Source organism: Varanus komodoensis, unplaced genomic scaffold, assembly GCF_004798865.1.
Source record: "Varanus komodoensis strain SLA01 unplaced genomic scaffold, ASM479886v1 scaffold12, whole genome shotgun sequence".
NCBI lineage: Eukaryota > Metazoa > Chordata > Lepidosauria > Squamata > Varanidae > Varanus > Varanus komodoensis.
The window spans coordinates 16,718,798-16,790,886 of NW_025335349.1; the positions used below are offsets into that span (position 1 = coordinate 16,718,798).

A 72,089-nucleotide genomic window follows, 5' to 3' on the forward strand; every position below is an offset into this window, starting at 1 on the left:
GTCTGTTAGAGAATGGCTGGCTATTACCCCAGTCCTAACTGCCCTTCTGCCCAAAATAACCTCTTTCCTAACTTCACCCTCAAAACTAACTTCCTTCCTTCCTTCCTTCCTTCCTTCCTTCCTTCCTTCCTTCCTTCCTTCAAGATACATGAATAATGGAGTAACTAAACCAGTCATCCTGCTCCTTCCCCCTTCCCCTTTGTACTGAGGCTAGTCTTATATTGAAAGACTGCTAGAGATTGATGTTGTTACAAGTTATTGTCTCTGAATTAAGGTGACCTTGTGAGTGCATTCCCTCCAAAGGTCCTGTCCTTCACAGCCCTGCTCAGCTCTTACAAAGTGAAGGCTTTGGATTCCTTTATGGAACAGAGCTATACATTGTCTTCTCCAGTGAGTCCACCTTCCCAAGATGTGCTTGAACTACAATGGCTTCAGCTTTGTCTTTTTCCTTCCAGGGAAAGTTCTGGCTTGATTTGATCAAGGGCTCACTTGTTCCTCTTGCTGTGCTTCCAGAGTATTCACAAAGTTCTCCTCCAACACCATGTTTTGACCATTTTTTTCTTGTCAGCTTTCTTCACTCTTCATCTTTCACACCCATACATAGTTATTGGGAAACAATAATGTGGATCACCTTGGCCTTGGTAATCTTTTTTTGTTCCTTCCTTCCTTGACTGAGTCTTCTTTGAAACTACTTGGCTTCAAGGGTGATATTGCTTTTGCACTTCCTTCTTTCAGATTCATCCAGAGTAATTTCAATGCATTGCCATGTTCAGCCAGTTACATGGTGTCATTTGTATATTTTAAATTCTTGATATGTCTTCTTCCAATGTTCACTCCTGCTGCTTCTGATCTTAATTTAGCGTTCCTTATTTTCTGTGTACAGACTGAACAGATAGGGAGATAAAATACCTGCCACCTTTGCCTATAGAAAACTATTCTGTTCCTCAGTATTCATCCCTAACAGCAACTTCTTGGTTACATATCAGGACAATCAAGTGCTGGGGTACACCCATTTCTTTCAGGACCATCCATAGCTTCTTGTGATCCACACAGTCAAAGGTTTTGCTGTAAACTATAAAGCTTAGACCGATCTTCTTTTGAAATTCTTTTGTGTGTCCCAGTAGCCCCTGCTAGAAGACTGTGCTCTATTTTGAAGTCACCCCTAAGGGCTAGCTGGTCCAAGTCCAGCTTAAATTCAAAGAGCCATCTGAAAGACGTGATTTGCCCTGAAGTTGCCCATCAACAGTACTTGGACAACAGACTGAGCAGAGCACAAAGATCACCTGGTCCACGTGAGTTATATTGTACTTTCATTTGAGGTATAGCAGCCATGTCTAAATTTTTATTTATATAGATAAATAAGCATATGCTGATTTTTGCAAACCTGTGTACCTTCTTTTGATGGTTTATAAATAGCTACCCTATGGAGGTATCTGTGGAGTTACAAGAGGAAAAGAGAGGTGGAAGAGGTATCTCAATCCTGAAAAACAGGTGTCCTCCATCTTCTGAAATAAAAGTAACAACATGTACGGAAATGAGTCTGTCTGGCTGAGGGCTGAAAGGATTTGGCTGTGGCTGTTCTGAGCTGTTGCCACATGTTTCCTCATATGTTTCTTGCTGTTTAACTGTGGTTTTGTTGCATACAAATGACAATCATTACATTTTGTTATGATCATAATAAAACGACAAGGTCAACGCTTTGACAAAAACAAAGTTAATAAGCAAGCCATCAAAAACAGAAGACGAATGAAAATAGCAACAACAGCTTGGGGATATCAAAACTGGACAAAGCACTCCAAATAAGCAAATTAACCAAATATGGAAAATAGCAGGTTTATTATATTCTTTATCCCAAAATCCACCCGAGGCTCTCAAGTTGATATGTATGGTTTCTTCTGTCATTTTCTTCTCACAACAACCCTGTGAAGTGAGTTAGCTGAGAGCGTGGCTGCTCAGAGTCAGTCAATGAGCTTGACACTGAGTGTGGATTAAACCCAAGACTCAGGTTTAAGTCTAGCACTCTCTCCATTACAGCACAGTGACATATAATGCTGCTGCCTGGGGGAATGAGGTGAACCTTAGTCACAAGAATGTAGACACAGAGGCCAAGAGGTAGACAGATGGTCGTGACAAGCTCTTCATGGCTTTTCCCATGGACTTAATCAGCAAATTGATTTTGTTATTATGCCTGGAATGAACAAACCCCTTAAATGGATTTTTAATCATCTTTATACAATAATAATTTCCATTGGCACGTGCATGTTAGGGAGCTTTGGGGTTTAAACTGGGTTCATTTTGTTGCTAAATAGAGGTTTATACAATGAAAAGAAATTTTGATAGTCTATCCTGTAGTTTTTATATATAGGACGTTGGCTTGGAAAGTGCAACCCTATCCTTAGAAAGGAAATTCAAACTTCCAGTTCTGATTCCTATCCTATGCATGATCTTTCATGCCTAAAACATCACATTGTCAGTCATATAAAATCATTTGCCATTCCAAGAGTCTTAAAACAACAAAGTGAGGTTATTTTGCAGTGGGGAAGGGGGAAGAAAAATGGAAAGAGGAAAAAAAAGACCTCTCCATTATCTTGGTTTTGTCATTTAGGGTAACATCATCAATATTCTTTAAAAAAAAGTGCATGTACACATACATGTACATGGATCTCCCTCCCTCCCTCCCTCCCTCTCTCTCTCTCTCTCTCTCTCTGTGTGTGTGTGTGTGTGTGTGTGTGTAATGAAGTTTCTGCACATAGGTTTTGTTCATGATATTTCTGTTTTATTTGTATTGCCATGATTGATTTGCTTGCTTTATAATATGCTGGTTTTAAATTTCCTGGAATATGGATCAAGTTTATAATCTAATTTGAAATTTATCCTTTGTGTGCTCTTGTCCAAATCAGATAGTAGATAACATTTGATCTTGCATTTGTCATAATGATATGAAAAGCTTAACCACCCCACACCCATCCTAACCTACTTTGCTAGTTTTGAAGCAAAGTAGTCACCCTTTGAAGTCACCCTTAATTGCAAGGGCTAGCTGGTCCAAGTCCAGCTTAAATTCAAAGAGCCATCTGAAAGACAAGATTTGCCCTGAAGTTGCCCATCAACAGTACTTGGACAACAGACTGAGCAGAGCACAAAGATCACTTAAACCAGAAATTTTATAGTAAATTTAACAGGACCCCTGGAGTTGCCATCCCATATGAACCCCTCAAAGAGAAGACCCAAGCTGCTCCAAAAGGATATCTTTTGGTATTTTCAGCTTCCCTGTGAGAAATTGGTAGGAGTGATGGTGGAAATAGGAGGCGCCTCAGCTAGCCTGCAGGTAGTTGCTGACTGGCTACCTGCTACCTGCACAGGTGTGGGGCTGCAGACAACCATGAAAGAAGCTTGCCAGTCAGCAACCCTGTGCTTGCATAATGCTGACTTAGGAATCCTCCCTTTCCACTGCCACCTCCTGAGAGTTTGAGTTAAGGATGGGAATTCCCTGCTGCATTCTGACACCCGAAATGATGCATGGCTTTTCTGAATAGTGAATCACCTCACTGGCTGCTGAGAGGATCAATGACACAAGGCAGGCTTGGCATCAAGCGTCCACATCCCTGCAGGGTCATGCTGGGTCCGCCCTCCTCTTCAGCACTGCAGCTGCTTGTTCACCAGTCCTTGCAGTAACCCAGTAGCAGTGCGAAGTGGGAGCAGTGGATGCCGCTGTCTACTTGCTCATTGGCTCTCAGCTTGTAAGGCAAGCAAGTGGCAGCAGTGACGAGAAAGAGGATAGGCTCAGGGGCAGCTGGTTACAGCGATGGTGAGAAAGCACACTCCGTGAAGAAGAGGCTCCACTGAGGGCGTTTTGCCCAACAGCCCTCAAAACTGGAACTGGAACTAGAACTGGGCAATGGCAAACAATGCCAGGATCTTCAGAGCAGTGCAGTTCCCTCTGGTGCCTTGATAGAACAGACGGTCTGGTTCAACTTAAAAGTACTTGCAGGATTGGTTTCAAACTTGCAGGAACTTGCAGGGATTAGAACCACTGCAGCCATGGAACCTGCTGCAAGCCACTTGGCCCAGCCTAGTTTTGCCATAGCAACATGAACCCTTGCAGTGGCTGCTTCATGTCTCTGGTCTTGTCTCCACCTCTGCAAAGCCTTCATCTGTGCCCTGAGTCCTACCTTTGCCTCTGCTCCTGCCATGCATTTTTAGGTATCTGCTCTTTGCCTTTTTCTGATGTTGCTTTAGCTTCTGGCCCTGCCAGGTCTTGCTGGTGTTGGGCTCTCACCTGTCCATGACTATTCTCACATTCATTGCCAGTATCTGACCCTTCCTTGCACCTGACTTTGCTTTTGGTTCTGGCTGTACTGCATCTTTCCAAGACCTCCATCCATCTCAGCCAGACTTGGTCCTTCTGCTCCAGTTATAGACTCCTGCTGCTTATTCACAGAGCTGGCTAAAACATCTGAAAGTGAGGCAGACTAAAAGAGATGTTTACAAAAAACAAGGCTTTTTTTTTTTTACATATTTATATTTTGTCATGATTAAATTGTTTGGGAGAGGCTGTAAGGTAACCAGGGAGAGAAGTTACCCTTGTTAGATTGGTTAGGTGAAGCAGCATGCTCAACACAAATTCTCTTGCCACCTGAAGCAGAACTTGTGCACCTGCCATGTTCCCCTCCTCCCTGATCCTGCTGCCATGTCCTCTTTCCATGCTGCTGCCACGGTCACCCATCTCCCACCTGCTCTTTGTTGCTGCACAGGGGTTCTTGGGAAATCTCCTGAGCAGCAGTGGTGTTCTTGTGAGACCTCCCGACATGGGCAAGATGCAGCTGGTGTGTGCTCCAAATGTCCCCATGAGATATTATCTTGATGTGGCTGATGCCATGGCAAGAGAGCAGCTGTAGGGCTTTCTGTAGCACCTGCTGGAAGTAGTGGTGGACTTTTCTGCTGGGTCAGGTGTGGCGGTGGCAGAATTTGCCATTTCTTTGGCTCTGCTGCATCATGCAGCTACCTCACCCTAGTTAATGGGTGGGCTGGCCCTGTGGCTCCACAAAGAGGATTGTGAATTAGAAATTCCATGCCGAATAGGAACAACCATGAGAGATTTTTTAGTGCCTTAGAAACTGTCATGGGCAGCTAGACTATGGATGTGTGACACTGTAAAATTATTTGAGTTTTGTGGACTTTGACACATTTATGACCTGACAACAAAATATGGGCTGAGTCAGGCATTTAGCTTTTGCCTTCTACAAATCTGTACACATTTGGAGCTGAGAACTGCACACCACTAGCACAATTTGTGCAAATGGTGTACATCAGAGCCAACTTGTTAGATTCAAGTTGATCTTGATGTAGTATTTAACATAAGAGGCATGGAAAAAGTTTTCTCATTGAAATGCATGTTTTCCATTTTGGCCACCTTGAATTTTCTGACAGTTTCATCTTTGTGTAAAATTTCAGACTTCTGCTCTGCAATTTGCTTAGCAATTAGCACAAATTTGTGCAGAGGTCCAAAATTTGCAGACTTTTCCCAAGCTTAAAAAATGTGCAATCCACTGACCCATTTAAGTTCACATGCCAGATCAATCGTTAGTTCTCAGCCTGGCTGACTTATCATGAGGCTAAAATGGTGGTGGGGGATGGGAAGGGAAGCTCTTGTGTGCAACTCTGATATCCTTGGACAAAGAGAAGGATTCAAATATGGTAAACAATCCATTCATGAACTGAGAAACGTGTCTCGTATGATTATCTGCTTGCCTCTGTTCTATCATGGAAGGTTTCCAAATCTGCTGACTTTGTACACAACAGTCTGATATTTTTAAATAAACAGATTACTGGGTCTTTAGAATTTCTTCAGACCTCACACCTACATGGATATAAAGTCATTCACCATCCCCACCACCTTCAAGCCACCTAATTTTAAACCCACTTAGCCCTTTAATGTTAAAACATTTATCTTCCATTTCATACGCATTGAGATCTGGTGAGCCTATGACGCACCGCTGTAATAAAACATCTGGGTTTGATTGTACACATTCTTTCAACTGCAATCACTTTGATACTTTCCAGATGTATTATAACTAAAATTACATTTGAATTGTTAATCATTTTTGGGAAAGGTCCGTCTTATATCTCAAAACTTAGAAGAAGAAAAAAGTCACTAAGGATGGGTAAGATTTTTTAAATTTCTGGTCAGTTTTTACCAGAATTTACCAAGATCTGCAAATTTTGCCATAACTGGGACAAAAGAATTTCAGATTTTAAAAAAATCAAATGTGGGAGAGATCAAAACTTCCAGATTCCTTAGAGCTTTGAACACTTTGCTCCCAAAGATCTGGGTTTGAATCTCTCTTCATTATTCAACTGTACTGATGCTTAGAGTTATCATGCCTTTTTCGTTAGAGGCTTCTCACCTTTAACCTATATGGCATACAAGTACATCTTAGACCTCTCCCTGCCCAGAACAGCTGTAGCTTTTGAATGGAGCTGAGGCAGATGGTGAGAATTTTTTTCAGTTCATTTTTGATAAGAATTGAGCAACATTCAGAAAGTTCTTCATATTCAGGAGGGAAAGGACTTGAGATGTTAAAAAAATCTGACTGCAGGAGAAAAAGAACCTGACAGGTGCATTCATCCTGCTTGGAACATGCTCTACCCAGGCTCCAAATATCAAGTAGAAAATAACTCAGCATGTTAGGCCTGCTTGCATGCTATAAGATATATGGCTACCTCAAAAGTATACCTTTATGCCATATATAATACTGCTGGAACTTATTGCCACAAGAAGACTTTAAAAAAAACCACAGGGAGGGCAGCCAAAGGCTCATGGCCATGACAAACAGCCAAGTTCCATATTCAGAACAAGGTGCAGGGGAGAAACAAGTGAAATGTTTATCACCACCTTTTAGTGTTTGTCACCTTCCCAAGAACTTCTAAACAGTTCTGTTGGAGGGCTAGAATAAATGGATCTTTGGTCTGGCCCAACGATAATTTTTATTAATAAAATCACTAATCTGCATGATAAATAATGTTTTCTGGGCAACTTACAAACAGTTAAAAAACCAAAATACAATACAGATATTGCAACCAATAAATAATGAAAAATACTAAGCTGCATGAAAGTAATCCATACTAGCCCAGAAAATTGTCTCTAAAATGCCCACTACTGGGGGAAAAAAAGGCGCTCAGTGAAACTTGCTAGGAATTCAGTTCTATACATGGGGTGTCAACACTGAGAAGGCCCAGTTGTAGCCACCTGCCTAGCTCTATTTCCCAGGGGTACCTGCAAATGGGCTCAGAAGATTTACTTAAGCAGGTATAAATGGGAGAAGAGGTGCCTCTAGATACTGCGTTCCAAAGCCCTTTTGGACTTTCGAGGTCAACACATCTATTTGAATTGGGTTCAGAAATACATAGTGTATAAGCCAGTTATTACCTCCCCCTGCCCACCCCCACACCATGTTCTAGCTCAGTAGAGTTGTTTGCAAATGCTGGCTTAATTCTAGTTAAAAATGGCAAGCTCTTAGAGGGAAACACAACGATTTTATTCATACAATGGCCAGTCACAAGCCTATGGGAGGTCCAGAGGCCAGATATGAACACAATCGCATGATATGGCCTCCAATATGTGAGGGAACACATAGTGATCATGACTAATAGGCATTGATAACTGTGCTGTATAGTGGTCATTGCAGAAGACCATTGCATTTCAAGGAGTAAGGTATTGTGTCACAGAGTTTTCTTCACTGTAACTCTCAGTAGTACTGAACTAAACCTTTCTTGGCAGACTGATGGGAGTGTCCTGACTTTAACGATTTTTTCTGGTATGTATTAACCACCTGTCTTTAGATCATCACTTAGCACTTGGCCTTGGGAACCTGCTCCCTTTCAAGGCTAGTTGTGAGTGATCATATATGCTGGACATGCACATGGTGGGCATGTCATGAGCAGAGCTGGCTGGAGCCTGGGGGTCAGACTAGATGGACCGGGAGACCCCCTCTTACTCGCTCTGTTTCTATGTTTCTATATACACATGGTACACAAGTGAGCTATCAAATACAGATATACATGTATAAACCCCTGGAAATTACCCCAATTTATTTCGATTTATATCCTGCCTTTTTCCTACAAAGGGCTCAAGGCAGCTTACATCATTCTCCTCCTCCAGCTCATCCCCACAACAACAACCTTGTGAGGTAGGTTGGGCTGAGAGTCTGTGACTGGCCCAAAGTCACCCAGTTGGCTCCATGGCTGAGCGGGGACTAGAACCCAGATAGTCTGAGTCCCAGTCCCATGCTCTTAACCACAACACCACACTGGCTCTCAATTCTTTGGAATCCAGTGTAGACTGAGAATGCTTCACAGCAACCATAGCCTAGGCCAACATTTTCACTAACCTGCACATCCTTTTCCTGATTGGTCACTGTGTCAAACAGACTCTGTCACTGTGTTTAGGAATTTTAGCCCCAAAGTACATTTTTTACCCTTGCTTTTATTAAACCACCTTTGCCAGTGTAATGCTCATTTCCATAGTTTGGAGAGATCTTTTGGAAGTCTTCACTATTCCTTTTTGTTTTAACCAACCTAAACAATATGGTGTTATCGGAAAACAAGGCAGTTTAGTGCTCACCTTTAACTACAGATCACTTATGAAAAAGTTAAAAAGCACTGGTTCCCAAACAGGTTCTTAGAAGGTCACACTGTTCTTATTTTACCATGCAGAAATTTACAGTTTAGCCATTCTGATGTATGTTCCTGGACTATTTATCGATCCATACGAGATCCGCTCCTTTTATTTCGGGATTGCTAAATTTGCTCAGAGCAAGGGGCTCAATTAAAATTCTTACTGAAGTTCAAATAAACAATGTCTATTGAATAATTCCTGTCCATGATGGTCTCAAAGGACCAGATAATATTAGTGAGACTGAACATACCCGTGGATGAAGCCATGTTGATTCTTTCTAGGCAGGACTTGTTCTTCTATATCAGGGGTTTCAAACTCGTGGCCCGCGGGCCAATTGCCGGGACAGGCAGGGCACAGGGGAGGGGCCCTGTGGCCTTCAAAGCCCCAGCGGTGCCCGGGCTGGCCTCTGGGAGTGATGCGGGATGAGCGGCCCACCACCACCACGGTGGTGGAATACTTGATGCAGCCCAGCCTCACCCAGACTACCCCCAGGTAAGTTGCGTTTGGGACCCCTGTTCTATATGCTTAATAATTTTATCTGTCTTTAAATCTAATGAACTTTAATAAAGATAAATTCCTATCTGGAATCCAGGTTTATGCTTTTTGGACAGACAATCCAACAATAATGTACAGATGAGCCATCACAACAGTGGGAAAGAGACCACAGTCTGAAACTTGCTGCTACTGCTGTCATCACTTTTCATGCATTCATAAAACTTAATTGCCCGTCAGCTTTCCAGCTTTGTTCCCTACTGCTAGCTAAAATACTGGATAAGGCTGAAAACCCACATATGCTGGTTTGAAGTATGTCCCACTGAACCCAGTATGATTACCTATGAATATATAGGAGAAGAATGACATGCTGCTGCTAAAGCACAAGTGCTGTGCTTGAAGGCTCTGGGGGATTTTCCGCTTGACAAGGCTGGTGCTCCTGTTGATGCCTTGGTTGAACTATGGAATGGGGAGATGACCAGGGCTATTGACACGATCGCTCCCAAGTGTCCTCTTCCACCTGGCAGAGCCCGTTCGTCTCCTTGGTACACATCCGAATTATGGGTGATGAAGCGGGTTGGGAGACGTCTAGAGTGTAGGTGGAGGAGATCACGGGATGAATCTGACTGAACACACTTAAGAGCCCACTATCGGGCCGATGCTGTGGCAGTGAGGGCAGCGAAGAAGAAATTTTTCTCCGCTTCCATTGCCTCCTCACAATGCCGTCCAGCGGAGCTCTTTCGGGTGGTGCAGGGGCTGGTACATCTGGGCCCAAAGAGAGATCTTGTGCCACCCTCGAAGGCCTGCTGTGACAACTTTGCCAAGCATTTCAGGGAGAAAATCGTTCAGATTCTTTATGAGCTTGACTCTACTATTGAATCAGATTCTACTGGGAAGGTGCCAATGACACCGTCGAGTCCACAATTAATGGATGAATTTCAGTTGTTGCGGCCTGATGATGGAAAATTATGGGCTGGATGAGGGCCAATAAACTGAAGCTCAATCCAGACAAGACGGAGGTCCTGTTGGTGGGTGGTTCAGGCTTTGGGATGGGGGACTTGGGCCTTGTCCTAAATGGGGTTGCACTCCCTTTGAGGGACAGGGTTCGGAGCTTAGGAATGCTCCTCGACCCTAAGCTGTCACTAGAAGCTCAGGTGATGGCAGTGGCGAGGAGCGCCTTCCTTCAACTTCGGCTGATCCATCAGCTGTGTCCATTCCTGGAGAATGACTGCCTGGTGACAGTGAAACACGCGTTGTTAACTTCCTGATTAGACTTCTGTAACGTGCTCTATGTGGGGCTACCTTTGAAGATGGTCTGGATACTTCAATTGGTGCAGAATAGAGCTGCCAGGTTGCAGATGGGGACTGGGCATTGTTCTTATATAACCCCAGTTTTCCGTCAGCTTCACTGGCTCCTGATTGAAGTCCGGACCCAATTCAAGGTGTTGGTTATGACCTATAAAGCCCTCAACGGCTTGGGACCTGGTTATCTAAAGGAATGCTTGCGTCCATATATACCCTCCTGCCCCTTGAGATCAGCAACAGATGCCCTTCTCCGGGAACCCTCCATGAATGAGATTAGGAGGATGAGTACCCGGAGGAGGGCTTTCTCTGCGGTGGTGCCCCACCTATGGAATGTGCTCCCCAGAGAGGTCCGCCTGGCACCGTCGTTATTTGTTTTTTGGTGCCAGGCTAAGACCTTTTTATTTAAAACTTATTTTAATTGTTAATTTATTATGTATTTATAGGATTTAAAATTTTAGCTGAGATGTTACTGGGATTTTTAATCTTTAAGTGTATTATTTGTTATTTATATGTTTTAATTATGTTGTGAGCCGCCCCGAGGCTTTGTTGTGATGCGGGTGGCATAGTAATGTTTTAAATAAATAAATAAATAAATAAGTGAATCTAGATAATTCAGGACATTCTAGAATGGATCAATTTCTATGCCAAGTAATACATGCTGAAGAAGCTCAGAAAGTGCAGAGTCTGGGGCAATGCCGCACCTAAGTTTAATGCTGGACATTCTCTTAATTCTTCTCTCTCTCTCTCTCTCTCTCTCTCTCTCTCTCTCTCTCTCTCTAAACCTATTGTCAGATATGGGTGCAACCCCTGCAGGCTTAACACCCAGTGATCTAACCAGCTTACTGAGCCTTAGAAGAAATGCATTGGCTTGGATTTAGGTATACTTAGATCTGACCCAATGGAATGTTTAACTAAGTTCTATTGATTTCAATAGGTGCATGAATATATCTGGAGCTGAGCTGGTTCATGCATTTATTCATTTCAGGAATGCTGTACGTATAGATATGCTGGTTTTTACTCCTACATACTACTGCATATAGAATGGAGAAGTGTACGAACATCTGTGTGCACTGTTGGTCTGACCTTCTTAATTGCTATACCCCCTTTTCTCGGATGGATCACAAGGTGGGTCCCTCGTACAGATGTGTATTTACCTGATTCAGATGGGACCAGGTTCTCATCATCCATACAGTGTTCTCATACTGCATGAATTTGTGAGCTGACCCTCTATCAATAAGAGCTGCTTTCTTAATAATAATGTATAACAGAAGTGGATTACCACACAGCTGTACCTCCAGCAGATAGATGAGATGGGGCAGAAAAAAAGGCAGTATAAATTCACATGATGTTTTAAACCACAGGAGAGTGACAGTATATAACAAATGAATTTAATGAAGTATAAACATGATGGATTTAATGACTTGAGGAGGAAGTTTATCATATCAATTATTTTCTATTCATTTATTTATCACATTAATTTTCTGTCCAATAGCCAAAGCTCTTAAAGCTCTTAGGGCAGTTCACAATAATTAAAACCATAACATACAAGATGATAAAATACAATATAAATGTTTAAAATGGTAGTACTTAGAAAAGGAAAGAAAACATTAAAGAAATAACCAAATAGTAGTTAACAGCAGTGCAAAGTTTTTAAAATGAAATACCCTATTTAAAATGGTAGCTTTGTTTAAAATTGAGTACAACACAGAACTGAACTGATTAGGACAGTGAAGATGTCAGCTTGTAAGTTATTTAACAAATGAGCCCTAGATATCCATTCTGGTAGGTATATCTTGTATGTATGTATGTATGTATGTATGTATGCATGTATTTCTATACTACCCAATAGCCAAAGGAGGGGCTTCTGTTTTTATTTTCTCAGAGCAGGAAATATTGAAATGAAAAGCAATACAAAGAAAATGCAAGTGCAAATTATGAATGGTAGATGGGTGGCTTTGGGAAACACATCAAGATAATAAGCAATAGTTCCTTGTACCTACCTATGTAATAAGCTAAATTTGCACACAGTCTTCCGACAATCACCCATAAAAAACACATGATAGGAACTGCTAAGTTGTACCTGTTCTGACCTTGCTATCACCGAAATATATACAGAGCAGGGGCTGCAGCTCAGTGTTGGAACATCTGTGTCACAGCAGGGGCCCAGGTTCAATCTCAGTGTGGACAGGTACGGTTGGAAAAAATCCTGCCAGAAACCCGAGAAAGCTGCTGCTGATACAGGAAGCCAAGACTGGGCCAAAGGGCCCATGCGCTGATGGAGACAGTTTCCCATGTTCACAGGAAGTGGCCTGCCTATTTGTCTGGGGTGTGAACACAAGCACAGAATCCTACCTGAGCCAAGGTTTTCCTTCTTCGGCTTGTATCAGTTGCATGCAGAACCTCGTCACATCTGAGCAATGCTCTTATAGAAGGAAACCCACCCTGGTTATATAATAAAGGCATGCTTTTGGGTAGACATGTAGCATTGGGAGGTGGCTCTCCAGCCTTATTTGGCTGCAATAGCAATCTTCTGTCCTCCTCTCATCCAGTTCCAATGTCCCTCCAAGCTCTCCAGAAATCACTCCTCCTTGGAGCCCATTCCAGGAGATAACGACACCATTCCCTTGGAAGTAATGGCAGGCACTTCCGTGTCTGCGTGTCTGATTGCCAGACAAGGAAAGGAATGAATGGAAGAAGGGTTATCTTTTCTTCACATTATGTGCAAAGGTTGTGCCCCAACTTCCGTGGTACAGCTAGGTAAATTTAAACCCCGATTGAATGGTCTTATGCACCCTGCCTTTAGATGGCCATGTGCATTGTTCCCATTCTGAAGCACAAGATGAAAGTTTCCCTTATCCCTGACCACTCAGTGCCATTCCATGTTCCGCAACTGTTGCCAAATTCCTGATAGAGTAGAACAAATACAGTTTGGCCAGCCTGGTATAAAAGAAGAAAAAATACCCTTAATGCATGCATTAATGCTTTTTACACATGATAAAATGACCATAACCATAGGAATAAAATACTGTTCGTTTCCGTTGTCTAATGCTAAACTCATTTAATATGGGAATAAGCACCATTTTGTTACAGAGAAGGATAATCGATTTAAAAAGTAATATAATAAAATGAGCACCCTTAAACATGCCAAGCTGCATGCTAGAGCTGAGCTTGTTTGTGGCTGTTCCCATCAGCTCCCACTCTCTGGGTGGTCCTTCTTTAAAGCCTTCCAAGATTGTGGGGTCCTGATTGCCTGCCCCCAAGCCCAGGCCCATCAGCACTACTGTTCAGCTTTCCATGGAATATGCATGGCCATCAATAACTAGCCCCCTACATTGTAAGCATTAAGAAAGAAGGGAACCCTGAGGCTGAGAAAGGAAAAATGAAGGAATTCAAGGACCAGGCCATAATGTAAGACGTGCTTCTGGTGATGTGTGTGACAGAGATAAGGAGGAAGAAAGAAGCATAGTTTTTAGCTTCTGCAGCTCTGCCTGGAGATCAAGACACACAAGAGTGCTAAAGAAAACAAGTGTTCAGCTCTTAGTGCCCAACTTAGCACTGCTTTCAGAAACAGCAAAACCAGCTCACCAGAAGTACAGGGAACTAATCAGATCAAGGGAAGTGCTAAGTCTGCCGTGGAATGCTTCACAAAATTGGAGGAATGTGGTGCTAATGCGACAGCTTGTGTTACAAGCAAAGCAATGGTGGGTCAGACCATTGAATGTGTTACAGCCTAGTGCAAATAATTCATTTGCCACAAAAGTTGAGAAGGATTTATTAGTGGGGTTACTTAAAATTGAAATGTTACCCTTTTAGGGATTATTTCTCACTGAGCTGAAAGACTGGCTTTGTGTTCAACAAAATATTTGTTTTTCTCATGATTTTGTTAAGCTGACTCTGAAATTAGGGTTGAGAAAAAGATCGCGGGTAGGTTTCTTCCAAAGTACACACATAGGTCATGGTTCAAGTGAGGAATATTCTCCACTGCCACATTTGCCTGGATAGTAAATGGCACACCTTAGTTTCACATGTTCTGAGTGCAGGATTCTTTTGTTGGATAAAATACAAACTGCATATCACTATTTGGAGCATTGGTTCCTAGAAAGCGCTAACTCCAAGTGTATGTGTGCGTGTGTGCGTGCGTGCATGCATCAGAGAGAGAGAGAGAGAATATTTGGGCCCTCGTTTTCCTCACTATCACTGGTGCTGCCTACCCAGACAGCTTGTGAAGTAGACAGCAGCTTCTATTCATTGTTCTTCTCCCACAATACTCTTCACTAGACCAGAGGGTGGATAAGAAAAAGAAGAACTAAATATGATTAAGTCTGAATTCAGCCTCAAATAAGTAAGAATTTTGTAGCCTGTAATTGTGGAAACCACTCGACCTGTATCTCCAAAGGTTACTATGGTGGGTAAGGAGAAGATATTCTCTAGTATTGCCCCTTCAGGAGAGACTGAATGATCCAGTCACACTTAATGCAGCCAAGTGAAAAAATTATACAGTCCTGCTATAGTTGATTAGGAGAAGGCAATGCCAACACATGAGGCATGCAGAGATGCAACAGGCAACCCCTCTGTGGTGACTTACCTTGAGACTTTGTTTCATGCCCTGCGTTGTACAGTATCCATTTTCTTCTGTCACATAATATATTTGCATGTCCCTATAGTAACTCCTATGGATTATACAAGAATTTTATAGCACTGGTCATTCAAAAGAAATATTCCATTGGGTGGGGGTAGGATTGAAGGTTTAGGAATCCTGTTTCCCATTGCATTCCGCAAAAGTTACAATGAGTGGGAGCCTCAGCACTGCACAATGTATTCCATCTATCCAAGGACATGTTGAATTTGTTACCCATCCCAGAGGGTAAACCCTTTTGGAAACAGAGGGACTTCCATAGGAAGTTTGTGATATATGAATGTGTGTGTCTACTGTTGAAGTGTCTCTCCATACCTACCATCATCCTTGTATATCTCCTAAGCTGCTCTTTGCATCAAGGCTAATATGATTTATTTTCATGCAAGAAGGCTAAATTACATCATTATTGTTATGCTGTGCGAAAAATAATTGGGTTTAACTTGGAATGGAAACATCCAATATTCTTATCAGTCCTGCAGTAGTAATATGACATTGGGGAAAAACAGAGCTGGAACCAAGAGAACATGTTTTAAATTATAAACTTCTACCAATCTATAGCATGTGAGCACAAATGATTTCTTTCTGAACTAAAGTTAATGGCACAGGAACATATTTCTGTATTCCTTCTCAGATCTCTTTATGATCCTTGCTTGCCATTTTAAAAGCTATTGTGCTGGTGTGTGAGCTGAGTAGAAAATTGCTCTCAGCACAGCATGGTTGGAAAGAATTTGTGAATAAAGTGTAAGGCTCCAGAAGGCTTGAACCAGGGTGGCCAGGACTTGCATTCAGCCATTTAACCTTTGTCACATCAAGTCAGCTTGTGGATGGAGGAAATGGCAGGTGTGAGCCTTGAGCCTGTACACTGCAACCCCGAGAGTTGGCAAGGTTCCTGCAGCTTGTCTTTCGGGCTGAATCAGGGGACCTGGGAAGCCAATCAGACCCTGACTGAGCTTACTGAAACACAGTCTCACATTTGCCTTCTCAGCTTTAGTAACTTCTTAGCAAGAATCATACTGTGTATTTGGTCTGTAATGAAAAGTGTCCTAGAATTCTTCTGGTGGGAAGGGTTAATTCCAAGCCCAGGCAAAAGGCTGCCTGGACCAGGTGGCGACTCAAGAAGAGTGAGGTGTAAAGTCTACGAAAGGGCCAGATAGGACTTGAAGTGCAAAACACCAGGCACCATAAATTATAACCAAGAACAAGGGAATTCACACTTCCCATGAGGTAGGAGAACTGGGGCTATAAGGGCATAGAATTTTCACCTGGAATATGTCATGAGATGTCACCCCATGAGCCACCTGATTGATCAAAGAGAAATAAAAAAAGGGACTCACACAGCTCAGGGTTCTTCTTCAAGGAGAGGTGCCCAGTTGTAGTTGGAGGTTCTGCCAAAGAACACTGTGCTATCTTGTATAAAAGAAGACTACTCTGGGTATTGTATTCTGTGTTAGGTTAGGTGAGCTTTGTTGTTTTGGGGTCCAGGGTGGCCAATTCGGCCTGAGGACTCAGGGGCAGCATGGGTTGTTTTTAAGTAGTGTCTGTGCTGCTCTCCCCTTCCCCGTTCCTTTCCTGTGTGTGTTTGTGCCTTGTGTGTCTTGGTGCTTTTAGACCCACCACCCTATTTTGTTATCCTTTTAAATAAACAAGTTTCCCCCCAGCATTTGGGTTGCCATGTGCTGAATCCAGTTTCTAGCCCCGGGATTTGGAGACCAGGGAGTTCTGAGCAAAGGACTGTGCCCAGGGAGATGGGACAGCTGATTACTACAATGTTTCTGTTTCTGCTACTTCTAGAACCTTATCATGACCCTCCCACTTTATTGGCCTGTTGACCCTTTGAGCTGCCAGGTTTTTGCCTGCCTGCTCTAGAACTTGACGGCCTGCCTGAGGTGGACTCCTGGCTCTGTGGGCTTGCAGTTGGGTACAGTATCTTAAAAACATGACAGGCAAAGAAGCCTAAGAGTAAAGATGATGAACGTTTATTTTAGTATCTTGTGGTAAGGAAGAATATTAAGTGTTGAGGTGAAAGCCTGGATGTCCATAATAGTCGGGAAATTCAACACAGAAGAAGATAAAAATGTTAATTCGGGTATTTTAGCAAACAAAGAATCCTGAGCAGTGGAGGTTTGTGGAACTTCTAAGTCTCCTTCCTGTTTACCATATCCAACCACCTGAAAATTCAAAGGTCAAGTGGTTACCCAAGAGGTCAATACAGATCTAGATTCTAGAAATGTAAACCAAGTCTGATTTCCTGAAAACACTTCTCTTTGCATTACTTTAATTATGACTTTTCTGTCTAACTTCCTCTCAACAGATGATCCTTGAGGGAACAGACCAAACACATTTGCAGAGGAGACAAACAGCCCCCCTCAAAAAAATGGGTTTCTCCAAACTGATTTTACAAACTGCAGATTCAAAACAAATTGACAGGGATGGATCAACAGAGAGATAGCTGCATCACCTCTCGCTCACAATGGTGAACGGCTCTCCAGCGCAAAACTCCAAACCATGCCTTTTTACACATTTGTGAAGTGCAAATTTGCACATGTTCATATGGATGTAAGTTCAGAAAAGTGGGAGGGGGACCAGATGACCCCACAAAAGGCACATAACAATCCAGAAAATGCACACATAACTGATTTAACACCTGTATATCTTAGTTTTGTGAAATTAAAAAAAGTTTGCATGAAAATCTGTATGCCTTGTTGTGTGCGTTTCTCATAACAATGTATTTTGTGCGCCATTTGCCTGATAATTTTGGAAACAAATTGCTTAATGCTTTTAATGCTATCTTCACAGAGATATGAATTTTGTGTGCACTTTTCCTTAATGTACACATTTTTATATACGTTTTTGTCTGGAAAAATTCATGGTAAACTTTGGAAAGTGCAAATGTTGAAGGATAACTGAGTTTTTCTTTGTTTATTGGTTCAAAGAAAGAAATTAGGCAAGCTTGCATAAAAATAAAAATTACTGGCCTTATCATTAAATAAATAGGAGTTTCAGTGGATGCTTATTTGTCTTCTCAGAATGAATCATGCACTCATACCATGTCAGAAGGAAAGCACACACTTGAATTTAAGGTATACTCACATGAGTGCTCAGAATTCTTCTGTATTTGCCCCGGAATGCTAGGAACCAGTCAAGCAAATGGTGTTTAGTTAGACTCTTCAGTGCTACAATCTACAAACCAGAAAGAGTTTGTTAGACTCCTCCAAAGTTATTCTGCAAGCTTCACGGGATAAACCAACCTATCTTTATTCTTGGCCATTCACTCTATAAAAGCCAAAAATATCCAGCCTCCAAAAGGTATGCTTTCAAAGTAAAGTAAGAAGCAAAATGCTATTAACCTTTCTGTGGGAAATGAACATGAACATATTCTTAATAACATAATGCCCCTTTGTATGGCCTACATAGATACAAACTGCTTCCAGTTCCAGAAACTTGCCCTCAACATAGAGACAGCATCAGGGAGGGCACTGAGGAAGGAAAAGTGGTATGCTTTTTTCACAAATGGATCTGTCCAATGTGAATTCCACAAGCTTCTCATTTCCTCAAGCTTGTTTTATCCTAGCTCTATACTTCCTTTACCACCCTGCCAAACATAGCTTTGTATACATTTTTGTGTGTACTTATCAATTTTGCCTACATTTTCAAATCTATGCATTTTTGCATTGGCTAAAGTGTGCTGTGTACATTTTAGAAATGTGCACCAAATGCCATGGGTGTGTTTCTTGTTTTGTTTCACGAAATGTATCACAAGCATGAAAGTGTCCCAGCTTCTCACCATAAATTGTGTTTGGGTCTGCATTCAGTTCTAGGATATACGTTTAGATCAGGTAAGTTCAGCCAGCTCAATCAACCCTAGTCCTCATTCTCCCACTTTGTAAGCTACTGTTGCCTTTAATATGTGTGTGGACTGGGCTTTCTGTCCAATATCCATCCAATACTTCTGTGTTGTTTCTTCTGTTCGCAAATGCCCTAAAGGCTCCACCTGATTCTTAGGGAGATACATTGTGGGGAACATCTCAGTGAACGTTTCCAGGGACAGAGAGGTTCCTCAAGTTTCTCGAGAATGTGGCTCACCATTAGCAGTGGCATCCACAACTTTTTTCTCCATTCTTCCAAGGGTTGATAGCAACAGTAACAATAATTTTTTTGGTAGCCTGGCTACCATTTTGCATCTCCATAAATCTGCAGACCTAGTGTCATTTCAAGGCAGTGGAGCAGAAAAGGTGGTTGCCAAACAGCAACCACAGCAATGCTGGAGAATATTCAGAAAAAGTGCTGAAAGGAGGCTCTTGCCTAGGAGTGTGAGAAAAAGGAAAATCTGGGACAGGTTCTCAGAAAAAATGTTTTCTGATATATCTTTGCTGAACGTGAATCATTTCCCTAGAATCACCTTATACATCATCATATGCATTAGGTTGTAATATGATGCATGCTTACTTGGGAATACTTCCAAGTGAAACAATTAGTCTAGATGTCTTAACAAGTCTTCAAATATATAAGGATATGCTATATCTAAAATATTCCTATTACAAGGATTCTTCTTCCTGAATTTCCTGGGGAAACCATTCCTGCAGGTATGTATTCCGCCATAAGGTAAAATCTGTTAATAGCTAACACCCACAAAAATCTGATTGACTGATATGGTCTTCTCACTGCATCTTTGATATCTAACAATATCTAAAGTAGGATAAAAGAGGAAGACTAGACATTTATTCTCACAGACCTCATGCAAGTGAAAAACCTGACACTGAGATTTTTCCTCTAAGAAGCATATTCACTTGCAGCTGCCTCATACGTGACCTATACTGAGATAATATTTGCATGGAGAACAAGCTGTTCATTTTCATTTATTAAGAGTATGATTTGGGAAACTAAGATCTCTTTCCATTTTACTCTGACCTCCTCATGTAGCAAATCACTGACATTGAAATCTCAGCCCCATGGTGGCAATAGACCCAAATGGCTTCAATCCCCATTTTCCATTTTAGCTCATTTATGGACCAGACCCAAAGCCAATTAATGACTAAGGTTCAATCATGAAAAGTGTGTGTGTGTGTGTGTGTGTGTGTGTGTTGCAAATAGAAGGTAGCAAACTGATCAGGAGAACAAAATAAATTGTATTTTAAATTCACTACCTCTCGGGCAAGTCTGTCAAACAAATATTGCTGAGTTATCACTTCATTCCAGTTCCTCTCCACCTCTTCACCAAGATGGGAGTCATTCGTTTGCTTAAGCTTTATTAGAGCTGAGACCTGAAAAACATGCTGTTCTTCATTGCTGTCATAGGAACCTCTGTGTTTATCAGAATGCGACAAAACTGTGCTTCTAAAACTGGTGTTTCAGACTAAACTATAACCTTTCAATGCTTGTTGCTTCTAACATTTTTGTGAAGCTGATTTTTCAGACTAAATTGAAACCATCAAGGTTTATTTCTGCTTCTGCAATGGCACCCTGGAATCAGACTTGAGGACCACCTGATTCCACATAAACTTGCCCAACTACTACAATCTGACTTGTCACAAAGACAAAAGAGCCATTGGGCAGGGAATAATGGATTCATTATTCTTTGGAAAAGGAGTAGAGCCCATGCTTTCCATGCAGAACGTCCGGTTGGATATTTGTTTGTTTGTTTGTTTGTTTGGGATATTTCTAGCCCATCCACTCACTTTCGTCTCTGGATGTCTTATAAGCAGGTCCAGGAAAGATCCCTGGCTACAAACCGGAGCGCCACTTCCAGTCAACGTTAGACAATATTAGCTTCTATAGCACATGGTAAATTGCTGTGCTCCTAAAGAGCATAGCTTGACCCATAGAGCTACACATTCATTTAGGTGACAAACACATAGATTCCCAGATATATGATATAGTCAAAATCAACCAAGTAAATTAGATATAAATCCTACCTGAGCAGTGAATTCTTCTTCAGACAAATTCCGGAGTTTATTCTCAAAGTACAAAAAGAATTCTTCTATTTTTTTATCAACAAATTCAGTGCTAAAAAAATTAAGAATATCAATAAGAAGTTCAATATTTATTAATTTAAAAACTTGGTAAGCTTCCTTTTGGCTGTCTTGAAGGTGACTAACAAGTCATCCTCAAAATAACAGAAACTCATATGTCATGTATAATTTTAGGGATATAAACAGATAATGACCCTTTTCTTTCTGTGTTCAAATCCAACTGGTGTATATGCCACACAATAGCCAAATGATCATGAAAAAAGGCAGAATATTTATTTATTTATCGATGTATAGCCTGCTTTTTTCCTACAAAGGGCTCCAGGCAGCTTACATCATTCTCCTCCTCCATCTTATCCCCACAACAACAACCCTGTGAGGTAGGTTGGGCCGAGAGTCTGTGACTGGCCCGAAGTCACCCAGTTGGCTCCATGGCCGAGCAGGGACTAGAACCCAGATCGCCTGAGTCCCAGTCCCATGCTCTTAACCACTACACCACACTGGCTCTCATACATAAATGTCATGAAAGATAATAAAAATTAAGAAAACAATTAAGAAAACAATAGAACATGTAATGTCTATTGTTGATATTTCTATAATAAAACATGGCAATAAAATGATTCCCCCATTTCCCACAAAATCCTTAAATACGCATTACATTGGTATTCCCTTGGTGCATTTAAACCGCTGTTAAGTGCACTGCAACATTTGGAAAACTGTAAAATCTGGTTTATCTGCATATTAGTCTGACAGAATTCTCAAGGGATGAATTCCTCAAGCCCCCCTAACAGAAAGCAAGGAACCTGTGAAAAATCAGAGCTGCCTTAGCTGGCACATGTTGCAAAACATTTGGCTTATCAAGCAGCTCCTAGGCTTAAGGGCCCTGAATCTGGGAGGCTTCATATACTGTATGTATACATTACTGGATTCAGACTTACAGTAAGTCAAGCTTAGAGCAGACCCACTGAGATCAGTGAGACTTGACTTAGTCTTATTTACTTAATTCCAAGGATTTCAATAGGCCTGCTTCAAACGTGACCAAATCTGGATCCAAGCGATGCTAAGTAACAATGGCGTTTATGCAGAATGCCCAGTAAGATAATATTTTATACTGGTTAATTGAGACAACCTTTTTTCCCAAATAAACAATTGAGAGCTCATTAATCTTAATGCTCTAAGATTAATCTTAAAAGATACCACCTGCATACAAAGATGTGCAGGCTCTTTAAATTACCAGCATTTCACAGGCAAGAAGTCCACAAAAAACCTTGGTTCAGTTAATTGATTAATTATGGCAGACTGCTCAATTAAGGTTTTGAATCCTGAAAAGCCTGTTTACCATACATAGAAGAGGAAGCTGTTTTAATTTCTGAGAATGACAGCTACAAATGCTCGAACATTTAAACTGAATTTTTTGTAAGGATGCTGAATAACAAGAACAGGCAATCAACCAAAGAGATATATTATCCAGGGTTTTGATGTTTTGATGCATGAGGAATATTAGGCCTTTTGTCAATTCAAGTTGTAGCAAAGCCATATAGAGATTTATAATATGCTCTTGTGATTTGAATATTAGGTTATAAGATGGGTCTCCAACATGTGAATTACGTCTTTTGGAGGTAGGGTTCAAGTATGAACACAAACATCTCTTACAGGTCATGTAGCCCAGCTTATGCAAATAAATACTTTATACTTGGGAGTAAGTAATATTGAATTTAGTCAAGTTTAGTCCTAGGTAAGTGGGTATAGGATTGTATGCTAAGCTTCTAAAACCCTTTAGAAGAGAGAAACATTACCAGTTTGAGAATGGTAAGAAATTGACTGCATTAAATGTTTCAAGCATGTCACACTTTTTTTGTAAAAAATCTGCAGGTCTTAGCTATGAAGAGCCCAAGAATTCACAGAGCCTGAAGATGGAAACAATAATATTAACTTTAATTTCTCTCAGGAAAAAGAAAGAGGAAATGTACTTATATTTGGTTGCCTGTGTTGTTACGGTAACAGAGAAGCCTAGGATCCCAGATGTGTTTCTTGTGGCAGGATAGACATGGTAGCTTAAAGCAAAGGAGAAAAATTGCATTTCAAAAGCACAAGTCATTCTATTCTGAACATTAACATATTCTCACTAGCATATAGGAGCAACCCAAGAAGCCCATTCTTTCACATGGTCACTTAAGGTTTATTATGGAAGCAGTACTGGGTGAATTGTTGAAACTACTGCTTTCAAGTGGTGATTTCATTATTGCCATTGCAGCTGGACCATCTGCCTAAAAAGGAGGAAGAAGAAACAACCAGGGCAACTCCATCTACCATAGGGACTGGCAAAATCCGATGGGTAAGGAGGTTCCATTGGCCAAAAATGCCCTGTTCAAGACTTAGAATTCAATCACAAATGTTTTCAAATTCCAAATTGCTTGCATTTGATTTGTGCAAATTTCCTTCATTTATGCAAGTTTCTGGAATTTGCACAAATTTAATAATGTGCCACAGTTCCCTTCATATAACGAAATGAAGAAAATTTGCGTACATTTACAAAATCTAGGAAACTTGTGCAAATTGAACAGGGAAAAATTTCATAAATATCATATTCAATGGCTGCTTGATTTGCCATTTGTGTAGAGTAAGCAGCAATCACAAATGACAACAGAGATTGAATACCACAAACACAGCAAGCTTATATTTGGAGGACTCTTACATTCTTGAACATGGATTGTTTGCTCATCCATGGCCGAATATAAAAATAAAAAGAAAGGAAGAAACTTGGGGTATGGCGGAAGAATGAGAGATTAATATATGGCACATGGGAAGCATATACCTTGTTTAGAAGCAGAATTATACTGGGATGTGCAATTCTGGTTTCCCATGCAAGACAGGGAATTATAAAAGCTGATAATCACTGAATTCTTTATTTTTACTTATTTATATGCTTATTTAGCAGAGCTGTCTGAAGCCAGGGGTCAGACTAGAAGGGGCCCGGGAGGCCCCTTCTGGCTCTGTTTTTATGTTTCTATTTGCACCACCAGTGGTTGTCTGGATAAAATAGGTGCCTCCAAGAATACAGAAGTTAGCAATGACTGACTTAACACTTCTCAGTATTTAAGTCAGTTAATTATTAAATAACAGGTGTTTTTCAGAGAAAGATGGTACAGAGGGATACTTGCATATACACAGACATTTACAACAAGGATTTCTAAAGGTGGCAAACTTACCCCAGCGTATTCTTCGTTCTCAGGAAGTCAAAGCATGGCTCCTCCATGTGCATCTGAAATTTAGCATAAACATTAAAACTTATCCAAACAACATACTTTCAAAGGAAAAATAATCTGAACACACAGCTCTTCTTTTCTTTAAAACAATTATCAAATGCTGAAGACTGCAAATTTATGGCTCAGTTACCAAATCTAAAAAATATGTTTATATACATTATTGCTTATTATTAGTGGCATGTTTTATCCTTTAGCTGAAACGGCTCATACAGCAGACAACAGATAAATAAAAAAGACAGTCCCTACCCTTGGATTTACAATCTAAAAGACAAGACAGAAAAGGAAAAAGAGATGGGGATGGGGAGAAAGGAAAGACAAAAACAGCAAATCCAGGCCCCAGTTCTTAAACTTACCACGAGCAGTTCTGTGAGTGAATAGTCTCTTAAAGTCTTAGCACCAGTCTAAAATTAAATAAAATTGAGTCTGTAACAAGGTAATAATTTCTCTTTGAGTCTGAAAATTCTAGCCAAGTGTTAGAGTTACTGTAGAGATGAATTAAAGGAGTGGAGGAAGTGCAGAACAGCAGAGTTTTTGGGCTTTATGCTTTTAGAGCATGGGTAGGAAGCCTCTTTCAGCTCAACAACTGAGAAAGTGATTTTGAACAGATTGCAGGAAAGGTTTCAGGGGCCGCGAGTCAGTGGTGGATGGTGCCAAATGCAAAAGGAGCAGAGCCAACATACCAAGAATACCAGCATAATTTGGCTTCAGACTCTTCTGACCAGAACTACGCATTAGGAGATGCATCCCAGCCTTTCTGAATGGGAACAGCTTGGAAATTACTTTCTCGGGGTGGTCTTGATAGACCTCCTATGGCATGATTCCCCATCATGATGCAATGCACTCAGCATGGATACTTGGTGTGGGCTGAGAATTTGACATTGCAAGGACCCCTGCTGAGCTAAGAGCTAGGATAGGCATTGCCTGTTATGGTAAGAGCACCCATACTTCAACCCTCTTCACTCTCTTAAAAAAACTCCCCAGCAACCTGTTCCCACAACCAGCAAGGCAAGGCAAGGCAAGGCATTCATTATTCTGGAAAAAGAAGAGGGAGATTGTACCAAGTAACCAGAAGGAAGCACAGCTTCTCTGTGCATAGGTGGCAGTACCCAGTGCCAATCCCCATTCCCTGAGTTATGTGGGGGGTTTTGTCTTGGGAAAGCAGAGGAGAAATACTTTCTAGGTCCTCAAAAATTTTTCTTTTTCAAGTGTTCAGTTGGACTATCTTTAACTTACACTGCTGTAAAAGGATTAACTTAGATAACCAACTTTATTTTTCCAGGCCCTTATATAAGGTAAAGGTTTCCCTTGATGTTAAGTCCAGTCATGTCTGACTCTAGGGGGTGGTGCTCATCTCCGTTTCCTAGCCTAGGGAGCCAGCGTTTGTCCACAGGCAGTTTCCATAGTCATGTAGCCAGCATGATTAAACACTGAGGTGCACGGAATGCTGTTACCTTCCCACCGAAGTGGTACCCTTTTATCTACTTGCATTTGCATGCTTTCGAACTGCAAGGTTGGCGGGAGCTGGGACAGAGCAATAGAACTCATCCCATTGTGCAGATTCGAACCGGCGACCTTTCGATCAACCAGCCCAGCAGCACAGCAGTTTAAACCACTGCACCACCTGCATCCCAGGCCTTTATATACCCCACTTCTACTCAGGAAATGCTCATGGACTGAAGAATAAGATGGGCTAAAAGGAAATGTCTCACTAATCCTACACCAGTAAGAGGCAGTTGGAAAATTGGAATAGCAAGAAGAGAGTGGCTAGGCCCTGAATGTTCCCATAGAAAACAGAAACTTGAGCATTCAGTCATGGTGTTTTGCAGCTGGGTTAATGATGCTTTGAGGCCATGGCTTATTTAAAGCAATAAGGAAGGGGCAGGAAAATTAGGTGGTTTAAGCACCCACAGATCACAACAGCATTCATTTGAAATCTCTAATACCTGGTGGTAGACGGTGACTTCAGAGTTTGGATCACCTTTGTGAAGGGATTTCACTTTGCACAGGATGTGAGTATTTGGAAGTTCTGTCACCCGGAACTGAATAGGACATGGATGTATTAGAGGACTGAAGTCCAGTTTTCTGAAGAAAGAGCGAGAGAGAGAGAGAGAGAGAGAGAGAGAGAGAAGCAGGGGAGCAAAGTGACTAAACAGCTATTGTCTTTCTAAAAAGACATTTTTCAGAGATAACTGAATATATCTGAAATAGCCATATTTAGCTTTAGATATAACTAGCAATGCTAGTTCATTCATGAGATCAGACCTGCTGATGGAGGGTAAATATGGATAATATATATGTCTGTCTTTTGCTGTCTTTTTCAAGAAAAGCATGTGCATGAAAGTTTTAATTGCATAAAATCTAATATAGTTTCCAGCAACTTTTGTATTTTTGTGCAACTGAATTTGTACACAATTCCAGGAATTAAAAAGCCAGTTTGCAAATCTAGAACATTTGGAAATTCTGTAAATTTGGAAAAAAGTTGGTTTACTGGAGAATCCCCAGGTTGGAGCCATAGAAATCCAAACTCATTTGAATCTACTGGGGATTTCTTTGGCATCACTAATTGAACCTGGAAACATTTCCATGCAAACCATGTGGTCTGCAGCTCTTACCTGGAAAAATATTGAGTACAATCAAACTCAAGCTTTAAGTGCCAGTCAAGTGGGAGAGTTAAACATATGCTCAACTACGACTGAAAAATTTAAACCTTCAAAGTGTTTAACTTTGGCTGGATCATACCCACTATGTTTAATTCTACAAAACTAACTAATATGCATGATTCAACCAAAGTTAAGCCCTTTCAACCTCCATTGACTCTCAAAGTAGGGCAACCAAATTGAAAATACAAGCTTTGCCATGCAGCTACTTGTGTGTGTGTGTGTTTGTGTGTGTGTGTGTGTGTGTGTGTGTGTGTGTGTGTGTGTGTGTTCATTTGAACTTGTATTTCACAAAGGGAAGCAATGCGTGGCCTGCTATGTAAATAAGACAGGAATTTCTGAAAGATTAACGTTTGAATGAATGAATGAAATAACAGCTGGTAGTATTCATAGTTTGGGAAGTTTTAAAAAGTTAATGACTTAGAAATCAATATAACTTTAGAGCACAATATTTTAATGGAAGAAAAGTTAGAGCTGTATAAAATAAAATAAAAAAGATGAGATAGTTGAGGAATTCTTAAACTATATAATTCAAAAAACTTCTAATACATTTATTAAAAAGTCTGGTGATGATTAACAGTAAGAACAATGTTTAAAATAACAGATTTATTTCTAATGTAGGAAGAAACATAACTGGGAGTAAGAATGCACCCAGGTGAGCCTTGGAATTGCATGGTCTTCCCTCCTACGGCTGAAAACAGGGGTTTGAAAACGTCTACTTCCATTTTTGATTAACTACAAACCTGAAATATTGTCGCTAAGATAACTTCAGACTATAGTTTTGAAAGTAGAAGTGCAGTGTTCCCCTTCCCTCCTTACAACTGTGTGAGGGAGGGAAACATGTGAGCACATGGCTTGCTTCAATGTGTCTTTATAACACTAAACCAGAATGTGGGCAGCCTGGAGCCATCAGAGGTTTTAGACTATGACTCCCATAACCCTTGGCTATTGGCCATGCTGGCTGTAGCTTATTGGAGTTACAGTTTAAAACACTGAAGAGTCCCCAGTTTATCTACCCTTGTGCTCAGTCATGGTTAAATGTTAGTAGTGAACCCTAACAATATGCTTTATCTTATTTAAAAACTAGATGGCTCAACAAGGAAATGGGTCAATAAAAAGCAAATACTGAGCAGATATCATTTTGTACAATAATGACAATCCAAAGAACGATATTAAAAAAAAAAAAAGAACAGAGCCGACATACCATGGTTCCCATACAGAACCCCATGGATTTTATCTAATAGTTGAAAATCAAACTAAGTTACTCACTTGGAAACATAATTCAAAAATTCCTTTGATTCCTAGGAGACAAATTGTGAATGGTATCAGTTTTTTTATTTAAAGGAAAGGGATTACTTTTGATATACACATGTAGACATACACGCATAAATAGAAATGCATCAACAAGGAATATTGATAGAAACAAAATGAAATAGTTCAACCTCTATTTTTGTTTACTTTCAAGAAAGGTAAAATTCATATTTCAGGAACTGAGCTTTGTACTCACAAGACTTGTAAAGTTTCCTTGGACGAGTCCCTCTACCCACAGATTTGATTTGAAAGCTTTCACAAATTCATACAGGGATTCTATGGAAATGCCATTAGTCAAAATCTGATATTTTTCTATTAAAGACCACCTGCCATGCTCCAGTATTGAGAGACGTAGATCTCTGCAAATCCAGAGAAATGGGTTATCAGTAAGTATGTGGTCATTCAAAAGGGTCTATGCCCTTGTGCCTTCCCGTCCCTGCCTACAGCCCACACCCCTTTTCTCTTTCCTTAAACCTTTTCTGAGATCACTGGTGTGTGCTTTTTATGTCAGGTGAGAGGAAATACCTTCTTGGATTTTCCCTCAAGCTGTGTCTACAGCTTCTCTGGAACAACCTTGCAGGGACCATAGGATCCCTCTGTTATACAATTTGCCCAACTTCTGTTTTCTTTTTTGTCTTTTATGAGAGTTCAACTGCCTCCAGACTTCTATAAGCTCACGGGTTCCTGGCAAGCAGTTTTCCTAGTTTAAAATACAATTAAGTACCTTTTCATGTAGCAGCTTTATGCTTCTGCATATGTAGAGTTTCTGTGAAATATTTACAAACCACTCATTTTTTGGCCCCATTTCTCTTCCAAACTGATTGGTGCTCAACCACCCAAGGGAATGATAAGGGGTTGCAATTCTAGACAGTTGTAGAAGTGGTGGAGAAAAACCATATACACTTCTAGATGGGGTCTGAAATTTACTACTGTATCCAGTCATCTAGCAGAAAAGGCATATCATTTTTATCGGCTTTCTTTTAAATGGTTTTACTTACAGGCTGACTCATCTCTTGATGTACAGCCTACCTATAGCTACAACATCACAGGATTACTTGCATGTGTGTAAGAGTCTACTCTGTATGTAGAATGTCCATATCATCCATCTGAATGAACTGCTTTTCAATGGAATTTGTGCACACATTCATATGAAAGTCATGAAGCCCTCATGTATTATATATGCATACATGACATTCTCACTGGTATGCAAAATGTGCAAAAATAGTACTCTCTTCTCTGTAGTTGCTGTTATAGACCCACATGTAGGCTAAGTGCAGGACAATCAAGTTTGCTGTAGGCTGATTTTGTGCATCATTTTGGCAGGAAAAATACTGATATGAGTAGTCATTCCAGAATACCCTGAACATTCTTCCATGATATATAGCTGTTTTGACTTTTTCCAGGATGGAATCATTCTCAAAGCACTCTCATGTTGGGGTGATTTGAAACTGATGTCTACATGGAAGTTTCTTTAGTGAAGTCAATGTATTATTGATTTCATTTATACAACCGAGTCCTAACATTGTAGGACTTCCCATAGGGTTCCCCTAAGGGCACTTACTTTGCCAGGGTATCTGTTTTGATGAGATAGTTGAAGTATGTCTTTTTAAGCTGCTCAATTATCATCTGGAATGTGGAAGGTGTGAAGCTGAGGTCAGACAAGTGATCAATGATCAGTTCAAAGAGCAACTGGAAAGAAAAGGAAATTTTGATAAGGCCTTTTTTGGCTTAAAGAAGACTAACATAACCTCTTCATGCATCTTGTCTCACATTTCACAGGCCACTATATACAAATATAAGCTCCTGAAGTACAGGCAATACACTGTATACAGGATAGTGAAAGGTCTAGGAATCCTATGTGACTGAAATCCTGGAGAAAAGAAGATTAAGGACGGACATAAGATCTGCCTTCAAATATCTGAAAGGCTGCCATGTAGAAAGCAGGGCAGACTTACTTTGTCTTGTTCCAGAGAACTGAACTAGATGTACTGATGGAATTTTTGGGAAGCAGATTCTGGCTGAACATGAAAGGAGATTTCTTAATCATAAAAGCTTTTCAACCCTGGAACAGACTGCCTTGAAAATGAGTGGGCTTTCTTTTCTCTGGAGACATTTCAAGCAGAAGCTTGAAGGCCACATGTCAAGGATGCTGTAGTTGCACTATTCTGCACTAATGACTGGGATAGACTAGAGGGCATCCAAGATCCCTTCCAACTCACAAAGCCTATGGCTTGTACATGTCAGAAACTCAAGGGAGTGGAAGCCATTACTGGTAAAGCTAACTGATAAATTGCTCTGTGGGCAATTTTTAGCTGGGTATTATATTCATCCAAAAAACAAATGGATGAAAATAAATACAGAAACACTTTAAGTAAAAGGGGGAAATGCAAACAATTTTAACATTTACTTGAAAATCTTCCATTAGCGCTCAAGCAGTATCACCCAATGCTCTTGGTCCATTTTGGCAAAAAAGAGTGAGTTTCTGGATTTGACTAATTAGTAGAGTTTTCAGGGGTACGGGCCCAGGTAACAATTGTTCCTAGGGTTGAGGTTATGCACACAGGATTAATTTGTTAAGACAAATGGGTGACTTACAGGCAGTTTATGGTTAAAACCTTTCACACGAATGGTCAGGCCGTGATCTTTAGCGATGACTTTGTATTCCATCTGAGCAACATCTGCTTCATATGCTGGTTCAGCCAAGCTGTGGCTGAGGATGCTTACAAAAGTATCAAAGAGCACCATACTGCAAGGAGAGAAAGATGGCAGGCAGTGTAACACAACTGAGGCAACAGAGTTGCAATGACCTAGAGGAGAGCTGAAGAAATTCTTTCAGCCAGAAAGAGAAGTTCTTCCATTCTTCAGAGGAGTTCTCAGGGGCCAAAGGCAAAAGGGGTGGGGCATGCATATTATTATGACAATTGCTAATTTATATTCATAATTCCCCTTTTCTGAGGATCCCAAGGTGCCTTCCAGCTCATTTTCCACTCCATTTTTACCTCATAACAATAGCCTGTGAGATAGGGTAAGCTGAAAATGAGTGACTAGCCCCATGAGCTTGATGGCTGAATGCAGAGTAGAGCCCAGACCCAGGTTCCAGTCCAGCACATGGCTGTCCTGTTGCAGCCTAGAGGTCCTCCTACTGTTTATAAGTGTGAGAGGACACATTTCAGCCATTTATAATGTGTGTGTGGGGGCGGGGGTGGGGGGGGAGAACCGCACAAAGACCAGTAAACCAGTGAATACTTGCTGGTCAGGAAAAGGATAAGGGAAGGGGAAAGAGAATGACCATCTTGGGGAACTCTAGAGGGCTGGATTTAGTCCACAGGCATGAAGTTCTCTACACCTGAAGAAGGAAAGACATAAAAGATGAGCTTGGTGCAATGCTGTGGTACACTTTAAAAATGCTGCACTTAAAAAAGATACTTTCAGAGTTTCATGTTTCCCATGTACTGTGAGACTCTTCCCATGTGCAGAGGTGAATTAGACTGTAAAGCAATCAAACTTCTGCATGGGAGGACAGGATCTGAAACCCTTCGAGGTTTTCTCAGTTCTAGATTATTTCTCTAGTGTGAAAACCACAAAATTTTTTGAAGCCTGACATTATAACAAGCGACAGGACTAATCCTGTCATGTTCCAAAGGTGAAAATCAACCACTTTTCATCTCTAAAATACATAAAATGTGTAATTAACATTTGCAAAGCATCATCATCATTGCCATCTGTAGAAATTTTAAAGCATGCCAAAAGAGTGGAAAAAAACATGACTTACTTCAGTGCAGACTTTTGTATCAATGGAGACACCAGATAGAAACAGATAAACGCTGGGAAAAGAAAAGGAAAAGGAGTGGAGGAATGCAAAAGGAATCAAAATCGCATCCCTCACCACCTGGCTGTTATCCTTTTAATAGTCACTTAAATTGTATCTATATTAACTATATATATATATTTATTTATTTTATTTATTTAAAACATTTCTATGCCACCCCCATCACAACAAAGCCTCGGGGCGGCTCACAAAAAATACAAAAAAAAAAAAAAAAACCATCCCCCCCGCCCCCCGTGCATTCTCGGCTAATTTAAAAATGTTAATCTTCCCCATAGCAGATGTTCCTGGGAGGATTTCAAACAGTTAAAAATCTAAACTGCAATATCCAAAGTTAAACTTATGAAACACAAATCAAGAATAAAATGCAATATGAACAACAAACAGCATAGGAATAGCAGCCATTAAAAAAATTTAAATGTCAGGTTAAAAATAGGTCTTAGTCTTGTGCCAAAATAACAACAATTTAGTTGGCTGGTGAACCTAAGGCTTTCCATAAATAGGATGCCTTGAGAAGGCCCTCGCTTTGTAGCCACCCACTGTCCTTTGTTGGAGATACTCAGAGGAAGGCCTCCAAAGATGAGCAAAGGGTCCAAGCATACAGATAAGAGGAGACTATCTTTATATATTATGGTTCCAAATAGGAGAGGAATCTGCGCTCGCTCTCTCTCTCTCTCTCTCTCTCTCTCTCTCTCTCTCTCTCTGTGTGTGTGTGTGTGTACTCCCACATGAAAAATGCAGTGGATTAGCTTGGCTTAGCCCTCTAGTTTCTGACTTGTCTACCCAGAGCTAACACCAGCTCACTCAAATGTGAAATAAGCCAGCATGTGATCTTCTACTATTAAAACAGGCTGCAATTTGCACTTAAAGATGGCAAATTTTTATATATGTCCTCCCGCCCCTTGAGATCAGCAACAGATGCCCTTCTCCGGGAACCCTCTGTGAATGGTATTTGGAGGATGAGTACCCGGAGGAGGGCTTTCTCTACGGTGGCGCCCCATCTATGGAATGCACTCCCCAGAGAGGTCTGCCTGGCGCCATCATTATTTGTTTTTCAGCGCCAGGCTAAGACCTTTTTATTTAAAACTTATTTTAATTGTTAAATTATTGTATTTAGGATTTTAAATTAGCCGAGAATGCACCGGGGGTTTTAAATTTTTTGTTTTTGTTTTTTTTGTGTGTGTATTTTTTTGTGAGCCGCCCCGAGGCTTTGTTGCGATGGGGGCAGCTCAGAAATGTATTAATAAATAAATAAATAAATAAAAATTTGCGTAGAGGAGACTGCAACTTGAAAAAATGTGCAGCTGCATTTTATACAAGTAATGCACCCAAGCAGATTGAGTGCTCTAGGGGTACCCTTCCCTAGTGTATGCAGTTCCCTGACAAAGCTGGGTTGGCACACCTTTGGTCTCGAGGTCCACTGCAGCAATAGGTCAGGAGCTGTGTGGGGTGCCTGACAGGTGGCAAAGATGCTGGCGGATGGGTTGTGGACTGGAGGTGGGCACAGTCAGACTGAGTATCTCCACTGCCCCATTCTCTCACCCTCACTTGCATACACCCATGCATCAACACACCCACACAACACCTTTCTCTCTCACACACACACACGTTACTTGCTCCCCTGCACTCAAACACAAAAATGAAGTTTTCTGCACAGCCTTCTGTCCCGCTCCACACCCCACAGGTACCTGCACAGACACACAAGGGTTTGAATGCATGCACGCACAAGCACACACTTCTTCCCATCCTGGTGTGTGGGAATGAAGAGACTCAAAGAGATCCCTTTGTCCCTCCCCTCTGCCCAGGTGATTGGGCCTCAGAACAGCTGAGGAACACATTAATTGGTGCACCTCACAGTCAGCTCTTCCCTGTGCCAATCAGGGGGCCATGAGGTCTTGGTGAGGAAAAGAGGTTTCACATCACAGTAAAGGTGCACCATTTGAATGTGTATATTTAAAAGTGTTGGTAAGTAGGTGGTGGGGGGTGAGATCCCAGCCTTTTTAGCAGACTTGGAGAACACTTACTTGGAAGAGGGTGAGCAATTACTGTCCCCTCCCCATGCCATCCCTCTTGTTTAAATTGCACCTCCACATCTGTTAAATAGCTAAACGTGTGGCCTTGCTGGTTAAAAGTAGGCTGTGGGTTCTAACTGACAAGATCAGTCACCTTTGCTGAAAGGATCTGATTCTGTAGACACACCCCAAGCACACTTTCTCCATCTCTGCATTTCTCCTATTTTCTTGTAGAGAAACAATTCAGTTTGATGAGTGCTTTACAGTTTGAAGTGATGAACATGCCCATGTTGTGGACATGATAACAGTCCACAAAGCCAGGCCCTCAAGGGAAATCAGCTGATGATCCACATTAGCAAGCCTGTTGGTGGCTGCTTTCATCGCCAGGAGCATATCTTTTGGGGAGTCTTAATTGCCTATTGCTTTGCGTCATGAGAGGAAACCATGGATAGTGGGGACTACAGCTAAGCTCACAGGGAAGTCTGAGTGGGAAGCCAGTTTCCTGTAAATCTAGCTTCCACTACACCCCTGGCATGCATTTGGAAAGTCTTTCTGCCAGTCTCCCCAAAGGCTACCCATTTGGGAAGGGCTTTTAAATGATTAAGAACTCTCCAAGGTGCTGATTGTTTTTAATATTAAATCAAGTACCTTTGAAGCCTCCCAGTAACTTCTTAATAGGCTCTCTTCCATACTTCTAAACATGCCTTGCACACATTTTTAATATCCCATCTCATGATATTTACCTTTAGGGACACCAAATTTATTATCTTCTTTATACCATAGGCAGCCATGACTGGTATTCAAGATTTTGGTTGGATATTCTTTGGTTTTCCCACTTGAATTCTTCACAGTGAAGTCTGTGGCTGATATAGAAGATAAAATATGAAGCTTATTTAAAGAAGAATGTCATGCTTATACACACACTTAGATGTAAAAGCTTTAATATGTACAGGAGCTTGAGACAACATCTTGAATCTTTGAGGATCTATAAATTCGGAAACCTCTGCCCCATTTATTTCTTTATTTGATTAATATATCACCTTTTCATCAAGAAAATGGCCCTTTATTTATTTATTTAGTATGGTTTTGGTACAATTAGCCAGGAAGTCTACAGTATACTGGCACTCAACTTGGCTAATAGCTATATAAACATTTTAAAAAAACCCTATGTTAAAATAAGAACATTAATGCACTAAAATACATATAAAACACTCCAAAACAACAGAATAAAAGCAAACCCAACAGACCAGTTGACTAGCCATCATTCTACTTGAACAGAAATATTTTTGCCTCACAGTGGATGCAGCAAGGTGGGTCAGGCTAGACTCCCTGGAAAGGCCGTGTGGTACGGAGAACTGGGCGGCATTCTTGAAAAACCAGCTGGACCACATCTGGCCTCTGGGCCTAAGGTTCCCCATCCCTGAGAAGTCAAGTTCGTCATGACACAATTCAAGAGATGAGCATGAGAAGGCTATGAAAGTGGCTCTTTCTATGTGCGATTGGAATGGCGTCTCTCTGGAGTGGGGCAACCCCTATGGCTCTGCTGACATATAACAAGCACACTGCTGGGCAGAATACTCCTTTTGTACCACTGACCTATATATTTATTTTCTTCAGGCAGGTGTAAGTCTGGATGTAACGCGAAGTCACTGCTCCACAATTTACTCCAGGATGCATCAATTTCTGTGGATGTAACAAAACATCACATTATGCTGACATCACCAAATGAACACATTAGTCAAAAGTGACCCATGTCAAGCATTATCCTGGCTTAACAGCAATGGCATTGCACTGAATCAAGCATGTCCCAAAATTCAAGTTATAATCCTTATCTTCCTACAGAAATCCTTCTAAACCACAAGAAACACCACCTCCAACTGGAGGAGCTCTGAAATCTTTTAATACCATATTATATAGGAGCATTGCTATGGAGAAAAATGAAGAGACCTTTCCTTAGCAATTCATAAAGCCTAATTAACATTTCTATTCAGGCCTATTAAGATTCCTTCTTGTTTTAAGGCTCAATTTTAAAATATGCTTGTAAATACATCAAATTATCACTTTACCTGATACAGAGTAGAGTGACCCAAACCATTTTTCCTTCAGGTGACATTTTCCTCGATGGGTAGGAGACAAGAGAAACAGGTTTGCTTTCTGAGGGATGAGGTAACTAAGCGCATTGGCAATGACCTGTCAGTAGAAAGGAATTTTGGGGACACATGACATTTTCATTTTTAATAGGCTGCCTTCCATATTAAAGCCACAGGCAGAAGAATGAATACTTTTAGTAAAGACTGCAAATAAATATGATGCAACTATTAGCTCTAAAATGTGGGCAGAGGAGTGTGGCAGAAACTGTGGATGGATTTCCTTCTCTGTTCCAGGCAGCATTTTCTATCCTGCTCAAAGAAATATGCCTTTTTCTGTCCACCTTCAACAGTCTGCATTTGCCTGAAATGCAGGCAAAGCAGAAAGGTATCTGTAAAACAAAACAATGAGTTTGTACCCACACACACACACTGTGCAGAAATAAGATATCTGCCCAAATATTGGCAAGCAGTAGTTGCACAAATTTTCTATGCATTGAGAAGAGGTGCAATGGTAGGCATTTCCTGCTGGGTGCTTGTGCAAAGGCTCTGCAGGGACAGAATGAGTCAGGCGGTAGGCAGGGGGAAGATGGACTGAGTCCACAAAGCCAAGCTGAGGAAATCTGACAGAGGTTCACCCCCAAACCCATTTCTGTGCATGGAATATATCAGTTTGTTTTCAACTAGCTACACCTGACTTGTGAACATGAAGAACTGCCTCCTCAGGCCCATGGTACAGTTTGGCCTTTGCTTTATGTTTTCATCACATATTAGCTAATCTTGGTTGTATATTCTACTTGGGAAGTACAAGGAGTACTTATATAGGGTTATATCCTGGTGGCACCTCACTTCTCTTCCTGCCTACTCCAAGACTGAGCACTTGCAGGGCTGAAACTGGCCTTCCAAGTGCTTTGCATGATGGAAGAAATGTTGAGGTGACCTTTGTCTCCAAGCTGCGACCACCATGCATGGGATATCCACAATCCTCTAGACTGAGGGTGAAAGGCAGCCTCATTGGAGCTCTTCTCAAAATGAGAACCGAATAACATTAACCTCCAGCTATATGACAAATAGAGAGCTTGAGTACCTCCTTCCTGGACATCCCATAAAACATGCAGGATTCAAATTTTGAGAACACGCTTTTCTGGATCCCCTTATTTTTATGTTTTCTGGTTAATCGTGACTCATTTTAAGTGTTATGCAAGCATTTTAGATTGGTATCTACAGACTTCCTTCCTTTAAAAAGTGTGCCTGTGGGAGTACTTACTTCAGGGTTATACTCAGTCAGTAGCTGATCCCCTGTCAATAGGTCCTCCTTGCGAAAGATGTGCATATTTTCACAAATGTTTTCTACATATTCAAGTGGATCAATCTGGGAATAATCACATCATTCGGAAATCATCAGTAGAACGAAAGATCTCTTAGATAGCAGTGCTTCAAACTTGGCACTTCTGATCACTAAAGAACATGTGATTTCCAGTCCAAAAAATACTACAAATTGATAATTTGTTATTGCCACAGTCAAAAAAAAAAAAAAAAAACTGGAATACTGAACAAAAATACCTGTTCCTGGAAGCAAAATTCATTGGCTTCAATCTTCTGAATTTCTTCCCATATTCTACCATAAAGGAAATAAAATTGTTGATATTTTTTCAGTTTTACTTCTCAACCCGAATTTCTAGGCAATATATTTAAATGAATGAAGTTTCTTTGCAGTAACTATGAACTCTACAGACAAACTATCTTTGAACAGAAAAATGAATGGGAAATTAGGTAGGAAGGAATTAGAAGAATATATGAAACTCTCAAGCCAAGCTGCTTTGTAAACTGCAGATATTACCTATTATATATTTGTAAAGCTGTAAATTCCAAGAGACTGGGAACAACATCTATTGCCTTCTTGTTTCGTGACCATAGTATATAATGTTGATTACAATTATAATATCTCTGGAAGTGTACATAATAGTAGTGAATGCTTTTGCTACCTTGAAATGATCCAGAATGACCATAGTGCAATACAACTTGCTCATCTTTGTGAACAGCCGATAAATATGAATATAGGAACCATTATATTTTATTGATAAACATTTCTTGATGAACAATGCTAGTCTATTGATGTTTATTCAGAAGTAGAAGCTCAGTAGTACTACTTCCAGGCAAATGCATATACAATTGCAGCCAAATATGCATACAAATAATGTAATTATCAAACAATAGAAGGGAGACAATCTGCAAAATCTAGCATGCAATCTTGCATTTCACCACAAGGGCAACATCTGGTTCTTGGGAATCTTAATGGTTCCATGACAAAGAGAAACAAACACATGCACACCCCCACATGTGCCTTGACTCTTCTTGTTCATGCAACACTGGGTCATTTTCAGCTGATTAAGCAAACTGATTCCATTTGAAAACAACCTTTGTTATAAATGGTGGATTCTTATCCATTGATGCTGCTACCATCAAGCAGGAAATGTACCTATGCAGACCAGCCCTATGAGCTCTGAGCACCTGCCAGTTCCTGATAGCATCATTTCCACAAGTTGGGGGTCTTCTTATGTTTCCTTTTTTCATGGTTCTGTATTTCTCCCATGTCTTTTTTGATGTTCTGTTTTCCTATTTATCACTGACAGAACTTCCACTAAAAACAAGACAGGAAAGACAAACACAATTTTACCCCAACTTGGGAAAAGGGTACCTTTTTTCAGGTCCATTTTTTTGCAACATCTTCAAATACTGGAATATAAGATAAGCAACCTGAAAATGAGAAATGACTCCAGTTATTGCTAGACTACATTTGACTACATTAAAATGGCTGTATTCACTTGTATTGCTAACACATTGGTTCTGTTAACCATGGTTTTTCTTGGAGAAGAGCAATGAATCTGTAGTTTGTTTTGTCCAGTGTTGGTTTGTTTCCTTCCCCAATCCCTCTGCCAATTTTCGGGGGAGAACCCAAATGTCTTTGTGGCACTCCTGGGTTGACATGGCCTTACCACATCATACTTACTATGGGCCAACAGCACAAACAAGGCAAGAAACGGCTTGGGTCCTTAACGGCTTGGGTCCTGGTTACCTGAAGGAGTGCTTACGTCCATATATGCCCGCCCGCCCCTTGAGATCAGCAGGAGAGGCCCTTCTCCGGGAACCCTCCATGAAGGAAATTAGGAGGGTAAGTACTCGGAGGAGGGCTTTCTCTGTGGTGGTGCCCAATCTATGGAATGCGCTCCCCAGAGAGGTCTGCCTGGTGCCGTCATTATTTGTTTTTCGGTGCCAGGCAAAGACCTTTCTATTCAAACATTATTTTAATTGTTACTATTATTTATTTATTTTATTCTTTGGCCAGGGCGACTTAAATTTTACTGTTATACTGTTAAATTATATTGTTTTATATTATGTTATTTATTTATGATTGTGAGCCGCCCTGAGGCTTCGGCGAATGGGGCGGCATAGAAGTTCTCTAAATAAATAAATAAATAAATAAATAAATAAATAAATAAATAAATAAGAAACTGTCCTTGGAGAATTATGGCTGCTTTCAACACACCATAAACCAGACAAGTTTGCCCCACGTTCCTTTTCCCAGACAAGAGTGGTTTGCTTCTGAAGTCTGTAAACCAATCTTTACTACTAAAAAGGAGAAGCAAGTTGCTGTTCTTCCTCTTCCTCTTCAAGACTCTTCTGCAGTCTCATGAGATTTTTTTTTTTGGAAAATAATCAATAGCCCAGTTGGTGGGCAAGAGTTTAAAGATACTGACTATTCATCCTGTGGACAGTGTACTATTGGTTCTGAAGGAGATCCTTTATCTTATTCCCTAATAATTGATAAGTACTTTCAAGTCTTGAGGGAAACATTCTAGGCTAAATGTTATTCAGTCCCTCCCCAAAGTCCTGTTATTCCCCAAAGCAAGGAAATAGGAGACCATGTCCGTCCTCCTACCAACTTCTCTGTTCTACCTAGCACCAGATTCTTCTGCTGTGAGCCCTGGACAAATACATCCTATACTTGGAGAAGTCTGTGCATCTGCCACAGGGAGAAAAAGTGAAGCACGGATTAGGAAAAACAATTAAACTTTTGTTCCCTGTTAGAGTAATTTGACTTGTATAAGTACATATTCCTATGAAAGCGCTACATTAGGTCTGGAAATAACCACGATAAAGGGAACTGACCTCATAGAAATGTTCTAAACCTTCATCTGTCAAAGTCACAGAAATGCTGAAGATGGAATAGGTGGAATTTTGTTCAAATCCTGTCTCACCATTTCCTCCATACAATGCAAGAGCCCAAAACCTATTATAAAATTAAAGCAGAATTAGTTAAATACTTGAACAGGACTAAAAAAAAAAAAAAAAAAAAAAAAACTGTTTTAACTTCAGTGTAGGACTGAGTAGAAAAATGAATCTCGGTTGTTTGTGGCTTTAAATCACACATGCCCAGCAATATTTATAAAATCCTATTTGTATTGCAGTGTTGGCAATATGTAAATGTATTTGTAGTATTTTGATAGATTTAGTAAGTGAGCCGTTGTTACATATAAGGTCTGTTTTGCAGTAAAATCTTGAATGTCTACACCAAACTAAGTTCAAAGGGGCTTATTCCCAGCAAATTAAGTATAGGGTTATAGGGTTGCAGCCTCAGGATGAAATCTTAAAAGTTCTATACTTGCTGCAGCACACTGGAAGTTGTACGAATCTGTCTAATCATGCATACAGTTGCACTTTTAGCATTTCCCTTCATTTAGCTATGGCATATCAGTTCCTCCAAGGAATGCTATCCTTGAATTCTTTAATGAAATATGGACACCCACCCCATACACACCCACACACCCCACATACTTTTTCCTAAGAAGTGAAAGCACACTCCCCTTCCCTTCATGCCCTATCAGCCAGGAGATGTAGTGGAGAGGCTTAATCCTAAAAAAAATAAAAATAAACAAAATCTTACATATCAGACACTAAAATTACAATAACAACCATCATTTGAAGAATGAGAACTTCTACTCTAACATGTGTAGCTCAGAAAGTGTGGAGGGCTATATCTGTTAATTTTGCTTTCTTCACATTCAACTGTGTTTAAACAAAAATCTCAAATCTCAATAATAATAATAATAATAATAATAATAATAATAATAATAATAATAATAAATCTAGAGCTTCCATATAGCTGAAGTGTCTGGTCCTGCCTCATCTTGGAAACTAAGCAGGGTTGGGCCTGGTTGAAATCTGGATGGGTGACTTAAAATTTTGTGAACTTCCCAGAGAGCTTCACAAAAGCTTTTGTGGGCAGTATAGAAATGAAATATCATCCTCATCCTGTAAAAAACAATATCACAGTAGGGTCAAAGTAGGCATAATCATGGTTAAAATACACCAAGATTCAAAGCTAGGCTTTTGTCATCTAACACTCAAAGCCTGAATGATGGACTGTGCCAGTTTCTCTCACATTTGAGTGTTTTAAATGTCAAATTCTTTATCTTATATTATTAAGACATTTATGAATTTTGGAATGTGTTTATTAAAAAACATGAACTGAACAAAATATTCTCTTCCAAGTATCCCCTTGTTTACCTATTTAAGGAAAATTACAAAGCATTTGGCAACATGGTGCCCCTGAGATCTTTGGACTACAGGTCCCAACACTTCAGTCAGGGTGTTGGCAATGATGGATGTTGTAGTGCAAAACATATGGAAGGCACCAAGTTGCATTCCTTTGGGCTATAAAATATTGTTTCAATTTGCAAGGTGACTTGGAGCCATCACTTGAACACTGAGCCAAATGATCAAACGGGTCTGGTAATCAGTACTGTGACATGGGGGACTAATAGTCTTGACTCCTGAGTTATTAACACCTCGTTCTAAAAGAGAAGATGGAGTATTTCTCTATCTATGATGATAAACAAACAAACGGACTAGGCACATGGTCCTGAGCTTTGACACCCTGGTACTAAAGTGACAAAGGAGGACAATGTTCTTAACTGCATGTTGGGTTCTCATCTATGTTTAAGAACTGTATAAAATAAACCATGTTTACATACTATTCCTTACCTATAATTCTTTTCTTGTGGAGGAAGAGCCCAAGAGATACAGAAAGAATGGATTTCTTTCACTGGAATAACTGAAGCAGGAGAAATAAATCAATATTAATATCCTGAAAGATGGATCTCTTGAAGTTTGAGAAGAGCCAGTGAGGAAAGCAAATAAATATACATTAATTTGAAATGTTATAAGGCATTGCCAAATGCCAGTGTACTTCTATACTTAGTCTTTAGGTTCTGCCTTCTCTAAATAACTATGAGTCCCTGTTGTATTATTCTGTGTCGAACAACTCTGTAAGGTCAGATCAATATTATGAACTCCATATTGCAGATTGAAAAAACTGAATCTGAGAGATATTGGTTTGCCTAAGGATAGCTTTCTCCAGCTTGCTGCTCTCTGCATGGTTTGGACTTTGTATCAGCCCCAGGTAACAAAAAATGGTCAGAAGTGCAAGAAGCTGCAACCAGAAGAGCATGAGGAATCCAGGATACCGAATGGAGTGCCTGGTTATACACATGTTACACTGATGTTGATGCAAATTCACTGACTACCAATTAGCTACTGACCTAAGTATAAGGTCATGCTGTTTGCATACAAAGTCGTGAATGGCTTCAGGTCAGGTTACCTGACAGATGACCTTCCTTGTGCACCTGTGTGTCCAATGAGGAGGAGGTCTTCTGGTTGCACTGTGATCTGCAACCAGGACGTTTCTTGAAGCAAGTGGGAAGTGAACCTTCTCCAGGGAGATCCCTAATTTATAGAATGATCTTCCTCCTGGTTTCAGTGATGTGCCACCAATTAACGTATTTTAAGCACCAATTAAGGATCTACTTTTTTATTTCTGAGGCCTTGCTGAGTAAGCCTGCATCCAAGTCAGTTTTGATTGCAATTACGTCTTGTGGCTTCAAGTTGCTATCATTGTTCATAATGTTTTATAGCAATGTTAAACTATTATGTATTTTAGTTGTATTGCAATGCTTATCATGATGTATTTTAATATATTTTTAAATTTGGACAGCACTGTATACAACTATTAAATAAATAATAAAGGCTGACCTGAACCAGGAATTTCTTGCTCATATCTCTTCTACTTAATCATTGTACTGCATTAGCCAAAGGGTTAATACAGTTTGAATTAGGAAGGTCCTGATTGTCTATATTTAGTTTTGACCATTTAGTTTTGACCATTTATTGTCTATATTTAAACCCAGACTACGTACAGAAAATGTGAGGAGACCTGAACATTTTCAAGAGTTCTGTACTGTCCAGGGCCTCATGGCTTAAGAAGTTATGTAAAGAAGTGGTGGAGTGGTGTGTGTGTGTGTTCTTTTCAGCATTTATCACTTTCTGTGCTTTGCAGCTTCTTTGGATGTTTGTGTTTCCAGGATACCCCCTAGAGGACTTAACCAGGACTTCCCTTGGGGCTTTCCAGTGCTGCTGATTGCCTGCAAGTTGAGTGAAGAGTTGTTGTCCTCGCTAAAGGAATTTTAGAGCAATACAAGAAAAACAGAAATGGCTTGCTCCACTTTCAGGCTCTCAGCAGGCTGCAATGCCAGAAAGGCCCAAGGGAGGAAGCTCTGGTTAAGTCCTCAGGGCTTTTTTCTTTTTCTTGGAAACAGGAGAACTCCAGAGGCTGCAAAGCATGGTATGGGATGGAACTTGTAAAATGAGGAGCATGCAAGCACAGTAAGGCAAGCACTGATGCCCTGCATGCTAGGAAATTTCTCTTTCCAGTGAAAGAAGCAGGGTAATGACTACCTCTGTCTTAGAGAACTGAAGAGGATGAGAAAGTGCTGGTGAGGTTTTGGCCAGGACTAGTCTCAATATAGATACTGAAGTTGAAATTTAAATACTTTGTCCACCTAAAGAGAAGGAAAGACTCCCTGGAGAAGAGCCTAATGCTGGGAACAATAGATGGCAAAAGAAGAAGGGGATGGCAGAGGATGAGGTGAATAGATGGAGTCACTGAAGCAGTTGGCGTGAGCTTAAGGGGATGGTGGAGGACAGGAAGGCCTGGAGGAATGTTGTCCATGGGGTCACGATGGGTCAGACACGACTTCGCGACTAACAACAACAGTCTCAATATGCAACCCATTCAGATAGCCTAAAAATATAAGAACCAGGGACAAGTTCACCTACCTTTATAAAGCCTATGAAATTCTTGTGTGTCAAATGGCTGCAACAGGTGACCAAAGGTTGGTCTAGGGAGTCCACTTAAAAAAACAGACAATTAACAGTACAGTCTTTTGGGATTATCATTTGAAAATCAAACGCACACAGATTCCTGTCCCCAACTGCTTTGTACAAAGTTGTAGGAAACCAGAATCTGTTCTCAACTAGGACACATTTGAGACTTCTATGATTCCTGGAATATCTTAAAACCCAAGTATGTCCATATGGAAGAAGGCTTTATAGTTTATAATCCATAGATTGATTTCTGCCTGGAAACAGACCAGGAACCAGAGAAGCCATGGAGTTACCTGTTCTCTGTAACCAGGCCCAATTGATAGTCTGGCCACAGAATTCTAGACCAGCCGAAATTCCTGAATGCTTTTCATTAGGAAGGTTCACATAAAATATGTTACGGTACTTCAAACAGAATATAGTTGAAGATGGGCCTCCATGGCGAGAGCAAACGTCTCCAAAATAGTACAACTGGCACACAAACTTCAGCTGTGCAAATGTATGCCTGACTATTGCCGAAGCTGGGCATTGATATTTGGGGCTGAATCTAAGAGTACACCAAACTATGAATTTGACTCTTCACCACATCCAGCACAGATTGAATTCCTATTCTCTGATCTGTCTTTTGACTAACAAGGGACACCTCCATATTCTCTGGGGCAAACTTCAGTTTGTTTGCCTCATCCAGTGATAGACATGAGGCACCAATGCAGAATTAGAACATTTTCCCTGGATTTAGATGGACTGGAGAAACAGACTTGGATGGTTTCAGTGCATTGATGGCCCTGAATCCCAAACTCCAGACTATTTCTCTCATCATTTTCATATCTATGAGAGGATGAGACAACCCTGGGGGACATCACAGGGCACCAAACAGAACTTCCCCACCATGTCTTTCTGCAACTGCCCCGCCAAGGAGGACTGCAATCATTATAGAATGGTGCTTCAGGACCTATCCTAGAGAAATGCCTCCAAAGGTAAATGGTATTGAAAGCTTCCCAGAAATCCAGCAGAGCCATCAGTTCCCAATGTAGAAGTGTTCACCATGGAGCAAAAGCAGTTTTTATTCTATAACCAGGCTTGAAGCCAGATTGAAATGGATCTATGTAAACAGTCTAATTAGAAACTCTGGGAGTTGAGACTCCACCACACGTTACACCACCTTATCCAAGAATAGAATATTGGATACTGTCTGGAGATGATCCAGTATGATGGAGTTCAGGAAGGATTTTTTAAAAATCAAAGATCTTATAAGTGCCTCTTTGAGAAAAGGTCGAATCACAACTTGTCAAAAAAGATGCATTTACCACTACTCATTTACCACTTGAACACATTCTATTCAATATATATTTCTAATGGAATATAAGATATATGTATTGGAGTTTGCAAAAAAAAAAAAATATCAGTTTTACAGCTTTTAAATAAATCCTTACTTATTTGGAATCTGTGAGAAGATTTCTGTCACCCATTTTTCCAAAATGTCCAGTGTGTCTAATATGGAAAGACATACATATATTTAAAAATGTTACAAAGTCATTCAGAGTAAGGTGGCAATGAAATATGACAATATTGTTGTAAAAAAGTTATTATGCGTTAACATGCTGTTATTTTCTAACAACCTTCTCAGCTACTGTTATGACAGTGACAGAGAGACAATTGTTATATACTGGCAGATGTGCAAACGGTGATCAAGGCATGCACCGTGTGCGTGTGCGTGCGTGTGTACGAGAGAATGAGAGAGAAAGAGAGAGCTGTGAACACTATTTGAGGTTCACTGGTGGTATTTAAAATCCTTAAGCCATGCTTATCTTGTACTAACTTTATGCCCACAGATAAACACCTGCATAATACATTTCCTGTATTATAGGAATAATGTTCCAATCCACCCTCTTGTACAAAACACACACCTGGAAGCAGAAACAGATTTCATTGATGTGCATCAACCTGTAGGTCACTTTCATAACCATTTTCAGCTCAAATGTGCAATTTGTTCCCAAGGCAATAACTGAATCACTGAGGGATTACTTGATTGTGTAAAATGCCCCTGTAAGTTTACACTCAGCTTCTCCCAGCTAGGGATGGGTGACTCTGCCAGTGTCAGTGTTGTTTGCTGTCTCATATTTCTATGACTGTAAGCTCATGCTGGCCCATCTATGCATGGGCCCGTGAATCCAGTAGAACAAATCACAACGTGCGCACAAAAATTCTTACTCTACTAGGAACATTTTTGCCTACACTTTTCCTAGCGTGTACATCTTCTGCAAAGAGCTTCCTCAAATATAATTCATTTATACATACTTACCCCATACTTACCCACAATGTTTTATAGAGTTTTATTTAATAAGTGCCTTTATGCACATTTGCTGTACCTGAAAATCTAGAAGGTTCATCAGCAACACTGATCACTATCCAAACCTTATCCTGGATGCTATTTTGCCAGCACAGCTGCTTAGTATTGGACAATCCCACAAGCCTCTCTTGCCAACAGTGACTCAGTTCCCCCTGACGTGAGCACACACATCATTTTCGCTCTCCTTCACTCACTCACTCACTCACTCATTCTTACACTTACGGTCATTTGTTTCATTTCAGCAAAGTTTTTTTTAAAATACCTCTAGACTGCAGTACAAGATTCATGTAGTGGGCTGAGTAGTAACGTTTCCAGAAATCCCGCAGCCTTGCATAGGTGTCAATGTTTTTCTTTTTTGGAATATGTTTAAGTGTCTCAGCATTACCTGTTAATTTGATTAAGAAGAGATCTCAAAGTCAAGAATGGGATTTTTGGCCATAGCTTTTCAATCATGAAAAATAATTATAAAAGATTTTTCTGAGATCCATTTCTCCTTTAAACTAAACCAGTCCAACAGTAATTAGCAACTGAATATTAACACCCAACTTTTGTTCATCTACATTTCCATTTCTATGGCATTCAAAGAGAACTTCTACTGGCCAACTAGCCCAACTCCTCCAAGCCATTCATGGATGCTTCCAGAGGCATTATTGTAGGATCAAGGAACACTCCCATATGAAAGCTTTCTTTATTCCAAGTCACACCACTGGTTCATTTACCTAAACTGAGCAAAAACACCTGATTTTCCCACCTTATCTACAGATGCCAAAGACTGAACGTGGAACTTTCTTCTATACCACTGAACTATTGTTTTTCCTTTACATTTTCATAAGGAAGTAACTTTATGATCCCTAACATTGGGCAAATCTGTCTATTCATTTTTTACAGCTTTCAATTTTTTTTGAAATGCTATTTCATTCCATCTCATTTTTGCATCAGTTTGTGTATTCAGGGGCAAAACTTCTGTGCAAAATTTGTGTACATTTCCACTAATATAAATATCTCTGCATGCAATTTCCCTAAAATTGATATTTTTGTTTCTGCAAGTAATTTTCCCAATGTGTGCCTTTTTGTATCCAGTATTCCCTAAATTTTATCTAATGTTTGCATTCAGTTTTCTTCATGTACTCATTATATACTCATATTTGATCAGAGAACTGTATTTTAAAATTCAGAGAAGTGTGAAAATCAAATCAAACAATAGCATGGCAAGTCATATGTCATTTTGGAATGTATGAATCAGGCTGGTCTGTATTAAAATGAACATTGCGCTAATTATATAATTACTGTAGGTCCATGCTGGGCTAAAACCCAGCTAAGGCAAAAATAAACCTTATGGAAAGGAGCCTCCCTTTCCCAAGATGCATATTGCTAAAATGCGTGACTATATCAAGAATTTAAAACTTTTACAGGTTCAAAACATTTTTAAATAATTGGCAAAATACCAAAAGTACATGTAGTTCTTCAAATACTGCTAAACTGTATCCTCAATGAAAATGCTTTGCATATCAGTATATTTAACTTACCCCAAAAGAATTTTCTCATTGGATGTCCTCGTTTTGCAAGGCTTCCAAGCAGCAATTCCCTTCTGTTTGCATCAGAGGGCCTTGCTATTTGATATTCTGTTTGTTTTAAAGAGGACATTAATCGGCACAATGTAAGAGTACCATTTCCATTATAAGGTCATTTTAGACAAGAAAAAAGCATAATTATTAAATACAGACATATTTAGGGTTGCAGTCCTGGAATACTTTGCATGCTTATCAAACTTATAAGGTGAGTCAGTATTATTCCTGATGATGGGCTGTGCCTAAGAAACAGGGACCTTCCCAAAGCCAGATTGAAAGTTTGATATTTGAAGATTTGACCCCAGAATATAGACTAGGCCAGAAAAACTCTGGATGCACAAGTGCTTTAAGGTTCCCCCAACCCCACTGGAGCCTGGTAGTTCCAATGTTAGTGTGGCAATTCATCCACTCTGCATTTTAACTGGAGTGTCTAAGAAGCTATCCATGGAACCAAACCTCAACCACCAAAATAGCTTCAGCACCATGGATAGATCCTTTGATGTTCAGATTAAGGCCCAGAGTGGATAGACCATCCCACCCACATTGGAACCATCAAGCACAGCCACAGCAGCCAGAAAACTAAATAATCTTGGGAACTTTGTAAAGCTTAGTAACCTTAAAAAAACTAGAGTTAAATATAGGAAGACGTAAGTTTCTTCTGCCTCTCCCCAATATTAACTTGTCATCCATGTCACCATCACAATTAATACACAAAAATCACACAAAAGTGATTATATTTCTACATTTTAAAGTGGTCTATTGCCCAATACTAAACATATGTATTCATCATTATGACCCACTAAATTCAATGTTATTTATTTCCTGAAGAAATGTGTATAACTGTAGTTTTACACTTAAGTGATCAAGTTTGGGATGCTTTGGGAATTGATAAAATTACACTCTCAGAATTTATTGAACACCATCCAACACAAAGTTAAACACATTTAAAGCCACTGATTTAGAAAGTCTTAAGTATGCTTAAACATTTGGATTTTGGCCACTGTATCTAAATGTTACTTTTTATAAATTGTTACATCAAGTATAGGTCATCCAAATTTCACAGGTCTAGCCTGTATCATTTATTATTTTAGCTGTTTATAATTTGTTTTAAAATTTTAGCATCTTGGAAAATAATATGGGGCTTCATTGTAATGACTGTTTTATGAACTGTGTCAAAACACCAAGGGAAGAATGGCTGTCGGGCAGCATGGAAAACAAACAAACAAACACATGTGATGCAAAAAACTTTATGAGAAAGACTCTTTAGAATGACAAGAAAGGCAGTAATACCCACAACCTCTCAATTAAGTCCATTCGTAAGCTGTCCAGAGATGTAGAGTGATTAGACGTGTTAGAAATACCCCAAATAGATCAAATTTGCTTTACCACTGTCCACGGCTTCCACTTCCCTGTCAATTGCGTCCTTTATCATCAGTGGGTGAATGAAGAATTGTGCCCATCTGCAAGAAGAACAGAACTGAAAAGTTGAATATGTTGAACAATGTTTGATTTTCAGAAATGTATCTATAGGGTCCCTCCCCCTCCTTTAAGCTCAAGATACTCACAAGCAAGAAGTAATGGACCCAACTAGCTTCAACACTTCTTGAACAGGAAATCCTGAAAACCATATGAATAACTAACAAGCTTTCATTAATACCCTTCCTGAGCTTTACTTAGATATATAGGTGAGAACTGAGCCCGAGGAAGTTATTCATATGGTCTTTTGTGGTATTACTTTCTTTTGTCTTCTAGAGAAATTCCTAAACATTCCCTCCAAGGAAAGCACATGAATAGCTGTCGGGGACTGGGACCGACAGATCACATTTTTTAACTTAAGGCTTGTTCTGTCCACTTTATGTAATAGCTTAATTTTTAAAAAAGCTGAATGGAAATTCATACACATTTTTTCATGATGTACACATCCATGTTCTCATTTTAGAAACACACTGTACGTTTTTGGATGCATGCGATAAAGCATGTTTGCATGCATTTTGAAATGCATGTATTTATCTTCTGTGTATTGTTCAAATGTGTGCATGCTGCAAACTGCAAAAGTAAAGAACTTAGTCAATATATTTGGCTCATTGGGCTGATTTCTCTTTTGCTAGTCATTCATTCATTCATTCATTCATTCATTCATTCATTCATTCATTAAATTTCTATCCCACCTATTAGCCAAGATCACCTTCTGTAAACCAACCAGAGATTTGGTTTTGTGCTGCAAGGTTACCTGTCAAGGGCTTCTTTAAAATATTTCTTCTGAATATCAAACTGAAAGACTGTTCGCTCTGCATCAGTCGATGCATTGTCAGAGCCTCCATGCTTCTTTAAGAATGTATCAAACCCATTCTCATCTGGGTATTTCTTGCTACCCATAAATACCACTGGGGAGGAAAATTAAAAGATTGGTATGATTGACTAGCAGATACGGGTCCCATTCCAGAGGTCCCCAGATGCCCGATACACACATGGGACATATGTTCATGGGCTTCTTAATTTCTCAAACCCAATGCATGCATGGATTCCTTTAAAAAGCTCTGGTGGTATAGGACCACTCTGCACCTAAAGCGATTGCACCTTTAAGCAAGGAAGAGCTTTTTTCTGGTCTATATACACCTGCAGTGCTGGACCATAGCAGACCTTCAATGGAGATTAATGGCTCAGCCGCTAAGAAGAGATTCCGCTAGTATCCAGAGCCAGCACCTCCCACCGTGGCAAGGCCCTCTGGTCCTAATCCTTGCCTTGGTTTCACCAGCACTGACCCTTGTTTTGCATGTTTGTGGGCTTAACTGGCAGTAGCAGCTGGGGCTGGGAAGGGACCTACCACTGAAGATGCCCGCAGTGCTGCAGAACTCTCTGGAAAATTTAAAGGGTGGGTTGCTTCCTGAGCACAGCCACATAAGCCTGTGGCTGAAACAGCAATGGCGGCAGAAGAAAAAGGTGCATCTAAGGATCAATATGTTGTTAGACTTTGCAAGGTATGAAAGATTTTAAAGGCTCAGACATGACGCATGGCTGACTAACTGCCCTGGATACTTACAGGGAGCCTTGGAGCAAAGAGGGATGCCAATCAACCACATGGGGCCAAATAGGTTTGCCCCATACTCAGGGTATATTCCTTTCTGTTCTATTGAGTATTTGGTGTGCCTTCTATAACTGAATAAAGTGTGTTTTGCCAAGCTTTCTGGGCTCAGGTGATTGGCCACTTATGCTAATGGTGTGTGTGGTGGGGGTGAAGGCTTAGGAATAGGGGAACCATGCCCTCAAGTTGGACCTGTCTACCTCCTCATAACAGGACAGAGCCTAAAGATCTTAACATGCATGTTGGCTCATGCTGGGAGGAGACATCTGAAGGTTCATTAACTGTTTCCTGATGCATTATTAATAACTTAATTCTTTGGCAACACATTTTCTTTTGCTTCAACAGAAAAATATGAAATGGCTTATAATGTTAAATGAAAATACTGAAAAAGAAATGATCCTGTAGCAGCGTGTTAATGATAGCAGCATTCTAAATCAATAAAGGATACAGTATTTTATCTCTCTCCCACCCTTACTCTCTTTAGAATTGAGGAAAAGTAAGAAAATTAAGCTGTTACATACTATGCTCCAGAAAATGAGCTAGCCCAGGTAAATCATCAGGGTCATAGAAACTGCCAATACAAACTGCAAGGGCAGCTGCAGACTGCAAAGACAAGACAGAAAAGGAGAAAATGGGCATTGCATCATAAGAAAAAACAAAATTCCATCACTCATGCCTCTCCTTCCCTACAGATCTCAAGCAAAGAGGTTGTGAGGTTTTGATGACCTGCTTGACAACACAATTGCTGTGAATAAGGATAATATGTTCTGTTATATATTCACATATAGGGTTATACAATATAGATCTAACTAGTGCTACAGAATTTTCCTCTTTTTAAATACTGTTCAATTTTTTTCTTTTTCTTTTTCATGGTGTGGTTTGGTTGGGGCAAGATGGGGCAAGAATCCTGAGGTCACATAACTTCACATTTCAGGAGCACAGATAACATTTTCTTCTTATCCCATTTTTTTAAAAAATAACCTTAAAACAGCAGGAAGGAAACTAGTACAACAGGGAGAAGAGCTCTAGCCCAGCATTCCCCCTGTTGTGTTAGTTTCCCATAACTATTTCTATTTAATGCATAAAAGAATTTAAAAATGCAGTGGTCACCAACCACCTACCTGCAGACAGAAGTCATATAGCCCATTCTATCCCTCTAGAAAAGACCCCACTGCAGACTCAGTATCTGTGCAAGCATCCACCTGCATACAAGCAGGGCTAAAGTGTGTCAGGGTGCAACCCTAGGGCCTCCAAGTGGTTGGAGTGACAGCTCTGAGCTTCCACAGTCTTGGTGCTGGGTCTATAGAGACCACCCCCACTCCACCCCAAGACCTTATAGCCAGCATGGGAAGAACTGTGCGGGCTGCCTTTCCAGGATCACAACTGGGGCTTGGAGAGAGCAAAAAGTTGCATGCCAGCAGGCAGAGAGGAGTCCCTCTAGCCACTGCATGCAGGTGAATGCGTCCACAGGGCATCCCAAGCCTCAGGCTCGTTGTCTGTCTCCGAAGTCCACAGCAGGTCCTGTACTCAGATACTAGTGTCTCCTATATAACCAATGAAAGTCACATATGCTGAGATGTTATGGAGACAGTGGGCAAAATAAAAGGTTTATGAGAGTGGTGGACAACTTGGGGGAGTCTGGGAACCCATTTAAACCCCTGCAGAGCCACCACAGCCTGCAATCTCACTGCCATGGAATCAATTGGGGTGAAATTGGGTTCTCAGCCTCTGTAGCAGCTACAGAGAGTGAATGGAAAAAAAATACCTATTCTAAGTTTCCGTAGTGATTTGCTGCAGAATTACAGCAAGAAGCCATTATTTTCTCACCTTTATTTTTGAGGGAAAGGAAAGCAAGGACAAGGCAAGAATGAGGCATGATAGCCCATTCTTGATTTATGAGCACTATTTGAAGTGCTTGTGCTGATTTATAAGGCAGAAGCCCTGCATTTGGCCTCAGGGGCTCTTTTCTCTGACATGTTATTAGTTGCATCTCCATCCTTCCAGAATCAGTGGCCATTTAGAATTTTGAGGTGGCGCATGAGCTCCCTTACACAATGGCTGCCATTGGAGGGTGTTGTCCATCCAATAAATGGCAGCTGCCTTGCCCATGGCTGGACACAAAATACTCATTTCCTGGAAGGCAAGCTTAGGCAAATTGCTTTTTAAGGAAAATTGACTTGGCCAAGATTCTAACTACATGGCAGACATGGAGCCCAAACACCAAAACATGCAGCCACCCTTCTGTGCCCAAATAACTATGGTACTAGAGGGTCAGGAAACATGTCCCTTTGCAACATACAGGTCATTCTGTCACTTAAAAGCAAAAGTACTTTTTATAAAATCCCAAGAAATAAAATACAATCAGGGAACCTGGTAGGAACTAAGAGGGATGTCTGCGGACACATTGCTGGACAAGGGCCCCAAAGTTAAGAACAAATTGGCAGGTACCAAGAGAGATGTTGACAAAAGCAGCTTTCGCTCATTGAGATGGAAGTTCAGCGTTGTACCTGGAAGTCTTGTCCCTGTGAAACTCACAGTCCATACCCCAAGACCTGTGCCTGCGATCTTATGAGAAGGGGGGTTTATATGTGCAATCTAATGTACATGCATATTTATTACATTTCTATTCCTCCCAATAGCTGAGCTCTCTAGTGGTCCACCACGATAAAAACCATAAAATACAGTAAAATATACACACTACTGATGTTTAAAACAATGGTAAAAAATCAAAGCAAGAGCCAAAGTCAAACCTAGCAGCAATGGAAAGATTAAAATCAGCTAACAGATTTAAACCAGAGAATGCCAATCCCAATGGGGCAAAGCTCTCTCTCATCAGTACATGGTCATATGGCTTCGTAACATACCTGTTTTTCTGTACTGCCCATCTTGTTTAAAACTTCTTGTTTCACTAGTTCTTCATAACCTTCAGGATCATCATGATATTTTGTCTGACTAACATTGTCTTTGAGAGCATGAACAAAATCACGAACAGGATCACGATCACTAACAACTTCTTTGTCATCATCTTCAACAGTTTCATCACTGACATCTCCACCCCCAAAGTCATCTGCAAATTCTTCTACAATTCCATCTTTCAACTCTTCATCCTCACTACTGCTGTTCTTCTCAGGCTCAGGGATTTCCTCCTCATCTGTTCCAGAGGACATTCTGTCTTCCTCTATTTCCTCTTCAGATGCCTCTGAAGAATTGCAGTCATCATAAGACAAGTCAGAAATCAACAGCACATTCAAGCCATTTTTTAATTTAAGGTACCTGCAAAATAAAACAAAATTAACAATGACAAAACACTATTAAAATCTCTTCTGTACCCTGCTTGATAGAATGATAGTAGAATTGGAGGGGTTAGGTCCAACCCCCTGCTATTGCAGGACACTAAGTTACACTACAACTTCCTCATGTATAGGTTCCATTGTCATACTGCTCTGACAGCGAAGTAATTCTTTCTGGTGTCCAGTCTAAATCTGGTTTCTTTTAACTTAACTCCATTATTCCATGTCCTGCATTCTGGAATGAACAAGAGGAGATCTTGTCCTTCCTCTTTGTGACAACCTTGGAGAGTATTATATATCCCCCTCTGCCTTCTCTTCCTGAGGGTGAACATGCCCAGTTCTCTCAATCTTTCCACACAGGGCTTTGCCTCCAGTCCCTGAATCATCCTTGTTGCCGTCCTCTGAGATGTAGCTTACAAGCAATTCTCTTGGCATTGAAACAGTTTTAGATTATCATTTTTTAAGTGGGAGGGTGACATGTTTCAAAACAAAGTTTCACCCTCCAGCACTTTCTATTCGGGCTCAAAAGAATGGTTTTCTCCCATGATTTGGAGATCAGATACCAGCTCTGTAGCTGGGTTGTTAGCAAGTCATTTTTTCTTTGGACTCACAAATTGACCTTCTGGGAAAAGCATGTTTTGTGAATGAGTATATCCACCAAAGTAGCCAGTAAGAAAGAATACCCACTACCCCTTTCCAATTCCAATGTACTGACTAGTCCTAACACATTGGGGGCCTCTGCTGTAGGGGACAAGAACATAAGAAAACTCCTGAAGAAGGTTCCAACTAGTGAAGCAACTACAGGGCACTAGCTGAGCCCTGTGAATGTGTGCACACATGTCTGTGTTTGTCCAGTGGTGCACTGGAGCCAGGGCTCGTGGGGACAGAGCACCTCCCCTGTGCATTAACAGGGGTGGTAACCATTTGGCATTCTCAGAATCCCTGCTGCCTTCTGAGCTTCGCTGCGATCTCACAATAATTCTCTCTCTGTATGTGGGAGTGTGGGGGTTTACACTTCCTAACAATGATATACTGCCTCCTTTTATAGAGTAAATTGTTTGGGGTGGCTTGGTCTTGAATAGACAAGTAAAATCTGTTTGAAGAGCTCTGCTGAATCAGGCGAGGGAGCATTCTGCTCCAACAAACACCAACTGGCTGCTTCTTGTGCAGATGAAAACTGCTGAAACTGTTGTGCTGAGGTGGGTCCGTGCAGTTGCTGGCGTTACTGAACAGTCCCTAGGGCCATGGCCATGGGGGGACCACCTGCATTTCCAAAGCACCACACAGAGCCACTGTGCATCATCTCTGCATCTGAGTACGCGTATGTGATGTGTTGCATGGGCTGTTTATGTGCACACGGGTGTGAATTGACTCTGGACAAGCATGCCAGTCTTCAGAACGACCTCCCACTTTGGACAGTTGACATGCGGCCCCTCAAATTAATGGGTCCATTGAGTCTCCAAAGTTGTCCAGCCCAGCCCTTAAGCTTCATTTACCTGTATTCCTTGTGGTCACTGGGGGATTTCACAATGTCTGGGTCCCCCACATTTTTCTTAGGTCGGTGTTTCCTCCTGTCCTCAACATCTTCCTGGGCCCTGTGCCTGCGACATCTCTGCCCTCTCTGCTGCCGTGGGTGGATGACTGGGCAGTTTCCGGTCCCTGGGGGCTTTGTCTCTCCAGACATTATAGTGGTTCTAAGATGACTTGCAAAAGTTAACTTAATCTGTATCCCCCTGCCTAGCCACTGCTGTGTTGTACAGTGGTAATCTCCATCTTTTTAAAGCAAAAGCAGCCTTCCCTCCTTCACTATGGAATCTTTCTCAGTTCCCATTGCCTGTATGGATTCTTCAGGACTTACATCTGTTTATGACATAGATAAAGGAAAAAGCCATGATTCCATGTTGGGGTGTAAGAAAAAGAGTAACAGACTCAGCAAATACGGAACTTCATTGATCTTGGCATTTATGTATTATTTGTTGCAGCCTTTATTTTCAATAAAGGAACGAACAAGTCTGTTAATTTTGATTTTTTAAGTTTGCTTCATTTCATACTTTGAAAATGTCTACAAGAAAATGGTTGTTCCTGTGTGGATAAGACTGAAAGGAGGACAGGAATTGTGTAAGCCACCTTGAGTTCCTTGGAAGAGGAAAAGGCAGGATATAAATATAATATAAATATAATTTTCTCAAGTTTTACATCTAGTTTGTCCTGAACATTGAGAATTTTTTGAGTTTACTTCAAACTCATATGTATTTGTGTGTACATTTTTCCTAATAAATGCATTTTGTATGCAATTTTGCCTGATAGGAAAATAGCTTGCAGAAAAAAAAAATCAAATACAATCAATGTTATACATGATTGCCCCTAATAAATGGATTTTTGTAGTCATATTTTGACTGGAGAACTCCACTGCAAAATTCAAATAGATGCAAACTGTAGAAGATAACTGTCTTTTGGTTCAAACATGGAACAGTAGGTAAGCTTGCATTAACATGTGAATTAAATGAATTTCTTTCATATCCTTACCTAAAAGGTCCTCCAGGCATTCAAAAATAAATTCATTTTAAAATGAGAAAAAATCCAGGAAGCCAGTAATAAGCTAGAAGTAAATACCATCATATAACAGTGAGTTGTAAAAATACTAAAAATAGCTGCAGAGGAGGATAAAAAATCAGCATCATTACAATTTTGAGTAAACAGGACAGACTTTGTCCAGTATCCAAATTACAGCAAAGTGGCCAGGTAAATATAGCTGTAGAAACAAGCTCATGATTAGGGGACTTTCACATACAAACCTCTTGTACTAACCTACCCAAACTAAGAAGATGCAAGTGATTTTGGAAGCCCATCTTAGTTGGAAAAAGGCATTCTTTTGGATACCTGTTTCAGGCTTAAAGCATCAAAACTCGCATTTTGAATGGAGTATGGAAGTGAACTGAGAATCATCAGGGGATGGATCCCTTTGTTCCCATGACAATGCTCATATACCTCTGAACTGGAAACTTAGGAATCTCTCATGCCAGGGGCAAGGCCCATCAGTGGTGATCTTGGTGGTGCTTTGCAGCCAGTATTTTCTCTAGATGGTCATTTTCAGGGGTCTGGATTTAGTGCAGGAGAGGGGAGAGGAAGGTGGCTTTGGTACCCGTAAGAATCAGCATAACTCCATAGCCCCAGACTCTTCCCTCCCTTCTCTGAGGCCCATTTGCAATCTCACTTTGTGGTTCCTTCTATACCTGCTGCTGTGGGGTAGAGTGTGGGCTAAGCCTTTATAGGATCTCAGAGCTGTGAGCCTGCAGAATCCTAAGGACTGTGCCCTTAGTGCCTTCAACACATGCTTTGCTGTCCATCTTGAATTGACAGTTTTGCATTATCCAATAGTTTTTCCAGAGTTTCTTCAGCTGCTGTGAAAGAGAAGCACACTTATTCCCAGTTTCTGACTCTACAATTCGTTCCGCCAACTGTCTTGTCTTGGATGGCAGTAGAGGTGATCATTCAGCTTGTCTACATATATTCTAAACTTCCCCTTGCCCCTTCTTAGCAGAATGAGAGAGATCAGAGCCAGCCCAAGACATTTGGCTCTGAACATACAGAAGGTGACTTCAGGAAGAGCTACATCTTACTGTGACACTGGCAATGGTGCAGCATCCTCCATCACACCTCAGCAAATGATCAGTTATGTGTTGCATAGCACCTATGAGTATGTCCTTCAACATATCACAGCAGCAACACTGGGATTTCTATCATCTGGTGCCTAAAGTGGTTGCCCCATTTTGCCTAATGGTAGGACCAGTCCTGAGAAGAGTTGATGAACCTGTAATTGGGGAGAACCACAGCGCTATTGAAAAGTTCTGTTCTGAAGGGGTTTGGCTCAGATACAACTTTATCAGTTCATCAGAACTATGTCTTAGAGAGACACGACCCATCACACAGGGAACACATTCCAAATCGAGAGGGAAATGTTTGTGGTTTATACATTTATTTATTTCACTAGGTAGAGGGCATTTTTCAGAATTCTTCTTCCATATGTGATTGCATGGTATTATTTAGCTTGTGTCTAGATAGCTGATGCTTGAACAAAGTTCTCAGGACAGTTAGCGATCAAGGTTAAAAGCAGAAAGTAGACAGCATGTGAAATACAAAATACAAGCTAAAAATTCAAATCCATAAAGTTATGATAGTAACCGCAGATCTCATGACTGATGTCAGATAAGATTAAGTTGACAATGGAAAAAGGGTTAAAGGCCAGAGAAAATAAAACAGGCAGCTGTCAGGTGCCGGACTGAAATAAAAGAAAACCACTGAAAAACTTCCCTGGGAAGACACCACTACCAAAAAGGCCCTGCCTCCTCGCAACCAGTGTACCACTCCTGGTAGTAGCAGGCACAGATGAGTTTCTGATGGCTTGGTTCAGTCTGTATAGGTAGAAGACAAGTGAAGACAAGTGATCTTTCAGTTAATCTGGTCGCAAACCCTACGTTAAAAACATTATTGGCATGAGAGCAGGCATGCCAAGGATCCTAGAAGTCATTTGAAACCATTTGTCTTAATGGTATAACAGAACCAGTGAGATCCAGAAGCCCAGAGAAACTATGGTAGTAATGGCACATTGCATATGAAGTGTGAGCAGACAAATATGAGAGTTCTCTATGGTTTTTGGCTTAAAAACTGACTCTCTTTTGCATTTGTCCAAATGGCAAAAACTATATGGAAAGACACAGAATTTCCCCTCCTCTCCCATCCCTTTGCTGGAACTTTAAACCTCTGTTGCTACAGCATGTGAATATGTGGAGTGTGTTTATTATCTTCTCCAGAAATACACTGTTTTATAAAATTAATCTGTGTTTTGCAAACAGAAAAATGATATTGCAGCTGCATGATGACTAACAACAGCTTCCCTGCTATCAGTTGGAGGAGGGAAGGAAAACAAAAGCGAGCAATCAAGGTCAGTAAGAAGCATTGGCAAAGATTCACTGTAGGTTTATAGTACCATTATCACCTCTATTTACGTCAAGGAATAAGCAGGGTTATGGAAGAGCCAACTGAAAAAGTAGGACTGAGGGATTTGAGGTTTACAATGTAATTTATATTACTAATGTATCTTCCCATAGAAAAGATAATCCAATTTAAAACCTGATTTATCTATTATGGATCACTCTATATTTTGCTTATGTCCTCAAAGTTTAGCATAAGAGCTTGGATTATGTAGTGCTCTGAGCCAAAATCCATTTTAATGCAAATAAATAAATAAATAAAAACGTATCATTTTGGCTTGCTAACTTGTTTGCAGCCTCTTACTTTTAGTTCCAGTAAAACGAGCATGAAAGCAAGGCTTTGATGCTTGGTAATATGTAACATGTACAGAAGAATAGCCATAGCTAGTGTTGTTGACATACAGTAGGCCAAGATCTCAGAGCTATAACCATTTAGTCAAGCTACCCAAAGTACGGTTTTGAGTTCTGTGGTAATGGAAGTACAAGGTGCAAGAGGCATTCATGTAATCCTTGGTGCTGTAGTGTCTCACAACCTCTGTATCCTGTGCATGTTTGGGAGAAGGAATTGTAGCTTAGAGCCAGAGTGTGTGCTTTGCATGCAGGAGGTCTAAGGTTCAGTTCCTGGTACTTCTGTAGGGAACTGTCCAGGGAGCTTTGGTTAATGGATGGTGCAAGTGGATAGAGTTGGGCAATGCCTTCATGAAACCCTAGAGAGCCACTGCCAAGCAATACCAACCATAGTACGGAAAGTGGACCAACGGTCTGTCTCAGGATAAGGAACCTCCAATGTTGTCCTGTTCATACATCCTCATGTGCCAGAATGATGATTCACAGTCATGGGATGAACCAGCTGGAAAGCATTGCTGTCATCCCCAGGTGTGCTTTCTGGAACACTGATAGGCAGGGTCCCCAGGTGAGAGAGAAAAGGGAAAGTTATCTGGAATGGGCTTTATTATTCCACCCATAGAAATCTCATTCCTAGAACATACCTGGAGGGTCCTAGAAAGCAGTGCCTGAAGGCTCATGCATGCTTCCACAGAGTCTGTTCCTAGTGTGTTCTCCCCACCCATTTCCTGAGAGAATTCCAGATATGTCAGTATCCTTCAGCAAGCAAATTGATTAGATGAGGAAGGAGGTCTAGGGACAAGGATTCCTGAATAACTGGGTGGCATGGGAGCTCAAGTTTCTGGGAAGCATTGGTTTTGCCTCTGAAATCCATTTGGGCATAGGAATGGAATCAAATCTGAGTGGATGAGTGAGTGGTGTGTATGTGTGTGTACATGCGCTATATGTTGTATGAGGATTATGTGGGAGTAGCTGATACCCAGGGTAATCCTCAGGGTCTGTGCATCCCTGGGTTAACAGGGCCATGTGGACAGGCATCTAAATGGAAGCCTCTCATTCAGGAATGTATTCTAAAGCAGCAGCAGATAAAATAGGACTTAACCATACATAACTCACGCATGTGCACAAATGGTGTTCCTTTGTTATTAGCTACAGAGACTCTGATGAAATACATCTAGAGGAGAGGGATGGGGAAGAATTCATGCAGTTCACATTTGAATGCAAACTTATCCAATTTCAGTAAGTATGTACACTGGATTTGTCTGAATCCCCAGCTGAATTGAACCCCTTATGTTAGGAGTGGAAAAGACTAGTTGCTCTTAGAGTGCATTCTCAAGGTTTTCTGACTGGGAGTTGGAGAGGGAGCCTGGAATGAGGGCCAATTCCAGAAACTGAAATGAGAAAAGGGGAGGTGTTTAACTGAAGGCCAGAGCACCCAGGTGGCCAGGCACTCTCTGAGGATAATCAAGATGTGCAATTATTGAGAGGGGGCTTGGAACAGGGGGGTTTCTCAGAAACCAGTGAGGCAGGTACAGCTTTTGACCCAATGACATGGCATCAGCAGAGGAGGGTGGTCAGACGAGAGGATTGGTGTGCAAAAAAAGAAGTGTGATCATTTCTGGAAAGCCCCTCCCAAAAGAATGGGGCTCAGACCTACTCATAAGGAGAGCTCATAGAAGTAAATACTAGATTGGGTTCAATGTACCACTCTGCACAGTCAGAGATTTTGAGTGCTGGACTGAAAACGAGATTCAATTCAATGGGGACAAACAGCAAGTTCTGCAACTAGGAAAAAGAAACCAAAGGCATCATTACAAGATGGGGAATATTTGGCTCAACAACACTGCAAGTGAGAAGAATCTTGGAATTGTTGTAGATCACAAGGTGAATATGAGTCAACAATGTAATGTGGCTGCAAAGAGGGTAAATGTAATTTTGGGCTGCATTAATAGAATTATCCCTTCTAAATCACATGGAGTACTAGTTTTCCTTTACTCAGCACTGATTAGACCTCATCTGGAGTATCAGTCCAGTTCTGAGCACCACAGTTTAAGAAAGATGCAGATAAGCTGGAAAGGGTTCTAAAGAGGGCAGCAAGGATGGCCCAGGGACTGGAAACAACACCCTATGAGGAGAGATTGAGAGAACTGAAGAACTTCTCTTCTTCTCAAGAACTTGAAACACTATCACAAAGAGGAAGGCCAGGATCTCTTCTCAGTCATCCCAGAGTGCAGGACACAGAATAACAGGCTAAAGTTACAGAAAGCCAAGTTCCAGCTAGGTATCAGGGAAAACTTCCTGACTGAGAAAGCAGTACAAAAATTCAACCAGTTACCTAGCTCACAACAGCTTTGAAGTATTTCTGATGTGTCCTAAGGTGCAGTGGGTTACTCTCAGAGGTGGCCAAAACTGCCTGAAGTTTCGTTTACAATGTGGGCTCAGAAAGGCAGCACATGTGCTTCCAAAAACAGTCTTCTGCTTTCTTTCATTCTTTAAACACAGATGAGGGAGGGAGGGGTGGTGCTGAGTGACTGACAGATCTACCTTCTCAAGCAGAAGGTCCAGGATTCTTCTGGATTCTATTCATATAGACAATCAAGAACAAGCTTCCTTTAGGTCAACAGAACATAAGAAACTCGATGTTGGATCAGACCAAAGGGCTATTTGTGCAGTATTTTGTTTCCCACAATGGCCATTCAGAAGGCTATGAGAAACCTATGAGAAGTAAAGATCACAATATAATAATTAATGGCAGGGATAATTACTTTGAGGCAATAAAATAATTGCCTTTTGTTTCACAGGTCTTGTTGGGAGAGACTCCATATCAAACCAAATAACCTTCTGAACCTTTTGTAAATATCTCACTTTCATTTCATACTGGCAGGCTTTCAACCTTCTCCATTACATTGGTTGCTATTAATTAAAACTGCAGCTATTGAACTGCAGCTAGCGATTTTTATTCCATGCTTGTGAGCATGGATTTATTTTGCTTGTTTTCTAGATAGTTTTTACTCATTGAATTACTGCTTTCTTTGTGAAGCTAGACTAAGCAAGAGAAGGATCCTACACATCAAAGAGAATTGCAACTTCCAAAAAAGGAATACTTTCAAATTGTTATTCTGAATTGTAGGCATGGGTTTCAGAATATAAATTAGTTAAGTCTCCATATTTTGATTTAAGCCAATTGAAGAACCAATTGAGATAGAACCAATTATTCCTTTGTCCGTGTTGCCCATGTATCTTCCTATACTTTTTATATTTTGGTCATTTAAATACTCTGTATGCATCCTTGAGCTATTCTTACTCGAAAGACAGCTTAGAGGTTCTGGACAACTGCAACAAGAAGGGAGTTCCTGCTTAAAATATTTGTAGGTCAAGTTGCAAGAAATGTAATCAGACATTTCAGCCACATGTTGTGGATAAAGAAAAGCTCTTCTCAGACTACTTTTCTTAAGGATAAATCAAAGTTAGGAGGAAAAACACTTTGAAATACCTACAGCTAAGCTTGCATGAAATTCACAGCCTGTGCATTTCAGAAAAGCTGACAGTAGTCACGGTGTTCACCATTGTATGTGGCTATGAAAAGGAATGGAGCTTGAGTTAAACTTAACACTGGAGATTAAAACAAACACACACACATAAAACAAATGCAAAACAATAACATAACAGCAGGGCAGAGCACTGAAAGCTCTAACTAATAAACATTAGTAGGAGCTTAAAAGGATATGTCCGTGTTTGCAGTGTTTAAAAGCTTGAGAAAAGCTTGGTTGTAAAATAACAAACTTCTCAGAGGGGGGAAAGAATTTCACAGGTGGGAAGTCCCACTGCCTTACTTCCAATACTATGGACAACTGCAAAAGCCTCTTTTCAAGTCATGCCAGTGTTCATTCCCCATGAGGTTTAAATAGGATAACTTGCATTTAAGCACACCTAAGTCTTGGTACACAGTACATAAGCAGTAAAGGTACAGTGACTAGATAGATCATGGAATATACTTTACTCTTTCTTTAAAATCTACTGCATTCAGAGCAGCTTCTATGTGGTTCCCAGGAAGCTGTGATGGCTTGTGGGACTTCCCTTGTCTATCTTCAGCAGCTGAACTGTATCACTTATCTTCCAACCATTGCACAATGAGTTGACTAAGAACAGTGGGGCAGCCTCACAGGATCAGACAAAAGGCTTCTCAAGTCCTGATTCTGGTTTCCATATGCTATGACCAGATATCTTCGAGAAGCCTGCAAGGATGCTATATCCCTTTGCTCTCTTGTATCCAGAGGCATGCAGCATCTGTTCCCAGATGTATCATAGAAACATCCATATGATTTGCCACTGAGCACCTTCTCCACCATAAATTTGCCTATTCCACTTTGGCAGCAATCATAACACCTTGTGGATGTGAACAGCATAGATTAATTAGCTGCTGTGTGAAGAAGTGCTTCCTTTGGCCTGAATCTTCCTTCTATCAGCTTTGCTATATAACTCAAGTTAACTGAAACTATGTGTTAAGGCAATAGATGGCAAAAGAAGAAGGGGACGGCAGAGAATGAGGTGGCTAGATGGAGTCACTGAAGCAGTTGGTGTGAATTTGAGTGGACTCCAGGGGATGGTGGAGGACAGGAAGGCCTGGAGGAATGTTGTCCATGGGGTCGCGATGGGTCGGACATGACTTCACAACTAAGAACAACAACAACAACAATGTGTTAAGGACAGAGAATGTCCTTAAGCTCATATGTTCCTGACCTCTGGCCCATGAGCCTAATACAGTCTATGGGAGGTCCACCTCCAGCCCATAAGCTTCCATGACTGGAGATAAAACCACTAGGTAGTCCCAGTGTACAGAACATTCCAAATGTGGTCATGCCACAGAGCTGTATTGAAGGCATTACAGTATTTGCAGCTTTATTTTTTATCCTTTGCTTAGTGATCCCTAACCTCCCTAGCTGATGGGTCACTATCTGGTTGGAGCAATTGCTACGGTGCCTCCATCAAGCCTGGTCATTTGGGGCACCATGTCGCAAACAGTCCCTTGACTGGAGTGATGAACTGGTGCATGTGAAGAGAGTTACCGTGCATAAATGATGGCCATATGAAGCAATTTAAATGCAATCCTGTGTTGGCCTACTCAGCAGCAGCCCCCATTGAGTTCAATGGGGCTCCTTCCTGGTGAGTGTGCACAAGCTTACAGTGCTCACCAAACTGCAGTGTTGGCGGCCTTAGTACCTAAAATTCACTCACTCTAATATTCTGCCTGCTATGAATACTATGAGCTAATTATTATGCTGTAACAAAAGTCTGTTTCTCACAGACTAAATTAGGAATTAAAAGAAATATCTCAATGTAGGTCTCATGCACCAGAAAAGTAATATAAAATATAATCCAATCATTTTTCTTGACATTCCTAGTGTTGCGGCTGGGATAAGTATTGGACTTTTCTCAGCTATTTTTATAGTTCCAATGAAATTCTGTCATCTTTGTATTAATGATGGGCAACCTGCCGGCTTGGATAAGCACAACTGACCTATACATTTGTCTTGCACTCAAACTAAGCTGAACCTGTGCCATTTCTCAAGAGATGGGAGGTTGGGGGTTTGAATATTTTTATAACATTAATTTAAAGAATTCTTTGGGGTGTCTCGTCAATTGCTAGTTCCAGCTGGGATCTGTTATAGCTTTCACAGGATTAATTTTGTAGCAGTCCCAGGCTAGATGAAATATTGAATTATTATTTTTATTATTTTGTAGTTTTATATATACTGATTTAAGTGTTTTACAAGCTTGATGTCAGCCTTCCCCAACCTGCCACTTTCCAGATGCTTTGTACAACAGCTCACATCATCCCCAATCGTTGGTCATGCTGTTGGGGATGGTAGGCATTGTGGTCCAACTCTTATGGAAGACACCAAAGGAGAGAAAGTTTACCTTATTTCACCCAACCCAGCCCAAAACAAAACACAAATCAACCCAACACTTCCTCCCCCAACATGCTTGTGATGTAGATAATTAAAGTCTATTGTTTCTAGATCATGTAATGAAAATGACTGATTTTACAAGCTAAGTGCCAAACTTGTGAGTCCCTAGAAGAGCTTAAATCACATTCTTCTAGCTCCTCTCCTGGCCAGCCAAATACCCATAACCTGGTACCCCAATAGAACTTTTTAACCTGTATACAGTCTCCTTGAAATCAAGTCCCCTTTGATTTTTTAAAGCTTGGATAAAGAGCAAGTCAGCCACATTCTAGTATATACAGCCTTACACTGAATCAGGACATTGCTCCATCTAGCTTAATATTGTCTAGACCAAGATTGGACAGGAACTGAAAGTGCAGATGTTTGAGACTTCATCTCCCAACATTCCTGCCCACTGGCCATGCTAACAGGGGCATCTGTTGAAGTCTCAGACATCTGGAAGTAGACACCTCCTACCCACCCTGGGGCTACATTGATCAGCAGCAGCCCTCCAGGTGACCTGTGTTCTGTGTCCTTCAGTATATAAAGCAAGTGTTCTACCAAAGAGCTATGGCCCCTGCCAGAAGGAAGCAGTAAATAGTGAGAGCTATACATGTCCAAAGCTAATTCATGAACAGCCATGAAATTAGCTATAAGGAATGTACCACTTCCATTTGACAAGGAGCAAAGGTTCATGATTATAACCCTGTATGTGCATTAGAACTATGTGATAATGGGAGGATTAAAATCCTACGGAATGATAAAATACCTGAGATGCTAGTAATGGGATGGTCTATAAAAGCTTTAAACAAACAAATAAAATTTAGTAACGGAATGCATAGCTGCTAAAATTCTATGGAAGACAGGGAAATTACAGAACACTGTTGAGAAAGAATGTGTTCTTCTAACAGAATGCAAAACCCTCATGACCTCACTGAAAGCATTCTTTTCAAAAGAAGAGCTAAAGCTCCTAGAAACAAAGACCACTTCACAATTGCCCATGTCAGAAAACTAGGAGAAGCCTGGGCCCTCGGTGATGGCCACACGCCCATATCCAGAAATAGTGAGGGACTCTACTTCTGAAGCAGAAGCTTGGTAACCTTGAAGAGGCAGGCTAGTATCATTCCAGTGAGGAGGAGTGTTCAATTATGAAGGAGGACTCCTCAGGAGAAAAGGATGTTTCGTGAGCAGTACTCTCCCATAATTTACCAGAATGCTTTAATGAATTGCAGCTGAGCTCTGCATCCTTAACCATTCCTTATTATTGAAGCTTTGTGTTATTGATCCTTGGACTCCTGCTTGTTTCTACATCTTGGACTATGTTGTATCTGTTTGGTTATATGTGGTTTGGCCTTGCCTGTGCCTCAGACACCTCTTCTGGAAACCACCTACCTACCTTTATTGTGCTTGCCCATTTGCCGGCTAAACTGGCTTGTCTTTTTTATTCATCCCTGCATTTGCAGAATATTCATTCATTCATTCATTCATTTTTTAAACTTATTTTCTGCAAGATTGGCTCAAGGGCCCTCTAAGCAGATTACAATCAATCCCAGCCATCAATCCCTAGCAGGACAGTATGTTCCAGCCATACAATATGATGGAGGCCTTGCAGAGGGAAAACCATGCCCTGGAGGATAAAGATTCTCAGTTCAGAACAATCCTTAATGCTCTGCAATCTTGGCTGGGCCAACATAGAACTCAACAGCAACCTCCCTGGATGGCTTTCATCAGTGACTCCATGATGTAAGTGTCTGGCAGTGCCAACAGCTGCAGGTTCCACTGTTAAGTTTCCTGCTATCCTGGCCCAAGGCACTTTGTGTCCTGATGATTTCCCTGGTGCTGGGATTGGGTGTGGTTCATGATAGGTCCTCTCACTTTCCCTGATGACTGTTCCCTACTTTCAGCCAACCAGATTTCTCACTGATGCATCAAACTTTTGAGACTTCCCAGAAGTCTGAGATGAGCAACAGTAGTAAGGGAAGAACTTAGTCACTGTCTATGACAGCACTTTTGTTTGTTGCTCCAAGATATGGGGTGGAATGAGGCAGCCTTAGCACCAGTTTCAGGAGGGACTGACAGAGGATTTCCTGGGTATGTTTGGGTGAAAAGACCTTCACTCCTAAAGTTCTAATCCAGCTGTGTCCTTGGGTAGATGGGCATTGATAAAATCATCATTTGGCTCACTGTTCAAAGTTCTCCTAGGTGCTTCCAGCCCAGCATATCTGCCAGACTGCAAGCACTGGTAACTCCTGTGATCTCATCCTCTAGAGGAACCCAACCATTTGGGCAGTGTGTGGCCACATTTAACAGCTGAAGAAAAAGAACCAAGATGACAAGCTGCCTTCTGCTTGGATTGTGGGAAAGAACAAATAATATGCAAGGAGAAAAGCGTCCTGTAACCAACACTTGCAGATCTTGCTCTCTTCTAGCTGACAATGTGGTCCATCTATATATTTATATCTAACAATATCTACAGAACATGAGACTTTGCACACAATCTAAATTTTGCTTCTATATAAACAAAGAACATAAGGACATAACAAGAGACATAAAGTAGATCTGGAACCAACAGTATTGCTCATGCTAAAGCCATAAGTAGATTAGATCATCACTTCAAGCTATCTGATTTCTCTCTATGCAAACAAGCTGTTGTTGTTTTCTAAAAGGAAAATTGCTTGAACTTGCGCACATACAGCATATTTTGGCACTGTTGTGCGTCTTTCAGATGTGCAAGAAACTTGGGTAGGTTATGTAGTGATAAATTAGGGCAAGACAGAAGATATTTGTTATCCAATCAACTGCTTCTGGCTAATTCAATATAACCAATGATCATGGAAAGTATTATTTGGATATTTAAAAATGCTATCTGGTTAATCCCCCCTCCCCTTCTGACATAAATGAATAAAAAATAAACAATGCTGTAAGTGTTGGAGAGGTTAGGCACTATTGGTTTCGCAAGGACTGTAGTAACTGCTAGCATGAAGGGTACATGTAGGCAGGCAGCAGCTAAGGGCCCACACTCCAGTAAGGGCCAACCAACAACCGTCCTCTAGATTGCATCATTGCCACCTGCTTGTTCATCTTCTTCCCATCTGGTCCAGGTATTGGTAGTGCTGAGAGGAACAGGCAACAGCTGCCACTGCTTAGCTGCTCCATGTGCCCCTGTCTTTTGCATAAGCTTCATGCATAAGCCTAAGTCTTTTGCATAACAGCAAGGATGAGAAGCAATTGTGGCAATTGTAGGCATCTTGCTCTAGGGCGCTCAAACACCTCACACTGTCTGTAACATGTCCCTATATGGATCAGGCCAGTGAGGCTACATCCCATGGGCATATCAACCCATAAATGGGCAAAGAGAGACAAATGAGTACTTGCTAATGATAATCTGTACACAGGTGACATTCAGGTGATTTCCTAGTCAGCCACAAGTATCAGCAAGATCCTATATTGCAGTACAAATTGTCATCAGCATTGGTAAGGTTAGCCTTCATGCCTGCAGGATGAATAAAGAAAAAACAAGGACACACATTTTCAGATAAGAAAAAGCAGAGCAGGAGCAAAAATGAGAGCAAAGTAATGGCAAGACAAAGGCGCATCAAACTAGGAAGCACCAGTTCCCTGCTCACAAAATACTGTCATTGCCATCACTGCTTCCTCATTTTGGTCCACTCTCGTCTTATGAGAATGTGCCATTGTTAAGCTGTTAAGTAATTCCTTTCCCACTGCTACAGCCAGCTCTCCTTCACTGTCCATCATGTTTTCAACAAGCTAGATATTCTTGGCTTATGTGAAGACTGGTGGCTCCAACAGTTCATAAAGCAATAGACCCCTGCAGGCTGCTTAGCTCACCATGGAACTCAGCAGGCAATGATTAGAAGGTACCAAATGAGGAAGACGGTGGTCATTCAGTCTCTCTAAGTATATAAATCAGGAAGCACCAGCACATTAGCCAAGAAGGAAGTCTAACCATATAGCCATATACTTGCACTTTATAATGGGTGGTAGCGCTTATCCCATTTTGTTGTAATAATAATCTAGTGGGTGTTTTACATTGTCCCAATGTGGAGTGACATTAGACTTATGGACTGTGATGTCTGGCATCACCAGCCATAACACTGTATATTCTAAGTCGTAATTTTATATTTGCAAGAGAGAAAAGAATAGGATAAACTTAGTTTGTGTGGGTACTACCAAGAAATATAGTTCTAGCCCTTTGGGATGACTAAAGTTTCACCAGTTCACCAAATTTTGAGAAGTGAGTCTGTGTAGCTGATATGAATGAAATGAAATGGACCTGAATGAAAATTGCAGTGGAGGGAAAGAAAAAGGGATGAAGAAAGAATCTCCTGAAACTTTTTGTGAAAAAGATGGACAAACTGGGGGAAAAACACCGGCCAGGTTACTCAGATTGATAAGGCTTGGAAAGACTGAACAAGAAGCCATTTTCATTAGCTTTCTTGCTAAGACCATACATCTCTGGACTTGCAATGCGATCCACCTTCCCCACAAAAAACCTGTGTTCGACCGTATGTGTACATTTGAAAAATGTGCATGAATAATGCACACTTCTGGAAAATGCACACAGGTACACTTTAAACAATGAGAGAGGAATGTGTACACTTCAAAGATGTGCATAGATTTGGAAAAAATATGCATAAAATAAGCCTAGATTGTCATCCAAAAAGAAGAGCTTCCATTATAATATAAGCTTTGAGATGGGATTTGAATGATGTTGGAGAGCTCATGTATAATAATCAGGATTCATCTTCGGTGGGAGACAAGTCAGTCTCCTATCCAAGTCTACAGAAGATCCCTGTGTGACACCTTCTAACCAAACCCAGTTAAATTGTAAGCCAGAAATGGACAATTTTGATGGTTTGGCAGTGGAAGCCACATGGGGCTCACAAGTCATGTGATGAGTACTCTAGGAACAGGCAACTAGTTTAACATATCCCATAGTTCTTGTTCTTCTGATTCAGTGCAGTTCATTTTCATACCACAATCTTCAGCCAGCCATGAAAGCTTTATCTCTTAATTAAAATTATGAATGATTTTGAAAAGGGGCATTACCATGTAAACTGCCAGCATGAAGTTGGAACTCCATGAAAGAGAAGCAAAGCAATATCTAGTCCCCGATTGACTGTTTTCTTCATTCAATGATATGCTCTGGATAGAAAATGGAGCACTGTTATTCTTCGTTGCTTCAGAAGAGAGGACTCACGAAAATGGTTGGAAGTCACAAGGAAAAGATTGCATGTGAAATGTTAGGGGAGCTCTCTAACACTTACGGCTGTTTGGCAGTGAAATAGGTGCTGGCTGCTTGAGGACAGGCTTTTAAGCAGAGTCTGGATGGCCTGTGCTGTAGCTGTAAGAAGCCTGTATTGAGGACGAGATACAACTTGAATTATTGCCATCATATTTGCTGTGAAATAAATACAAATGCCCTGTAGATGTGTTCCCCAACATCCATCCTCTATGGCAATACTATGTATACAATCACAGGCGAAGAAATGATCTGAAGCTAAATGCTGCACAACCAATAACACACGATTAACCTTCACCCAGTATGAACATGGAAACAGCACTAGTCTCATTCTGGGGTCAATTCTGGCCACAGACCAAAGATATAGTGCATATGAAAAACCTTTGTTCTGGCTCAAATCTTCCCTTAGGACAGTGACAGTGAAACTTTTAGAGATCAAGGGCCCAAACTGCAACCCAAAGCCCACTTATTTATGACAAAGGGCCAACACTGCAATAAAACCTGAAAACTAAGGTTTTAGTTTAGGAAAAACAACTCACAGCCAATGCAAGCATCTCTCTCTCCCTCTCTCTCTCTCTCTCCCTCTCTCTCCCTCTCCCTCTCCATCCCTCTCTCTCTCTCTCTCTCTCTCTCTCCCCCCCCCCCCCCCCCAGTGCCCTGACAGGCCATGTGAAAGCTCGGATGAGTTGCGGTTAATGAGTCGCAGCTCGTGACATCATCACCTGGCACCGCTACTCCTTTCCGAGCATGCCCATGGCCCCTATGTGTGCTGTTATCCAATGCTCGGCTGCTGGGGTGATGCT

At 40.8% G+C, this 72,089-nt stretch overlaps 1 protein-coding gene across 1 annotated transcript; it reads right to left on the bottom strand.

Moving 5' to 3' along the window:
- Positions 1-17,067: 17,067 nt before the first annotated feature.
- Positions 17,068-56,426, bottom strand: LOC123019048 (nardilysin-like). The gene is made up of 31 exons (XM_044421487.1): positions 56,239-56,426; positions 54,317-54,725; positions 51,974-52,055; positions 50,601-50,754; positions 49,757-49,830; positions 48,329-48,424; positions 47,065-47,187; positions 45,886-45,943; positions 44,408-44,481; positions 42,278-42,347; positions 41,069-41,146; positions 40,403-40,523; positions 38,931-38,989; positions 37,796-37,850; positions 37,500-37,604; positions 36,212-36,335; positions 35,742-35,828; positions 34,889-35,008; positions 32,080-32,131; positions 30,903-31,053; positions 29,869-29,996; positions 28,504-28,666; positions 28,266-28,297; positions 26,283-26,421; positions 24,693-24,740; positions 24,283-24,335; positions 23,044-23,127; positions 21,020-21,110; positions 20,252-20,368; positions 18,198-18,287; positions 17,068-17,275 (listed from the first exon to the last, which is right to left on the bottom strand). Exons 1-31 carry the CDS (start codon positions 56,424-56,426, stop codon positions 17,084-17,086), a joined length of 3,417 nt encoding a protein of 1,138 aa, XP_044277422.1. The 3' UTR covers positions 17,068-17,083.
- Positions 56,427-72,089: the final 15,663 nt, after the last annotated feature.

What these genes read in the sequence shown, in the direction of transcription:
- LOC123019048 (XM_044421487.1), bottom strand. Translation starts at nt 56,426, where the DNA reads ATGTCTGGAGAGACAAAGCCCCCAGGGACCGGAAACTGCCCAGTCATC. An exon ending in AGTGACCACAAGGAATACAG is followed by an intron (nt 54,726 to 56,238) that starts GTAAATGAAGCT and finishes TTTATTTTGCAG; the next exon opens with GTACCTTAAATTAAAAAATG. An exon ending in TTCTCACAGATTCCAAATAA is followed by an intron (nt 44,482 to 45,885) that starts GTAAGGATTTAT and finishes TGTTTTTTTAAG; the next exon opens with TGGACTCCCTAGACCAACCT.